The sequence below is a fragment of the Lygodium microphyllum genome, chromosome 11 (genome assembly GCF_053477565.2).
Source record: "Lygodium microphyllum isolate KBCC chromosome 11, Lygodium_microphyllum_v1.1.10, whole genome shotgun sequence".
Lineage (NCBI taxonomy): Eukaryota > Viridiplantae > Streptophyta > Polypodiopsida > Schizaeales > Lygodiaceae > Lygodium > Lygodium microphyllum.
In genome coordinates, this window is record NC_141145.1 from 159988961 (window position 1) to 160061049 (window position 72089).

A 72089-nucleotide genomic window follows, 5' to 3' on the forward strand; every position below is an offset into this window, starting at 1 on the left:
AAATAAAAGTGAGAGTTAGAAAAGGATTCAGTGTCGCCTTGCAAGGGCTTGGTAGGTTCTTGGGTACCGAGATAGAACCTGAGACCGATGCCATGTTCTCCTTGGGTCACTATGCTTAGCTCCCTCCTTTTTACACACCCGAGTATGGAAAATAAGAGGCTAAAGAGCAATGTGCTAAAAGAAACTATTTCTTGATCAGGCAATAGGAGTCCTCGTCTAGTAAGAGCTCCTAGTTGAGTTGCCCTTAGTTAGGTAGGTAGTTCAGACCACCACTTAGGATGACCTCTTTGATAGTTCTTTTTAGCTTGGTTGTGTTGCAACAGTTGGTTAGTGACTAGCTTTCGGCCTTCTGCCAATTTATGCTAGGCATACTCCTCGTGGATTTCATGACTTGGTTTTGGCAATGGGCAGGGTGAGAGCTGTGATGTGTTTTGTTGTGTATTTTTTGTATCAGCTTGATGCTCTTTGCGGTTGTGTTCTGGGCTTAGGACCCGATTTGGAACCATTCTTGAAGCGATGGAGCCCGTTTTTGGAGACGAAAAGTGTTCGAGAGGCGGTAAATAGTCAATTTTCATGGAAAATAAAACTGTGGTGGATGGCCGAGCTAGAGTTCTCCTAGACACATTTCGACGTCAAGAATCCAACGCAAGTCTCGGTTCATCGATCAGAGGTCGTTTGACCCCCCATTTAATCCTTGCAAGGGTTGGCGTTATAAAGCAACTACTAGATCTGGGAGCCAAAAAGTGTGTAACATGGCCCAATTTTATAGATTTCGACATCATGAAGCTAGCCGTCCAGTCAGATCGTGAATTAGAGTCTGTTTGCACCCCCAAACAGGGTGAAAACCCTTCCATAGTAGTGTGAAAGTGGCTTTTTTAAAGTGGACATTTTATAAATGAAATGAAATGAAACTCTAAATGAAAAAAATATGCAAAAACATATCTTGATGCAGGGAGGGGCGTTTTTTGATTGGCGTCTCATTTTTTGAGGATGTATGTGCCTCTTAGATGCTCAATCATGTAGAGAGAGATTGGGAGATCCATGATCTATGCAGAGAAGGAAAGATTTTGATGGTAACCACGTGCAATATGATGAAGGGAATGAAATTCTAGTTTTTAGTCTTTCTCTCTCCTCCCTCTCTCTCCTGCATAGAGGCAGTTCATGTGGTAAGAATCAAGAAGAGAATCGGGAGATGGATACTTGTCCGAGAGGCACCTGATTGTTCCAAGAGGCTGAGGAGGCTGAAGGCTGAAGGCTAAAGATCTATGCTGAAATCCATGGCAGGTTGGTCGATACACAGTCCCAATTAAATATTCAAAAAACTCAAAACACGAAAAAAGGCGGTATGCTCTATTTTATGAAAAAAAATCTTATTTTTTATCGTTCATGGTCTAAATGGTGTGTACATGGGGTGAAATTTTATTTGAATGTTCCTTGCATTATGTTTGAGGGCTGCAATCATTGTTATGTAGAACCCGTATTGATTTACAACAATTATAAATTTTCAAAACCCGAAAAACACTAATTTTGATGGAAATTAATAGTTTCTTTGATCTTGAATGGAAAAAAATGAGTGGACATGGAATAAAATAAGAAAAAATGCTGAGTTTTAGTTCTAATGATCAATCATCATTAAAAAAATAGAAAATACCTATTTTCTATTAAAAATAAATTAAAAAATAGAAAATAAATAAAAATGAGTTTCTTGCGTTCAAAAAAAATAAAAAAATAAGATCTATGTATGTGAATGTCTAAACAAGTTGAAACATGAGGTTAAGCCTCAGTTTGGCCTTGTCCTTTATGTTAAAGTGTGTATTTATTGCTTTTACATACAAAAAATGACATAAAACCCTCTACACCTATGCACCACAGTAAAATTTGAACGGTGAGGTGGAGGATGATGTTATACAATAGTTTAAACACTGAAATAATAAAAAATCTTATTGTTCTCTTTATGCATGACATTTAGGATACGGTTTATTTGAAAATAATGGATCTAGTAGGACGAGGTTTGCCTTGGTGCTAGGTTCCACAATGAAGCATTGTGCATTAGCGAAAATTCATTAAAAGGGTTGTTTTTGCACGACACATGGGCTGATTTTAAACCATAATTGTTTGTGTACAATCATCCACTTTTGCATGAATCATATACACATAGTATCTATTCCTAGTATGCATAACACTTGGTTGAATTATAAATGACCCATGCTGGAGAGAGTAAGGCACCCAAGCTGTAGGTCTAGACGGTGGGCCCAAGGGGACAAGTAACTAAGGACTGGTATATTCCTAGAATGATATAATATTGGTAATAAGAGTGGAGTCTATTTCGTATGTGTTATATGTGTTAGCGACGCATCAAGGGGCCAATCCCCAAGGTGTAGGAGGGTCACAGTGGGGCCACAGTAATCAGCCGAGGGGTGTCTCCAATATTGTTCTACGTGGTGAATTACACCAAAATGTGTAGGATCTCCCTCTGAGGAGTGTGAGAAGGTTAAGGGTTGGACTATAAACATGATACAAACGCAAAATGTACATACAATGGCAGGGCAATGTGTCCTGTAGACGCTCCTGATTGAGAGGCCGTGGGGTTGTCTTGTGCATGTTAGAGGTCCGGCTAGTACTCTAGCCAATGCTGGCCCATTTTAGGTCCCATTATCCTTGAACAAGTTTGATCTGATGATCAACTTCTCTTTCTGGAGGTAACTCAGTTAGCTCTTCAGAAAATATATCGGCGTACTCTTTTAACTAGGATGGTTCTTCTTCTGTCTGACCATCTTAATTTACCTTGTTAAGCTTGATCAAATAAACAGGTAATCCTTTCTTCAAGCCTTTCACAATTCGAGAAGCTTTTGCTAATTGAACTTTATGTTTCCTTGTTTGACCTTGTGTAGTTGCTATTTCACTGTTCAAATCCTGAAATGTGACTTGACATTTTTCACAATGGATATGAGCATCATTGGAAATCAGCTAATCCATTCCTAGTAAACATGCATAAGCTCCTAAGTTCATTACTCTTAACCTCATACTTGAAAGGTTTTCTCCCAGGTTAAACTCTACCTTGGCAGTTTTCTATATAGAAAGTACTTCCTTTCCATTTACTAATTCCACAAGTAGTTTTGATGCATTTACTGTATCTATTCCTAACTTCTTGGCACACTTGGGAGAAATAAATGAGTACTTCCACAGTCAATAAAAACTTTAAATGATATACCTCGATGACTAGCTGGTATCTATATTACCGAATATTGACGATTTGGACTTTTCCTATGCAATGCAGCATGAACAGTTGCTTTTTCAATATCTTCTTCCATAGTAGGGTCTTCCTCCCTATTAGTCTCTTTTAGGGTAATATTTGACATTCTTCCTCTTGCCATAGCTACTTGACCATGGCCTTGGGTAGCTCTGCCTTGACCTCAAAATAGGCCTTGGTGATGGTTTCCACTAAGCTTTGGACAATCTCTCATGAAATGTCCTAGCTCATTGCAATGAAAGAACCTAAGACCATCCCTATTTCCCTGGGTAGGAACAAAATTTCCAACTACATTAGATTTTTCCTTTTTCTTCTAACCTTGGTAAAATTGGCCTTTGGTTCTTTTTGCTTGACCTTTGAATCCTCCTTTTTTCTGGTTATTTTAGCTCCATAACTTATTATTGTTAGGCTTTTAATTGTAATTTCCACACAATATAAGCAACTCGAATCAAAGCATCTTAGACGTCTATTGGGTGCATTGATTCCAAACGAGTGTTCAGAGGAGAATTTAGCCGTTGCAGATTTTGGACACTTGTTGAACAGTATCCATGGAGGGTGCATACTTAAGGAGTGAAACAAACTTGGAGTAATATATTTCTAGGATCAATCCCATTTGCTTCAAATTAAAGAACTCGTTCATCTTTTGGGTGCGATAAGTTGGAGGTAAATACCTTCCTCTTACAGCTTCTTTTAGCAAATCCCAAGTACTGGTATTTTCAGGGACTCCTTGATCTTAACACCACTGCTTCCACCAGAGTCGAGCTTTGCCAATTAATTTTAGCTTAGCTACCATGGCTTGATTAGTTGGGACAGTTCCAGCAGCAGTAAAATAATCTTCCATGGATTCGATCCAAATTTTTGCATCGCCTTCCACATTCTCACCTCTCCCATCAAATTCCGGAGGTTTGACTTGCTTCAAAAGATTCCTTTTCTCTTGGGCTTCATTGGGAATTATTGTGGGTGTGAAATTCTGGGAAATTTTCAACAATTCCCAAGTTAAATTTTGCGAAATTTATATAGTGTTAATATTAGAGTTTGATACTCAAATTATTTCTTAAGCTTACATCATATTCTATATTAACGTGTGCATTGATACCGACTGTGAGGTATCTGCTAGTCTCAATCCACAGCACACCTTTTAGTAGTCCATCAGTAGGTTTTCCAAAAACAATGCCACCCGGCACTCGCTTGGAATGTCATGGGGTTTATCACTTAGGCCCTACTGAGTGTCTAAAATCAGACGAGTCTCCTAATAGCCAGCTATAGCGTCAGTAATTTCGAGTTCCCACTTCTGTAGGATTACTCAATCTAAAGCAAACTTTCCATTGTACTTTGTTTCAAGAGAATGGGAGATGAAAGGGAGTGCGATACGTCAACCCTCCTACCCATAAGGCAAAATCCCATTCTGGCCACCTAAAACAATGCAAGTCAGTTCTACCTAACAACTAGTTGGTCAATTTATCGTCTTTTGATTTCTATTGCCGATTAGAAAAGCTCCCAGCTAACTCGGGACCACCCTACCATTGGACGGACACGTCGAGGGTTACGCCCACCCGCTTTCCTTTGATGATGGAATCATCTGTAGTTTTTTAATTACCTACAACATATTTATTGGAACATATACAACCAGCTTCCTTAATTAGTCCATTAAATCACACATTTCTTTACATAATTCATCTCACAAACATGCATATAATTCAAAAAATCCTTGAATAAAATAAACTTCTTTATTATATTGCAAGTTACTACAATTTCCATATTTCTGACCCTACGGAAGATACACAAAATTCCACGAGGGTATTCTGCCCACCAAGATTCCACCCTTGTAACTAGTATTTAGGGTTCCAGGATCCCATCCTAGGTTACAAAGGGGCTCGTCAGATTCTAAGAATAATGAAGGATTTACAGCCAGAGCCCCCCTAGCACCCACATTTTCTACTACTCGAGACTATCCCTATGGGCAGACCTTTCGCTACTACAGAGCTAGTCTATGTTGAGAATCAGCAATCACACTCACTAAACAGCCTCTTTGTATGGAGCTTCAGGGCCAAGGACATGCAGGCTAACCTATCCCATATGCACAGTGGTGCATACTGCAGTTTCCTACTTTCCTATAAAGCATTGTACTTGCTTCCTTTTCTTAATGCAATGATAGTACTCTTTTCTTTTCAGTGAAGTGTCAGTGTCATTGTCCACATACACAAGATTGTGTTTATGAGTCCAAGTCTCAATCTTGGAACCTAATTCACTTGTGTAACAAACAGTGTCTTTGTCTTCTCCATCATGAGTCCACACTTCTCCTTCCATCCACCATAACTCACTGCCATGCTCTAGATCTCGTATCTGTCACATGGTATCAGAGCTCAGTCGGGCATGGCTTAGCATGTTTCAGGTCCTCTCTCTGCTCTCTCAGTCTCTCATAATCTCTATCCAGCTCAGCTCAAGTGTTTGACTTCATCTCCAACTCCATTTTCACGCTCTACCCCTTGGCAGCCATAGCCAACCTGCAACCTACCTCTGTTGGAGGAGCTGGATCTCCACTTACAAGGCATATCTTCTCTTGCTTTCTTCTGGAGAAATGTTCTTTGACTCAGGGTGCTGCCTCCTATCACTTCAAACACCAACATTGGTGACCTACAGGTCCAGCATTGCATGATTCGTCAGTCATAGCCCAAAAACAGCGCCTTTAATGTCCATCTATGCAGCGCGATTCGTCCTGGGTCTTTAGGGCTTTTGAAGCCTATTACTTAGGCTATCTCCAGCTTGAATCTTGAGGCATATGGTTCAGGCTATGAGCTGGAATCTCAGAAAAACTAGTCGTGCAGAAACCCTTAAAAAGACCACCATAGCTTTTTGAGCTCAAGCTCATCTCTCACTTCACTTTCTCTCTCCTGCCACTTAAATCAAGGAGGGGAGATCTCACTAAGCTACTAAATTTCTCAACAAGACAAGCATCAAATCAAGGAGGGGAGATCTGTGAAGCATTTGAAGAACCATTGAAGATTTGAAGACTCAAGGAAGAAGATACAAACATAGTGTCCAGTGACACTCATCTAGTGCTCTTAGCACTTGTGTCTTGTGACACAACCAACTCTGCTGCAAACTGAGAATTTTGGAAACTGATTTGCTTCTGATCTTGCAGCCTCAACATGGGAAAAGACTCTCCAAATGCTCGATTCAAAGAAGTCGGGTTTCACACCTGGAAAACCCGCATCAAGCTCATCTTGATGAAAAAGGGTCTCTGGGCCATCACAAATGGCAAAGAGAAGAAACCTTGGGATGTGGACCTTGCAACTACTTGGCAAAAGAATGATGACAGTGCCCAGGCCATTATCAAACTGGAGCTAGACGACAGTTATATCCACCATGTGGATAACTGTGAGACCTCACAGGATACATGGAAGAGACTTGACACCTTGTTCGGTGCACAATCTAAATCATCAAAGTATGGTCTCCTGATTGAGTTCTTCAGGCTTGAAATGAAGTCCAGCACATCACTTGCCACACATATAAATTACATGGAAGGACTCCTAACCTAACTTGCAGGAATCAACATTAAAATGGACGAAGATGTTTGCATCGGTGTTCTACTTAAGAGTTTGCCTCTTGAATATAATAATGTATCAACAACTTTAATCAACATGCCAAATCTTGAACTTGTTGATATCCAGGCATCACTGTTAGAAGAGGAAAAGGAGCTAAAAACTAAGCAAGAACCAAGTACCTCTAGAGATGAGCATGCATTATATGTTAGCAACAGGTACAAAGGCAAGAAGGATCAGCTCTTCTGTGACTTCTGCAAAAGGACCGGACACACCGAGAAGTTCTGCCACGCAAGAAAGAGATCCCAAAAGGCCTATCTAGTCGCAATCAAAGAAGAAGAAGAAAATGGAGCAAAGGAAGAAGAAGATGAAGATGAAGACCACCAGGATCGGAAGGACAAGACTCATCAGTCCTTCTACTCTCATAACTCTAATAGACTGTTTTAAAAGCCTTGTATTTCCTTGCCCTAATGCTTCCTGCTATAAGCTTTGTAAAATCCTTATGTAACTTGGCATTATAGTCCCTATACACTTTGTGAGGACCCTGTTACAGCCTCTGGATGTCCATCATGTTTTGGTGCCCACACTTAGCCTTTTCTGCGACAGCCTCTAGTGTCTACCATGTTTGTGGTGTGCCCACACTTTGCAGGTGGTTCTCATTACAGCCTCTACACACTTTGTGCCTTTCGAGTTGTGATTGAGGAGGGGTGTTGAGAATCAGTAATCACACTCACTAAACAGCCTCTTTGTATGGAGCTTCAGGGCCAAGGACATGCAGGCTAACCTATCCCATATGCACAGTGGTGCATACTGCAGTTTCCTACTTTCCTATAAAGCATTGTACTTGCTTCCTTTTCTTAATGCAATGATAGTACTCTTTTCTTTTCAGTGAAGTGTCAGTGTCATTGTCCACATACACAAGATTGTGTTTATGAGTCCAAGTCTCAATCTTGGAACCTAATTCACTTGTGTAACAAACAGTGTCTTTGTCTTCTCCATCATGAGTCCACACTTCTCCTTCCATCCACCATAACTCACTGCCATGCTCTAGATCCCATATCTGTCACAGTCTAAGTCTCTCAAAGTGATAGCCATGACCCCCTTGGAGTAGGGTCTCGCAACCAGCTTGGGGGTAGCCTAGCGCGATTCTACCTTTTATCCTATTTGTCAATATTTTCAATCAAAGATCTAGATTCTAGCAAACACAAACAATCCTTTCAAACGTATATCAAATGATGCAATGACAATCACACCATCGTGCAATTCACAATTTCCATAGCCAAGGTAGACCTTATTCTAAGATAACCTTACATTCTAAATGAGGATTCTCCTCTCCATAAAGAGGTGTTGAGTACATCTCTTAGAACTTGTTAAGCAAGGCATGAATTTTCTGTTCGAGGCTATCTTACCCAACATAAGTGAAATTCCTCAAAGAACTATATTGTGCCAATAACTTAACGAGATGACTTACAGATCCCTTTAAATAGAGTTTTACTTTTTTAAGCTTTAGTAAACACTTAACCTTGTCACGTTTGACAATAATTATATCGAGTTATTTTACTAATCTTGAGTACACATAATATCATATGTGCAATAACCTCTTGCAACTATTTCCATCATAATTCTACGATTTAGAGTCTCAATTAATTTAACTACAAATCATAGCGATTATTTATTTATGCATGTATACTAGTATGCTTTCTAGATGAAATTGTCAATTCATGTAAGTATAAAATATAGAAGCTAATATTTTATGTAATTATTTTATGTAACGAAATAATAACCTAGTATTGAATAACCTGGTTTGGCACGATGATATTGGGAATTTCGTCTTTGCTTGTGCTTGTATTCGTCACACTCTATGTTCCATTGGTAGTGGCAACTCTGACAATCTTGGGCACTCTTGCATCTCTAGCAATATCCGTTCCTTGACCGGTTGCAGTGGTTCTCATGGTCTTTCCACCTTGTCACTTTGGAGTCATCGTTCAAAAGTGGATGCAAGAGATAAAGGAGGAATGAATTCAAGATAGGAGAGTGTAAGTAAAGATGGCTTAGTCAAAGACTGAGATAGGGAGAATTGAGCTAACTCTCTCCCTCTCAGCCTCTCGAGGTAAATCCTCTCTCTCTCTCTCTCTCTCTCTCTCTCTCTCTCTCTCTCTCTCTCTCTCTCTCTCTCTCTCTCTCTCTCTCTCTCTCTCTCTCTCTCTCTCTCTCTCTCTCTCTCTCTCTCTCTCTCTCTCTCTCTCTCTCTCTCTCTCAAGCTCCTTCTTTGCAGCCTCTTGGAGGGGTATCCTTCTACCTCCCTCTCTCTACCTCTCTCTTGCAGCCTCTTGAGGTCTCCTTGTGCTTCTCTAAATTGTTCCGCATGCCTCATATTTATAGCTAAACAAGAGAATAAGGGTTGTGACTGAGAAGAAGAGCTCTTTATGGAGGGGATCTTGAAAAAATCAACAATCTAAAACTTCTAAGATGCAATCTGATACTCGAATCACAAATCTGATAGTTCCGTTAGCTCTGAAAGGGGGGTAAAACCCCAAGACACTTAGTTAGAAATCTGATGCAATCTGATGCTCAAATCACAAATCTGATAGTTTCGTTGGCTCTGAAAGGGGGGTAAAACCCCAAGACACTTAGTTAGAAATCTTTCAAATCACTCCTTCTCCCTATTTGAAGTGTTGTTTTTTGCTTGTAAACTAAAATCGCGACACGTGTGATTTCACCTATCCTTCTTTTTTGTATTAAATCTTCAAAACAAGCTGAAAAGACCACTTGCTTTTTTTTTACATGACATCTTGTTCTAAAAAAATTCATAGTTTTTTAAGATATTTATAATAAATAATATCTAAAATATGCTAGTTTTGTCCAAAAATCTAATATTTATGGACCATCCATACTATACACATTAACATTATGACTAATATGGCTCATAACTCTCGTTCATGTGTGATAACTTCTGTGATGGGTTGCTACGGTCCTTGTCAATCTGAAAAAAATGTCAAATTATGTTTCTCGATTTTTTTAAATATTTTTAATTAAATAAAAAATTAGTTATTAACATTAATTAGTTTTTACTTTAGTTAGTCTTTAGATAGTAACCTTACTAACTTATTAATTAACTAACTAACTTTTGAACTAACCAACTAACTTTTAATTGCATGGAAGTATTACATGGTGCCTAGCATCTCTTGTAGCACATATACAGGGAGCACCCCCAAGCGAATTGCTTCGGCCCCACTACGACTCTTCTACACCTCGAGGATTGGCCCCAAGATGCACCATTCCAACATACACCACATGAGAAACATAGTCCACTATTTTAATGTTTGTTTCAAGAGATAATTCAATCCTTACCAAATAAGGCCCCAAAAGGAATGAACATACTATCCTACAGCATGGAACTCCTTACACTCTCAACACAGGTCAATGATTATAACAATCAAGTGCAATGCATCCAGGATTTATTTTTCTAATAACATGTATATGTAATGCAAATGCAAAGGTGAATTATGTACACAAACATGTAAACTTGTAGATCAAACAATGTGGATTGTGTGAAAGCAATTCTTTTCATGATTTCATCCTAATCCGATGCATCATTTGCTAAGGTAGTACAGAAATAATTCGTGCTACTAGCCTTCTTTAAAAACTTAAAACAAACAAATCCTATATATCAAGATATGCATAAAATTGGATTTCAATGGATTCTTAACTCCTCACAATCCTTTCTTGCTACTGTTTATGGTTTCACATTCGTTGGCAGTAGGTGTAAAAAGAGTTTTTTTTATGTGGTTTTCATATATAAAAAGTCATAAATATACACTTTAACATAAAAATGGGGATAAACTGAGGCTAAACCTCATGCTCTAGCCCCAACATACATTCATGAACATATTTAAAATTTTTGTAATTTTTTGGCATATAAAATTTAATTTTCTTGATATAAAATATTTTTTTATTTTTCTTGATTTATCTTATCATTTATTGATGACTGTTGTGATTTTCAGGCATGTAGGCCTGCATGAACCAAGAACAAACATTATAGTTCATACGACCCTATGTGAACACCAAGAGAACCATGAAAACGTATAAAACCCTCAATTTTTTCAACTTTTCATAATTTCTGCACTACGAGTTTTCTCGATTTTTATTTTAATTATGTGAACAGCAAGAATTAGCTGAAATTTTTGAAAACTTTCAAACACTAGAAATCATATTCAACCATTTGAAACCGTTTTATACACAAAAGGTTCATCATAAAACAGTAAAAGCAAGCACTTACGCATTTACTTTAATACAAAGCTACACATATTTCAAAGTCGCGAAGCCGCTAATGCTCTCCAATGGCCGCTGACATATCCTCAACCTTCAATTTACACTCCATAACACTTCAGGATCATCACATGCCCAAAATCTATCGCTTCAGTCCACCCCTCTCTCACATAGATTGAGCCATAGAAACAAGGTGCAAAGAGGAGAGAGAAAGATTAAAATCTGAGATTTTCATTCCTCGCATCATATTGCATGTGCATACAATCAGATTGAAGTCCTCAATGCATAGATCGGGGATATGCATTCCATCTTTGATGAATCGGTTTGAAAATCCATAATCATCCAAATCAAGGAGGCATAAAAAAAACGGTGCCCCCCCCCCCAACCCCCTCCACCATGCTAAAAAAACGTTTTTTAATAAATCCCTTAGCTTAATTTTTAACTTAGAAGTTAACTAGTTTACTTTTTGCATGTTCACACTTCCCAAAAGTGGGTCTAGCCTAGATAGAGGGCCAAACAAGTTCAAAATCACAAACAAACTGCATGACTAGCTTCATGGCATCAAAATCAATCAAATTGGCCTCCATCATGTACTTTCTAGCTCTTTGATCTAGTAGTCACTTTATAATGTGAAACCTTGCGGGGACTAAATGGGGGGTCAAACGAACTTCGATCAACAAACCAAGACTTGCATTGGGTTCTGACATCAAAATCTATCTAGAAAACCTTCAGCTCATTGATTTGCACTTGTTTCATTTTCCATGAGAATTTGCTCTTTTATGCCTCTCGGGTCACTTTTGCACTCAAAAAATGGTCCTCAAAATCTAGCTCTCATTGGCAACCACTGGATAGGGTGACTTAGCCCATCGAATCCACAAACTAACCTGCACAAACAACAACCATAAAAAGCATCAAGCTACCACAAAACAAAATACTCAACAAAGCATAAGAACAGCTCTCACCCAATCCCTTGACAAAAGCAAGGCATGAAGATCCCTTATTTATTTTGTCCATCTAAACATCACTCCGAAGAAGACAAGCTTTCTTTTCTTTTTCTTTTCTTCAAGGGTTAGAATCCCTTTTTACACACCTCCGTACACTATAGTCTTAAGATATATGCATTGTTTTTCTCTTTATTTTATTTGGCAGGTTTTTTATATGCCTCACAACTAGCAAGGACTCTTAGAAATAGTTGGCTAGTAAGCTAGTAGAACAAGGTCACTAGGACTACCTCTAAAACAGTTCTTAGAGTTTCCAACAAAGTCTTTACAGGAGGCAGACATTACTCAAACACACATAACCTAAACTTTGGAACTTCATTCCTTGAATGATAGTCCCTAAAAGAAGAAAATTCCCCACATACACATAGCCATTCAACATAAAGGAAAAGAGCTCATAAAGGAAGGATATCAGTTGGACTTGGCCACAAGGAGCTTCTAATAGTAAGAGGCTCCCTCCAAGTACTCCATCAAACATGTTTGGTACAGCACTAAGATAAGAAAATATTAGTCTCACCTGCACCAAACACACACATGGCCCTCTTGGCCTTAAGAGAATTGGTTATTTTAACTCATCAAACAGACAGTTTTCTCGGCATATACATTACATCCATATCAGACTAGCCAAAATGCCACAAAATGCAAGGGCTAACTTCATGCCACGTATGCAAGCTAGCTCACTACAATTTGATCATCAAAGTTTAATCTTATACTCTTTTATATTCACCAATCCGAGCCTTCACACTGATATAATGTCAATGTGGACTATCCCTTCTTGGATATTATTAACTAAACAAATGATCTCAGTGGGCTCATGTGTCCCACCTTGATTGTCATGCAAATAGATTGACCATTTAAGCTTCCTAGAGACCCCTCCTATAGAGAGATCCATGGATTTAGGCTCATTCAAACTTTCCCTATTTGGATTATCACATATTTCATTGTTACAATCCAAACTAGGTAGGGTTTCAATCCTAGACCCATCACCTAGATGCATCCCAAAGTGGTGTATAGATGTATCATTATGAACTCTAGTCTTACCCACTTGGAAATCGACCATGGTATGTCCACTTGGAACTCTTCACTTTTCATCTAATCCACTAGGCACACTTTTAAAGGTTTTGAGCCTCCAAAGCCATCTCCTTTTGATCATTGCATGCCTCAATTGGATGCCACCACTTCTTCTATTTGTAATATTCTTTCATGATGATTGATCTATCTCGGCTCACTTGCTGCTTATCACTTTCCCTAAATTGGATGCTTTTACTAGATCCAACCCTAAATGGGTCTATAACATCTGAACCCTAGATTTCCTATCACTTGGACTCCCAATAGGTGAGATGGCCTCTACATGATAGCATGCATTAGCTCTATTTCGGGGAGTCACCTCATTCACATAGTTATGTTCCAATTTTGGACCATTTAGGGGTTTCTTAACTACTCCGCTTCCCTCATTGGGTATATGCCAATTTCCATCTATCCCATGGCTTTGAAACATAGGATTGGTTGCACTAGGATGCTATGATTCGTAGGCCTTGGGATCGTCATAGTTAATGCCAAGATTCTCCCTAGTATGCCTCTCATTTGCACCTCTATCATGACTAACATTCAACGAATGTTGAAGAAAACAAAAACAATTAGAACTAACATCAAGGTCTATTGAAAATACAACAAAAAAGAGAAACATCACATAGAGGGGATGCCAAAATAGAGAGAGAGAGAGAGAGAGAGAGAGAGAGAGAGAGAGAGAGAGAGATGAGCACATGTGCCTCTTGCCCAAAACAACCTCTATAACAAAATAATAATAATACAAAATGAAATCAAACCCTACTTTAAAAATAGAAAATAAGGGAAAACGCAAAGAGAGATAGACACTTGTGTTTTGCCCAAATTCTAGCTTTGCAAGGAGAAGAAAGTGGAGAGGTAAGAAAAATACTCAAAACCCTAATCACTCTCACTAGAGAGCTACATGCCTATGATTGCTGAAGATGATGTGTGAAGAAGACCAACTCACCTTGTTCGTCACAACAAGCCGCCTTCCTCTTGCATGCAAGCCCCTCAAGCATACGAATAACTATCTTCCACATATCCTGAATAAGAGCTCACAACCAAGAGATGACATACTAACATAGCTAACATATGTAGGCTAACATCCCCTCTCAAATCCTAGGAGTATCTAGACATCCAACAACCTCATGTGATAAAGTATAGAAGCCTTGGCAAAAGGATTTGTGAAGAGATCCACCACATTCTCCTCTATGGGATAGTAAGCCACCGTTAACTCAGAATCCAAGATCCACTCTCGAGCATAGTAGCATTAAACCTCAATGTGCTTTGTGAGAGCATGAAACACAAGGTTATTTGCCAGAGCTAGAGCACTTTAGTTGTCCACATGGGGCTCCATAGGTCCAAAGACTGAGGAAAACCAATCTCCACCAACATGCAATGAAGCCAAAGTGCCTCCATAGCTATAGAACATAATGCATGATACTCTACCTTTGTAGAAGAAAGAGCCACAATAGGCTACTTCTTACTGCTCCAAGAGATAACTCCCAATCCAAGGGAGAAGGCATAACATGTAATGGATTTTCATGAATCCACATCACTTGCCCAATCAAAATCACTCCAACTAGAGAGTAACTCCCTCTCCATACATGATCATGTAGGATCGAGCCCCCTATAAATAATGAAGAATGCACAAATCTATTCTCTTATGCTCCTAAGTGGAAGTTTTCATGAAAGAAGACAAAAATGCCACAATAAAAGAAATATCCACCGACCGAGTGTGAATAAGCCATATGAGGGAGCCAACAAGACACCTATAATAGGTGGCATCTATAAGGGGAGCTCCAACTACCAAAAACTTGGACTCCGGGTCCATGGGGCAAGAAATGGGACATATCGGACTCCGAGAGAAGCTTAAAGATGTACCTATATTGGAAAACAAAAATACCCTATGCCATTTAATAGATCTCCAAGCCAAGGAAGAAATGTAAGATCCCAAGATCCATCATGTCAAACTGTTGTCGCAAAATCTCCCGAGTACAATCAACCTCTTAGTAGAGCAAGCTCCCTATAATAATAAGATCATCCACATGCAAGATGAGAAAAACACACCTGTCACCCTCAACCTTGAAGTATAGGTTGGGGTCAAGAGAAAATTGATGCAAGCCTTTCTATGGAAAGAATCGATCAATCCTCTAGTACCAAGCATGAGGAGCCTACTTCAGGCCATAGAGAGCCTTTCACAATCTATAGACATGATCCTCCTTCCTTGCACAAGAAAACCTAGAGGCTGAGAAACATAAATATCCTCCTCACGGACACCATTCAAGAAGGAAGATTTGACATCCATCTGATAAACAAGCTAGCAGTGGTGAGCTGCAAGAGCCAAAACAAGCCGAATAGTAGACATCCTAGTTGTAAGTGCAAAAGTCTCAAAATAGTACAAACCTGCCCTTTGAGCAAAACCCTTGGCAACAAGTTTAGCTTTGTGCTTGTCCAACGAACCATCTACAAGGTACTTGGTCTCACATGCCCACTTTACACCTATAACCTTCTGCTTTGGGGGACACGGAACCAATTCCCAAGTCTAATTATGCTCGATAGAATCAATCTCCTCTTGCATGGCCTGATGCCAAATATCCTATGCAAGAGCCTTCTCAATTGTAATAGGCCCACTAGCATGAAGAATCAGTGACATAAGAGAGAAGTTCACAAAAAGTGAACTATTCCACTAAGCCTATAATGCAAGCTGATCTTTGTCAACCTGTAGGAGAAGCAGGATTGTGAGAAACACTTGAATCTTGCATGACCAATCATCGGTACCAATGACGAACTTGAAGAGGCTCATTCTATTACAAGGGAGACTAAGTAGCCTGCAGTACCTATAAAGCACATGTCGAGGGTAGGGACTCCCCCTCACTAAGGAAAGGTAAATCCTCATCATATCGGACGAAAGCTCCCCCTCTAATGGGTTGATCAGCCCTAGAAGACTCCGGAGGGAAGGTTGAAGGGGTGGAAGTATGAGACAAAAAAGCAATAGTCACATCCATCAAACGTAGTAGGGAATCCAGAGTAGAGGGTGGAGAAGGAGGAGAGGAAGACAAGGAAGGGGTGCGAAAAGGAAACCTCAAAGGAAGGAAAGGAACTGAGGGTGGGGCAGGGTCAATTGATGACAAAGAATCACTTGGAATAGAACCATCAATAGGATCCTTGAAGGTTGAAGCCTCGTCAAAGATCACATCCCTGCTCACCTCAAGCTTTCAAGTCTTTGGGTTGTAGAGTCAATAGCCATTCATGGTAGTGTTGTAGCCCACAAAGATAAGCTTTGTGGATTTTGAGTCAGTTGCCCACATAGACATGCACCACATCCAAAGATGCGGAAGTGAGACATGAAGGGCTTTCGACCAAAGAAAGCCTTGTAGAGAGTCATGTCCCATAATTCAGAAGTCAAGGAACCATTGCGGATGTGAACCGCAGTAGCCATCACCTCACCCCAAAGGGAATGAGGAAGACCCCTATGCTCGAGCCACCTCTAGCATGATTCAATTCACATGCTCCACCACACCATTTTCCAAAGGTGTGTTTGGATGGGTATACTCCACCCAAATGTCATGATCCCTACAAAACTGAGACACTAGATTAGAAGTAGACTCTCCACCATGATCTCCTCGAACGCCACAAACTCTAAAAGTAGTATGTATCTCCTCAAACACCTTCCACTCACACAGAAATAGGAGTATACCTCACTCTTGTAATCTAGAAAATAGGGCCATATATAACAACTGAAGTTTTCGACAATCAATATCATATGCTTGGTTTTCCCAAGGAAGGCAATGCCCCTAAAGTCGCAAAGGTTGGTGTGAACCAACTCAAGCGAGGTAGAAGCCCTCCTAGTGGCAGCTTGGGGAGGTGGCTGCTGCTATGATGCTTGCAGTGTGAATAGGAGGGAAGTCAAGGAGTCCCTCCACTAGGGAGGTGGCTGCTGCTATGATGCTTGCCCCTCAAACTGCTAGGGCATAAAGTGTGAATAGGAGGGAAGTCAAGGAGTCCCTCCACCATCTTCTTTCAAGAAGCTTGTCATCGTAGTGTCAAAATTGAGATGACCATAACAAGCATGCCAAAGTAGTCCAAGCTCATGGGAAAACCTCGTTGCTAATGCTATGAGTGTATAAAGCCTATCCTCCTGGGATTGCAAATACATGCACAAAGACAGACTCTAGTGTCATCAGGGCAGCCTTTGAATCCTTTAAATCCTTCTCCTTTGGCTTCAAATGGGGGTACTTTTGCCAACACTTCTCTTTGGGATGAGTATCCTTCCCACAATGTGGGCACTTGGGCTTCTTCTCCTTCTTCGCATCCTTCTTTTCCTCCTACTTCTTGTCCCTAGCCTATGCCTTCTTCTTCTTCCCTCCACCTATACTTGTAGTATATGCCTTGGTGGAGCTAGAACCACTGGCCTCAACCTCTCTGAGTTGCTTGGCATGCTCCAAGACAAGCAATGAAAGCTCCTCCCATAAGAGTGTCTCACAAGTCCTCGATGTGATAAGGCTAGTGTAGAAGACATCGAACCAAGGAGATGGCAACTAAGTAAAAAGGATCATAGCAATGTCTTCAAAGGATATCATATGACCAAGAGAGGCAAGCTCACCTCTCATGTCCTCTATCTTTGTGATATGCTCCTTCATAGAGGAGGAATCATCAAGATTGAGCATCCCAACTTCTTCTCAAGGGAAATATTGTGGGCAAATGTCTTGTGTTGATACAAAGATACAAGCTTTGTCCACACTTCCTCCACAATCTTCAACCTACAAAAATGTACAAAGACACAAGCTTCATCCACACTTCCCCCACAATCTTCAACATGGAAACATGTGCAATGAAGAAATTTTTCAAACTGATAAAGAGAAAAGATCGGTTGCGAGAGTTGAGCCAATCCTATAAGGCCACACAATCATAGAAGTCCCATCTATTGGATCCTCCTTAGGACGAGGGATGGAACCTGAAACAAGAGCCCAAAGATCAAAGGTGTCAAGTATACACTCCACCTTACACAACCACAACAAATAGTTCAAACCATCAAGTTTATCTTCTTTGGGTAATGAAGATAAGACATGCACCTACATCAAGGGTATCAAGGATAGTATCTTCACTGAGGACGAAGCCTTTTGTGAAAGATGCATAGAAGGGAAATGGGTGCAAATGGATGACTCCTCTCACCAACCATAATTGTGATAATTGCATCTTTGTTCAGAAGAGTGTTCAGAAAGAAGCTTCTCCCTTGAGTCATCAAATCTCATGAACTAGTAAGACATCTTTGATGCTGCAATCACCCAAAAATTTGTGTTTTGATGGAGACAGCAGGAAAGACAAAAGGTAGTCATATATATAGAACATAGATGCATTGTCTATCAAGGAAAAGCTATCACCTGCAACTAGGAAGCTATTGCCTGCACCATGATGCTATCGCCTGCACCAAGATGTGGTCAACTACAAAAATAAAATTTGTTTTTTCTGCAAATCTATGTTTTGAATATCTGGCCTGCTCCTCCACAATGAAAACATGCTCTTCTACAAGAAGTCTCCTGACTATGTCCTCACGTAGGCAATGATACCATGTGAGAGTGCACAAGAAAGAGAAACATGAATACAGAGAGAGAGAGAGAGAGAGAGAGAGAGAGAGAGAGAGAGAGAGAGAGAGAGAGAGAGAGAGAGAGAGAGAGAGAGAGAGAGAGAGAGAGAGAGAGAGAGAGAGAGAGAGGAAGCAAAAGATGAAGGAAGACTATTGCACTAACTAAAGAAGAATGATGATAAAATGATGATGGATTGATCAATCCCTACACACAGCCCAAAGTGTCAATGAGGGCACCAGATCAAGCTTATGACAATGGTAGCACCAAGCACCAAGAGTCAAAGTGTTAGAGTATGCACCTACAAAGGAAAGACTAAAGACTAAAGAGTGTGTGTGTTTGCCAAGTGGGGGGGTTGGCTATAAATAGCCAAATCACCAAAAACCAAGCCGACCTACTCTTGTAGCGACCATAAATGCCAATCGACAAATAAAGAAAATGCAGCTCAACTGCCAAAGCTCCTATGTCTTTGTAGACTTTGATAGGAGCTCACAACCAAGAGATGATAGACTAACATAACTAATATAGGTGGGCTAACAATACATGCATACGAGTTGCTCATATTTTAGCAACATAATATGTTGTTGATAAGTATCCTCATTGCCAATTTCATCTCTAAGATCTCATGGACAAGAACCGTAAGGCTATATTCTAATACCACAATGGATGGATATTAAATACTCCTCAAGCCTCCAATAAAAGATCCAATATGACCCAATCTCAATATTTGTCCTTTAGACATTGCTTTATCAAGATTAATATGTTTCTAATTGGGTTAAAATTACACTCAAGGGATCTTGCGCCCATATCATTTGTAATTTTCAACTTGTTAAAAAAGTAGGGGCCACTATTTTAAGATGAGAACTTATTTGGTATCTTGACTAAAGGTTTTCCCACACCCTTACATAGGTTCAACTAATTGAGAGACAAATGCAAAGCATCAATGCCACCAATGGTGGGGTATAGCAACTTGATTTATAAAGAGGGGATGGTTCCTCTAGTGAACATTTGATTAATTTGAACTATGAGAGTGCCGAGGGCAACTTGGAGAGTAACTGGTGATTGCAAGAAACACTTTAAGAGAGGATAAACCTAGATCAAATATGCATCCTTGAGTAGAGAATATGATAAAGGAGTTTTGATAAAAATATGTATCATATTAGATCATGCTCAAGCTTGTATAAATATGGAACTTTACACTAAATAGCCCATTGTCAAGGAGGTGACAAAGTAGTGACATGTGTGAGGTGACAAATAGTGACATGTCTATCAGCTCACACATCTCACTCCTCTTCCATCATGCGCTACTCACACACATGTCAATCAACTAATGCGTGTGTGCACATGCTCTCTCTCTCTCTCTCTCTCTCTCTCTCTCTCTCTTGTTGGAGCCTATCTTCTCATTACAACTTCGTTTGATGTTGGTCGTCCTCCCCCTCTCGCACATTAATGACACCCTCTTCCCCTTGTCCTCCTCCCTTTGCGTGTATTGCAAGCTACTCTCAAAGAGCTGCCCTCTCTCCCTTTATCTCTCTTCCCCAAGTATTTGCAATTTGTTTCTTTCTATCTCCCTCTGTCTCTCTCCCCTATACATTTGCAATTACCGTCAAGCATTTCTCCCACTCTTGCACCTCAACAACCCTATCTCCCTCTCCTCTTGTTTCAAAGCAGTCTATAACAGCATAGGATATGAAGTTTGATGTTGCAAAGTCTATGGTTTGATTAGCATAGCTTGCAATGGCATCATCTAACAACATCATTGAACCATAAGCTTTACAAAAAAAGTAGACAACATCAATTTGACGGCATCAGCCTTATGTGTGTTACTAAGCATGAGGCACATAAAATTGAGCAAAGGTGCACAAGGCATTGCAAAGATAAGAGATGCATAAGCATTCAAGAAGGTATTGTTTGATTGAAGAAGAGGCGGTAGCAATGGCCATGGTGATCATTTCATCTTCATCCATTGTGTCCCTCCTGAGCGAGTTAGGCTCAAGGAGCGAGTGGGGATAGTTGATCCTTCACTTACACACACACACACAAAGTTTTACTTATCTTCTTTTATTTCTTTTTTATTACTTTTCTATAAATTCTATCTTACAATTTTTTGCGCAGGAGATTTATAATGAAAACACATGTGATTAAATGGTGGACAAACTGGCTTGAGGTTTGTTCAAAAGATCATGATGCATGCAATCCAATATACCACTTGCATAGAAGATACAACAATCAATTAAATGCTAGCAACTTTGATAGCCCAAACATGAAGCTTGAAACTTGAGAGTAAGGCACGAACTTGGCAATATGGGAATAAAGACCAAAAACTTGATTGGGAGAAGCTTTGTAGTTTTGTATCAGCCATGTTATGAGCTACCTATCCATGCTTTGAAGCTTATGTTACTCATAGTAAATGTGCCCATCCTAACGCCTCTATCATCTTTAGATCAATAGCTCTATTGTTAGCTAAGTCTCCACCATTTTCTCTGACATCTTTAGCTTGACAACATTATTTTTTGTCAAGTATATAACTACTTGCAAAGAGCATACTATATTCTATTTTACCTTTGTTTGTCTATTAGTACACACCCTCTGTTCCCCACTTTTCTAGGGAGCTATATTTGTATGTTGAGTAATGTAATGTAATAAATACTTTTTTTAATTTTGAAGTATCATACATTTTTTTTACATTTTGGAGACACTATATTTGTATAGGATGGAAAAATGTAAACATAGTTTTTGGAGTATGAAGGTTTAGAGTACTCTCCTCACCATGTACGTTAGGTGAGAGGTCTAGTGTTTCTTTGCATTCTAGAGCATTATAAATGTAGGATCATCATGCTCTTATTTGCTTTGTAACACCATTAGATTAAACTCTTATATTAGATATTACTTGTAAAGTAGAGATTGTAATGTCCCCATTACTTATTTATTTTAATGTGCATATACATTCCGAAGAAAATTGATTTATGTTGTACTTTTTTTTTTAATTGCTAGCTCTAATTATGAAATTGACTCTCATTATAAAGATAATTATTATTATTAATGAGATATTATATACTAGTTCATGGAAGAAAGACTTGGGAGACCCTCCTAAGACTAGCTTATTAAAACTATGTTTGTAATATAGAACAACATAAAAAGAACTAGCCTAGTGGATAGTCACTTGGCAGTTAAGCGCACTTGGGTGATGACACTACCGGGATGGGTGACCTCTTGGAAATTTTTTCTACAAGCTAGTGGGAGTTTCTCACGTGCAACCAACGAAACCTTCGTAGCCTGTTGCCAAGTATACCAAGGTCTATGCTTTGGTCGCGGCCTTAGTCATAAGCCAAAGTGATGACCTCCCAACGACACGCCACGCAGTACTCGCCCATATATTCACAAATTTTTATCTTCGAGCTACAAAAATGAAGCTCCCTCTTTGACGTCATCAATGATGTCATCAAAAACACTAAAAGAAAGTGTTCTCTTTATCATCGATGATATCATTGAAAAACACTAAAAAGCAAGCATCCTCTCTTTCTATCCCCCCTGCAAAACTATAAATTGAGGACTTGGGGATGACCAGGAAGAGAGACGAGCACTCTTGACGAGAATGAGACGTTGATCGAAAAGGAGGAGACTCTATTCTGCAAGACGAAGAGACATCATTCCATTCAACCCAAGGAAGGGGATATGTTGAAGGTCTCTTATCCCCTTCTACTCTAATCTGAGAATAGAAGACACTGAAAAACTTTATCATATTCTATCAATCCGGTTAGAAGTCATACCTCTACGTCCCTATTCTATCTACTAGAGAGAGAGAAGTATTGCTCTCCACGATGCAAGAACAACCATCTGTGAGGCCTACATCATTGAATCCTGCAATATCTATCATCATCATCGAGAGTCTTACACCCTTGCCAACCAGTATTATTGCCGTGTTCTTCTTCTTCTACGAATCATTTTCCGTCATCATGGCCCCGAGAAAAAAAATTCAAAAGCAAAAATTGTGAATGACCCTACTAACGTGGAAGCAACAGTTGGAATTACAAATACGGAAGTCACTAACGAAGTCAAGGCGAGGATAACAACCCTTTATTAATCATGATACTATAAGTTTTTCTAAAAATTTCTATCTGAATTCAATAAAAATAAGATAAGTCTCTTGAGAAATATTGTACTCTTAGAGTATTCACTTGGTAAATTATTAGAACATCTTATAGGCTAGAAATTGTTAAGGGGAACTATGAAAACCTAAAACTCGAGAAATCATGAGGAATTTTAATATTAACTCCATATAAAATAAGACTAGCGAATTCAAGACGAAACCCTAAAGAAACTAGCTAAGGATATAGTTTTAATCTAAAAGCTCTGATAGAATATTCTTTTTTTAAAAAAAACCAAAAATAGTTTTAAAAACTAACTTAAGGCCAAGAAACTTGATTACAAAAATAAACCTTAAACTGAAAAGTTAGAGATCCCAAAATCTAGATATCCTTAGTTAAATTTCAAGGGAAATAGTTCATTATGTAAAATTCAAGTATCGATTACTACTAGATTAATCATCACTTGAAAGTTGCATGATTAATTGAAGTCGTAATCACTTGAAGATATCAATCTTGTTTGTGATTTTCTAGATTGGATCCTGATTGAATTAAGTATTGTAACATATATAAATTAAGAAGCCCTATACCTCTCCCAAGGATAAGTGTTGAATCCCCATACCAAGAGGGGATGTTTTTATCGCTGTAGAAATATGGACCGGCTCCAATGGCAAAAGGTCTCATGAATCGTATTAAGTAGGAGGTAGATAGAGCGCCATGAGGAACTCTTGCTAGTAAATCCTTTACGCACGTAAGAACTACTTGGTTTCCTGTATGGCCCAAGTTCTACTTGGGACATCTAAAAACCCTAGCTATAGGTGGATTTAATATTAGTGACATATGAAAAATACACATTATGAAACCCTAGCTATAGCTATATGGACGAAAAAGCACACATTATGAAACATAATCAATGAATTTATTTTATGAAACATAATCTATAAATTTGTTTTACTCTGATTTTATATTTGAGTAAATTATGTAAACGAACTATGCATAAAAGGATTCTTTTTAATTAATATTAATTTTTATATGTTTCACATAATGTGGTAGATAATTAGATAACTAAGAACTTCCATTAAAAAAAACGAGTGGATAGATTCCCGATAAATTCAATCCTATGGTAAGGTGGTCTTGATTAGCCAAGAGGTTTTCCCAAAAACAAATGCTAAGAAAAAACTCTAAGAATGACCGATTCACTAACTTACCTAAGGTTTGGTCTCAAAATCCGAACTGTAAATTATCTTAAGAGAAAGGTACAGTGGCTTTGCCAGAGCACTACGAGGGATTTCATAAATCCTTTATCTGCTACTGAAAAAAGTGTTGTACTCCATGAACCAAGGGTAATGACAATCGCTCCTTCCGGAGAAAAAACCTCTCGATAACACCTCCGAATGTAAGCTAGTTGATAAGTGATTGTTAGATCACTTAGAAACCTTCAAGTCTGTCCTCCATGGATAACGACAAGACGCTTCCCCTACGAGGTAAACCTAAGATTAACTAGCCAGACAAAATCCGACTATTCTGATTATAGTATGGATAACAACGACTGAAACGTAAACTCTGGGCAACTACTAAAACATTATCTGTCACATAATCAAGGGCAAGTACGTTACAAAAACAATCACAATTATTATACTATGTGTTATTTTCTCCTTTGCAAAAAACATATTGGTATATTGTCAAAAATCCATCATCACATGAAAAGTAAAAATAAATAATTCTTTCTAAAACACAAAGTACAATGCAATGTTCTTTCATATTTTTATTGTACTACTTTAACATTGTTTTGTAGCTATCTACCATGCATTATTGTTACCTCAAATTGAATATTATATGAAATGCAAGAGATATGACCAAAAGATTTACATACAACAAGAAGACCTACTAATTTTTTCCATACAAGCTAAAGCATGATTCCTTGGGTATCATGCACTATCTATACACATCATGACAACACATAGTTCAACTGGCATGTCCAAGTGCCATGAGATTTTTATTTTTTATTTTTTTAATCGTAGTAGCACTTGCAAATGCTTGTAGAGGGAAAAATACATGCCAAAGGCACAATAAAAAATATCGATTCGCTTCAAAAATACATGCTTGTATTGTGTATGTGCATGCCTATGCATAGGCAAAATCATAGTAACATAAGTAAATAGCTTCGGTGGCCTCATTCTAAGTGAGACTCGGATCACACGTATTTGTATGAGTAAGTGCCACCTACAATACGTAACTATGTACTACAACCTTGATTGTCCCCTACACACAAACTGAGGAAAAGGGATTTGCACTTGTATAACCTCAATGTTTATGGTACTCATAAATGTGGGATATAGTTTATGTAGTTTCTATGCCAATCATGCCTATGACATATAACACAAAAGGGTAGACCAACAATATATCAGCAAAACAAGTAAAATATCATCATTACTCTTTATTCAATATCTAAGCAATTCAACCGCTAAGGTTTAGTATATGTTCTTTTTTTTTCCAGAAACCTAACAATTTCCTGCAACGAGAACCTCAAACCAGAGTAAACCAAACATAATGCCCTACCTACAGATGGGCTAAAAAACATATTGGAGACTTCATTATGTAGCATATATCAATCTCATATATGTTCAATACCCTTTAAACCAGTTGTCATATACATGTGTGGGTACAATAATGCATCAACTAACTGAAGATTTTCTCAGAGCTACACAAATGGGAAAAGAGAAGCCGCACATAAGTTGTGCGCACACCCCATTCAGACTTCCTCACCCAAGTACATTCTTCCCACCAGTCAACTGTCCTTGGAGTAGGTTTGCATTATGTTCCTCACACGAGGGACATACAGAGAATAAAGGACAGCTTGTCTCTTGGCTACATCAAGCATATCTTTGCCTTCAGAAAAGACTCTGCCAAGGAGTTCTGGACTTGAAATGGATTGCTGTTCATGGAACCCCTGCCTAGAACGGCGCTTCACATATTCACAAATATTGTAGTCCTGGAACTTTTGAGCCTCCCTGAGAAAAGCTCTAAATAATGCCCTCACCTCAGCACTACTGGGTTGAACTGTTGCCATTATGGTCCAAGTTTGTACCTGCAAGAAAAAAACCCACAAGTCATTTACACTGCCTGTGTTCCATAATACAACCACGTTCCCAATTCAAATATGCCCTAAAGCAATAACCAGACTGCCAATGTTAACACTATCCAACTACTCGTCAATCATATGCAAAACAAGACCTTGCGAGAGTGAAGCCCAAATGATATACCCATAACTCAACACCTGGGCATGCAAAACTTACCACAACAGTGTTCAAACATCGCTCAACATATTCAGCAATGATAAATCAGTAGATGGATGCAGCAGAAAGGGTGTTTGTCTTAAAACCAGTTGCTCCTGACTGCGTCTATTACTTATCCAAGCAGTTTTTATGTCTTCTTGAACAGTGGCTCAAATAATCCCAGTTACACAGCAAAGAGCTTTCTGTTTAGGTTCTTTTACTCTCCGACACAAACTGTCCTCAATTTGCACTCTAGCTGATAAACCATTATGTCAGTTAACCATGTTGATATAGGTACTTGAAACGTTGTATTTGGGCCACGAATACTATAACACAACCATGTCATTGAAAATCCTCAAGCACAAAGGGACACAGAGTATAAAAGTACAGGAAAGTGTCAGATAGAAGTACTGAAAACGATTGAATTGACTGAATGTCAACCCAATCCTACATTACAACTACCCACACCCTGAGAGAGGGTGTTCACATGGAGCCCCTTACTTATAGAGGATGCTGTCTGCTCAGCTGCTCAGAACATCTCTGAAGGTTAGAATGTATATATGCCAAACCCCTTATAGTGAATATGAATGGAGTACAAGAAGATAAGAGATGGTTTCTCAGATGCTCGCAAGTCTAAAGCCTTGGGGAAGTCTTTAAAACTTATCTCAGATGAGAACCTTCATAAAATGTTTTCTATGGTGTCCCAAGTAGAGGCAGCCGCCAACTTTATTCCCCTGGCATGAGGCCTTTCCCAGATGCAAATCCAATATACTGGTTCAAGAATGAGTACATAGATATCAATGCAAGACTCAGACAGGAGAACCAATGTATGTGGTTTTCCACAGTTAGACCAGCTAAAAGGCATGTAAGTCAAACAACATGGTCACACTAGGATCGTAATCTCCTGCCCAATCACAGTTTGAAAAAGCTTGCAAGGTACGACTAGAGTCTTGAGAGTAAAGCAGCCCAAAATTTCAGAGTCCCTTTTGCATAATGAAGATGCACTTTAGTGCTGCCAACATTTTATCACTCAGTTATGCATGAATCTGTCATAACACAATAGAAAAAGAATTTCTATTATTTCTATTATTTTACATGCTTAAAAGTTTATTACTTTTATTTATTGGATATAAAGCAAGTGCATTAGAGCTAGCCACTAATGAGTGTTTATGGTGGACACACATGGTAGATTAAAGAAAAGATAGTACATACTTCCACCTACATGACCCCATTGGGCATCTGGGACCAAAACTCAAGCATATCAAGGTCAAGCTTGCGTAGAAAAAGAACTAATGCCTCGAAGTGTGGATTAGATTTTTCCTAAACAGACAATTACAATCAACAAGATGGCATGATCATGATATGCATATATATAATGAAAGACTAAAATGCACATATCTTTGATAGAGAACTCCTATGAAAATTTCAGGATTGTTTCTTTGATGTACTCATTAAGAGCTTTCATACGTCCCTAAATTTCAGGGGATCCTTAACTTTTAGGAGCCTCAAATTGATAGGGATAACATTCTAAAATAAAGTTGGGTTCTAGCAATGCTTAATAAATTTGGTTGTTTCTATTCTTGACAATACTCAGCTCAAAAAGAAAGGCCACAGAGAAGAGGCAAGTGTCCACACAAGCTTCCAAGTGTCCTATCACTTATCAAACCTCATGACATGTGGCTAAACACGTGCTACTCCACTTTTCCTTTTTGTGTGTGTGCATGTATATCTTTGTAATGAATGAAGCTGAGAGGAGAGAGGAGAATGAGCCGAGGAGAGAGAAAGAGAGAAAGAGAGAGAGGAGAGAAGGAGAGACTAAAAGAGAATGAAGAAAGGCAAAAAAGAGGGGAGAAAGGAGGAGGAAGCCATGGAAGGTGAAGAGTATGTTCTTGACAATAACTGGTTGCCCTAAACCGGGACTCTTACACCTAATATAACCCGGTCAGTGTGACTGGGTGTCTAATCCTTAGTTCCTAGTATCCCGCTCATTACAATCCATCCCCACCCAGAAGGTTTTTGCCGTAAAAAAACGAAGACAATTGGACGGGAGTGATAGACAAATTTAAAGGGTGGGATGCAAAGTACTACTCTGAGCCACATTACAATGAAAATGGATGGGTAAAGACTAAGGACAGCATGCTGTCCACGACAGGCCTACTAAGGTTAAATTGTCATAACTTTTGATAAGTTGTTCCAAATGGGACATGCCACATGTCGAAACGGAGCTTCTGGCATGTACTTTCAGCCCATGTAGGAAGCACATTCCTAAGAGTTGGACAAATACAAAATTGTTCTAAAACAGTGTACAATCTACACACAGGGGGTGGTCAAATGGGGGTATAACTGGCTAGTCCTCGACCTATTGGACATCTTGGAGGTAAGGAAATTCATTGACAATAGTGGTTGGGCACCAAGAGGCTTCTTCCAAGGGTAGGCCTTACCATTTGATAAGGTACTCCTTGATGGATCGAGATCTTAAGTGCTTATCTCGTTGCCCAATGATTGCCTTAGAGATATACTGAATGATTCCTTCTTCGTCTATGGAGGGAAGGTCTTCCACATAATCTACTGAGGTGCCAATGAAAGGCTTCAGCTAGCTGACATGAAACACATTGTGAATCTTGGTGATAGGGGAAAGCTCTAATCAGTAGGCCAAGTCACCAAATCTCTTAAAGATCCGATAGGGGCTATAGAAACGATGGGCCAGCTTGTTACTGCTGCCCTCTTTGAGAATGGAGTAACGAGACTTAGGCACTTTCAAGAGGACCGATTCCCCTTCTTGGAATTCCAAATGCCTTTTTTTCTCATCGACATAGAGTTTCATATGAGTTTGTGCCTTTTGAAGATTCACTTTGCATTGCTGAAGCAAGGCTTGCATGTGATCCAACTCCGCTTTGCTTTGAGGGTTGATCTTATCATTGAATAAGACTATAGGAAAGGGAAGCTTATACCTGTATAATGCCTCAAAAGGGAAAACCCCAATGCTAGAGTGGGTGGAGTTATTATAGGCAAACTCGGCCAAGTGGAGCCAATATCCCAACTGTGTTGTATATCATGGCAAAAGTGCCGCAAGTACGTCTCAAGCCATTTACTTACTCTTTCAGTCTGGCTATCTGTGTGAGGGTAATACGTAGTGGACGGAGCAAGCTTGGTGCCCATAGATGTGAAAACTGTCTGCCAAAAGTTGCTCATAAACTTAGTATCCCAATCATGCACTATGACTTGTGGTAAGCCATGCAACTTGAAGACATATTCTATAAACTCGGCCAAGTGGAGCCAATATCCCAACTGTGTTGTATATCATGGCAAAAGTGCCCCAAGTACGTCTCAAGTCATTTATTTACTCTTTCAGTCTGGCCATTTGTCTGAGGGTAATATGCAGTGGATAGAGCAAGCTTGATGCCCATAGATGTGAAAACTGTATGCCAAAAGTTGCTCATAAACTTAGTATCCCAATCATGCACTATGACTTGTAGTAAGCCATGCAACTTGAAGACATAATCTATAAACTAAGTGGCCACTTAAGAGACAGTATATTATGTCTTAGTGGGGATAAAGTGAACAGCTTTAGTGAGGCGATCAACTACCACGTATATATTGTTCCATCCTTTCTTGGCAACGAGAAGGCCCGTGATGAAGTCCATGGTGATATGTGTCAATTTCCCTTCAAGAATAGAAAGGTGCTACAAGAGGCTAGCAAGCCTAAGTGTGTTGCCCTGCTTCTATTGACATGAAACACATTTGGTCACAAAATCCTTGACATCCCTCCATAAGACTTTCTGGTGAAAGCTCTTGGCAATCCTATGATAGATTTTGAAAAAACCCAAGTGACCAGAAGTGGGGCAAGAATGCATCTCTTCCAAGATCTTCTGCGTGAAAGGAGAAGTGTGGAAATGACAATCTTGCCATGGACTAAATAAAGCCATGCTTGAGCTGATATTAGGAGTTTTCAGCCATTACCCCATGCTGTAATGTTTGGAAGATGTGGCTGAAGTCCTCATCCAACAAATAAGCTTCTCGAAGATCTTCAATCCAATCACTATGCAACTCCGAAATGGAAGATACTCTGCATGCCCACATCTGAGAGAGTGAATCAGCCACTATATTATCTTTGCCCCGAGTGTGAGAATGTCAAAATCATAGTTTTGCAATGTCGCCACCCATCTCCTTTGCTTTGTCTGTAAGGTGGCTTGTTCGCTAACTGAAAATAGGACTCTAAATCAAGTGGATGGTCCACTTGCCTCTTAGAGGGAAGGGTTGTAGCATCTAAAATAAATCACTATACTCCTCAAGTAGGACCTACAAGGCTGAATCCTTAGATACTTCAAAAGGCTAACCTGAATTTTCCTTATTCAATTGCAAGACAAAGATCTGTGAGCATTTCTTAAACTCCCGTTTGAGTTGGTTTGCTGTAGTAAGCTTAAAATCAGCATTATCTTGAATTCCCTCTAAACGAATGGGCTATCCATGCATCATAAACTCCATGTAGAACTGAGAGAAGTCCAAAACAATTTTCCCCAATTGTTTCAACCAATCACAACCCAATACAACATCAATAGAGCCCATATCTAAGGCAATGAGGTCAACCAATGCTACATGATTTTTAGCCAAGTATAGAAGGACTATGGGACATACATGTATACTAATTTCTTCCTCTCCATTTGCTACTTAAACTTTCAAGGGGCGTTGTAATTCCGTAGGGGTGCATTTCAACCGGTCAATGACTGATTTACTGACAAAACTGTGAGTACTACCACTGTCCACAAGGATATTGCCTTGAATGCTTAGGGTGTTGGGGCTCCGAGAACCTGTCCAAGTATCCAAGGAGATGGAGCAAAGAAAGGTGGTAGTCGCATGGGATGTCAAATCAAGTGCCTGGGATGGACAACCGCTCGGGTCAAAAGGAAATCCATCCTCCGGGTCATAGAACTGCTCGTGATCCACAACCTCGACATGCTCAGCAGTGTACTTATCCCCACATTTAAAACATAGACATTTTTCCTTCCGTTCCTTCACAACATCCGATGAAATGAACCGTTGGCCATTAGAGTTATTGGAGCCTAGAGGGTGATGCAATGCATACTTACTCTCAACATTAGAGCCAAATGCTGTCCCAAAAGTAACCTGTTTTCTTTCAGCATGGAAGGGAGGATAAGTGGGTATTTTGAGGTTGTTATTTGGTGTAGAATTGCTTCTAAAACCACCTCCATATGGGGCTGATCTTGAAGAGGTACACGGCTGTTCATAACCTTGCTCAAAATTTTCATTCCTACAATGCTTCCTTGCATATCTTTCAACCAATTCAATTGCATCAAATCGTGTTGTAGGCTTTTGAGCCATGACATCCGCCGATAGGCTCGGTTCCAACCCATAGATATACTTACGCAATTTGGCATTATAAGCTAATACTCTCCACATACATGGTCAAGTTCATAAACTAATTTATGTACTCTCACACAGTGAGATTGTGTTGGTCAAGAGTGTACCATCGTCTTGCCAACCGCTCTTTTTCCATAGCGAATACAAATACTTGAACCATATGCATTTTAAAGTCTTCCCAATCAATGAACTGATGATTCTCTCAATTGATATAGCGCCACGCGCACTGCACCACCATTTGTGGACAAAATCCTTCCAAGTGGAGAGAAGCAAAGATAATTTTCTGATCATCAATGCGGGGGTAGATATTGAATTAGGACCCTAGCTTGGATGTCCATTCCTCCAAGTCTGATGGTAAAGGGGATTGCCCATTGTACTTAGTGAGAAGAATCTTGTCATGTAGATCATGAGGGCCTTGCTGCCCACGAAACCCTTACTGTCCATACATCCCATGATGTCCATACATACCTTGCTGCCCATACATACCATGTGGTGCATTTATCCCATTTTGCCAATTAATGCCATGCTGTCCATTATTGCCATGCTAGCCATGAATACCATACCATCCATGATGGGGCTGATTCATATAAGTTTCATTGGGGCTCCAAGAGAGAGTGGGGAAGCTTCTACCAATGGTGGGAGAGGACCTCTATGAGGGGTTGGCTGCATGGTTGATGGGGGAACTCAATAAGAGCTCACCATGAGTATGAGAGGGTTCACCAATCTTCTAGGTAGAAGAGGGAATACCCTTAGATGCAAGAATACCATGTGGGCCATACAATGGCTCCAATGGTGGGGGGCATCAAGATTCGTGCTTGGGTTCATTTGCTTTCTCTTGGGATGAAATTGTAGCTAGCTGAGCTACAAGAGTGGCGAGCTGCTCCAAGGTTTGTTGAGTCCTAGAGTTTGAGAGGGCCATTCGCTCAATTGCTTCATCAAACTTGGACATCATTTGGCAGTGGTTGGTGACCATGTCATTATGCCTCTCCATGTGACAAAGCTCATGCTAACAAAAGGTGTGGTTGAGCAAGCTGTAGGGGTCCATATCGGGCATTTCCTTATGCATATCACCATGGTAATCTTGTGCCGAGCTAGATTCATCATTCATGGAGGTTCTAGATTCTCTAATCTCCCTCTGGAGTTCTTCATGAGCCTTATTTGGTGCGCAGATCGGATGTTGGACTCGTGCGTAGTGAATGCCGGAAGGTCCCCAAGAACAAAGAACTCTACAAACCTTCATAATTTCAAGTACAAAGGGAGATTGCACCCAATTTGTCTCTTTTGTCTCATGTCGGGCGAATTTGCTCTGGCTTTGTACTTGAAATTATGAAGGTTTGTAGAGTTCTTTGTTCTTGGGGACCTTCCAGCATTCCCTACGCACGTGTCCAACATCCAATCTACGCACCATTACTCCAATTGGTGAGATTTTTTTTTCAAATCGTAGGAAAGGAAGCCCTCTTCGAGATAATCTATTAAGCTTTGTGACAGAAAATGATCAGCATTTTCTGCATTTGGATTTCTGTGTCTATCCTGGAGTGGTCTGCACCCTGTCCACTATGACCTCAATGCACAAAAATGGCCATAACTTTCAAATTGTAGCTCCGATTGGGGAGATTTTTTATTCAAACCGGAGGGGACGAATCCCTCTTCGAGAGGAGCTGTAGGATTTATTCAAACTGTAGCTCCGATTGGGGAGATTTTTTATTCAAACCGGAGGGGACGAATTCCTCTTCGAGAGGAGCTATAGGGTTTACTCCCATATGTAATATATAATTTTCTGTAATTGAATCTTTATGACTATCCTGATTGACTATGACTAAAAACACTCTGTCCTTTAATGCAAAAGCACTATATAAATGGCTCATAGATTAAGGGGCCTGAGCAACATCATAAATAACATCCTGAGCAGTTGAAGTATATATGCCAAACGATTTTATTAAGCAATCAGCATGAGATGCATTGAAAAGGAAACATTGGGCCGTTTCATGAGATGCAAGGATGAACAAGAGCTGGGATAGGGATTACCTTGGCAGTCCAGTGGCTCACTAGTTGCTACTTACCCGTTTACAAAGGTCTATTACTTACTTGGGATTAATCCAAGGCACACAAGATATAAAAAAGGGGTTAATGTCAATAAAAACAATTGATTTAGAGTTAGTTATGATGCATTAGGAGGCAAACAGGGTATTGATTTCAATGGACATATGCATACAATGAAGAATTGAGCTAGTAAAGCCTATGCAACCTTAATCTCTCCAACAAAAGGGATTAAGCTTAGCAAGTGGATTAAGATGAGATTAAGATCAGACTAACATACCTCTTCAATGCTTGAGGAAGATAGTTGAAGCATAACCCATCATGATGCCAATTGCTCCATCAAGCAAGCCCGATTGGTTGGAGCACTCCAATGGATGAAGACTTCAAGTATTCGAATGCTTCCACTGATGATGGGGCTCCCACGTTTGCTCCCGAGTTTGAATCTCAAAATGGAAAGCTTCAAATGGAGCTTTCATGGTTGCCCATAAGAATCCCATGCATGTTGAGCTCCATGTCTTCAATCCGGCTAAAAGGAGGTAAAGGGGGGTAAAGGATCTCCTGAGGGCCGAGCTTCCAGAGGTTGTGGGCTGAATTAAGAGCTTGGGCTGAGCTTCAATGCCTGCCTCAAACAGTATATAGCAGGGTTGCTCAAATGTCGAAGGGGAAGGTCCAAATCTTGCTCAGGGGGCTTCAGCCAGTTGCCTAGTGGTTAGGAAGGCCAAAGAAGTTGTTGAGTGCTGGAGCAGAAGGGTAAAAGGAGGGCACGGGCAACAACATGATTTTCACCACAAATTACAAGTTGCTGCCTGGTGCTTGTGGCTGGGCTTCCCAAGCCTCTAAGGTACTCAAACTACAACTAGAGATGTGGGGGATTAAGTCCGGGTAGTGGCTGATGTCCTGGAAGAGGCTGGAGCAAGATCTTGGACTAAAGCCTGATGCTCTGATACCACTTGTAATAAATGAAGCTGAGAGGAGAGAGAAGGATGAGCTGAGGAGAGAGAAAGAGAGACTAGAAGAGGAGAGAGAAAGGTAAAAAAGAGGGAAGAAATGAGACGGAAGCCATGGAAGTTGAAGATGAAGGTGAAGAGTATGTTCTTGATAATAACTGGTTGCCCTAAACTGGGACTCTTACACCTTATATACCCTGGTCAGTGTGATTGGGTGTCTAACCCCTAGTTCTTATATATCTCGCTCGTTACCATCTTTACATGATCTTGTGAGAGCGAGCACTACTTCTCCCCACTCTCTAGTTGATTGTAATTGAGCTCTTTTCTAAAGGACTTGAGTTGAGCAAAAATGCATTCCTTCATAGGAGAAAAAGGAAGAGGGGGGTTTGGGAAGAGGAGAGAGGAGAGAGATTTGTTGTTATGCCCATCTTCAACCCTCAATCTTCTCTCCATTACTTTTATAATTCCATGGGTCTAAATTGTCATATTCACCTCTGTATTTGTTTTCTTCATTTCTTAAAATATTGAGTCTTAAAAACAAACAAATATTATAATTATTGAGCATACTACCATCTACATTATTTAAGGAGTTTATGAAATCTATTTCACTATAAATATTTTGAGACAACCCAACATCTACTTATAATATTGAAGCACTGATATAAGGCATTGGAAAAGTGTCAGCCTACTAACCATATTAAGCATCAACAAATTTTTGTTACTACCAAGTATTTTGGGCAAGAGAATTGTTTACAATATGTATTCGTAAACCCTCACCCTAATGGACCTAGATGTATGGATGGGATCAGTGAGCATTGAAGAAGATAAACAATGTACATAACATCAATGGGACAAAATCTTTTAAGAACTAACTCAAAATTCAAAGCAATGAGAATTTTAAAAACTTTTAATGCACACAAGACTTGTACACATGTATCATATAGGCATAGTGACATGGGATGGGTTTTCGGGACAAAAACATAAATGGAGATAGGGCATGAATTGTTGTCTCCTATCACCATGAGAGGGAAATTTAACATGGTGATATGTGTCACGAGGACATGAAATTCTATTTGCTTTACTTAACATTTGGATTAATTTTTAATCAAATGTTTAAGTATGTGTTGCATATGAGAAGTGCAACTAAGATTATTTTATATTTATGAGCCAAGGACCCGAGAAAATCAATGGATGTCAAAGGCAAAAGTTATCTTAAGTAATGTTGCACAGATACTAGGTGATACTTGGTACCAAAAATTTTCCTAAGACCTTTTATTAGCCATAAGTGTCAGTTGGTGACACTAGGGATTTGACTTTTAATGTACTTACTATCAATCCGAGGGCCAAAAAAGATTCAAAAACACTTGGAAGATAAATTGGCCTAGTCATTTAATTGTTGGCTAGTCAAACCGATTTTTTGGTACTAAAATAATTATAAATTGATTTTGAATTTTTAAAATTTTAAAGCTGAAAATTAATTAATAATGCTGAAAATTTGATTTTGGAAGACTGCCACTTGCCACACTTGCCAATGCAAGCTAGTGGAGGCTATTGAGAGAGAGAGAGAGAGAGAGAGAGAGAGAGAGAGAGAGGGGGATCATTCTTGGTTGAATTCAGTCGTGAAGAACCTGTAGTTGCAAGTTGCCATCAGTTTTAGGCCATTTCCAACCAATCATGAGCAAATCTGGAGCAAGCGATAGCAGCCAAGGGATCCTCTCAGCTGGGTGACAGCCTAGGACAGCAAGCAACAACCATTATGGGCTTCTTTAATTGCTAGCGACAATTTTTGTAGTTGTCAATACAAGGCAGCAGCTGTTTTTGGCTGAAATCAAGCCACTTCTCACAAAGAATTTTCAAATTTTCTCTCTTCTCAGTGTTCTCTCTCATTTTCCAACCATTTTCCAATCTTGCTTTGAAGATCTCAACATTCTACTCCTTGGAGACCGAGAGATTGTATTTTTATCTGCTGTAAACCATAATTTACAACAAAAATTAGGGTTTGACAACCACATCAAGAAGCGTGCCAAGAGATTGAAGCCTTAAGACTTGAATTTTCAAGGTTGAGATTTCTCAACAAGATTCAAGTGTAATTTGGGGCGAATTTCATTTCCTAAGAAGTCAGTGAAGGCCAATTACCCAAGCAAATCTAGGGCAAATCAATTTCAAAACTTGCTGGTCATTACTAACAACAAGGGGTTTTCCCAAGAAGTTAGTGAAGGTCAATCACACGAGCAAATCGAGGGCAAATCAATTTGAAAACTTGCTGGTCATTATTAGCAGCAAGGGGTTTTTGGATTGTGAAAGGGATTGAAAAAATCCAATTGTATTCAAATTCAATTGCAACTAAAGATGAAGAAATATCAAAAGGGGCACCATGGGACAAGTACAAATGCATGGCCAACATGGTAGTGCCAAGCCATGGGAATATGGACACTAGGGTATTCATGCAAATGCAAATATGGGACAGCAAGGATACTTTGGAGGTAGCACCATTTTTCATACAATGGTTGGTCAAGGACCGCATACAGGAATGTATGGCATGAATCCCTATGGTATGCAACAGCCAATGCATGGTTCTCAACACCCAATGTGTCCGGGTATATCAAGTGAAATGCACAATCCCATGTATGGCAGCATAGGCACATGATGCTTGGGGCACAAAGTGGGCCATACGGAAATGTTTCTACACCCCCTAGGACTGTTGGAGAATAAGAATTTATTGCTGGTCATGTAAATGTATCTAATAGTGCTGGTTATCATGGAAACACAACAAGTACACCTTTTTTCAACAACATATTTATGACAATTTGACTCCCATAGACCCGGCAAAGGACTATGATGAGGGTGGAAAAAGTGTGAAGTTTGAACCTTTCAGCGGCGCACAAGAGAGGCTGAAAGCTCTCACTTTCACACAACAATTTGATGAAGCCTGTTCGGGAGGCAACTTTATGCACGCATCTAAAATTGGTAAGGCAACCACATTTTTGAAGGGAAATGCATTAGAGTGGTAGTCTACACTTCTTATTCAAGGAAGAGCACCTACCACTTGGGTTAAGTTCAAGCAAATGTTTGCTTCAAACTGGTTGAAAAGCACCTTTAAAGTGAACATAATGATAGCATGGAACCAGTTAGATACAAAAGATTGCAAGAACTTGGACCAATACAATAAGAAGTTTTGGGATACTTTGCTGCCCGTTACTTCTTACTAGTCTGTTCCCCTTCATGAGCAAGTGGAGAAGTATGTATGTGGTTTGCCAGAGGGAATTCAAGATTTTTGGATTAAATCCACTATTTCCAGCATGTCACAGCTTGTGGAAACTGCTACTACATCTAATACATTGTTGCATGGAAAGGATACAGGGTTGCAAGACAGTGATGTCAAGTCCAATGTCAAAGAGGTAAAGGCTGAGAAAAAGGGCAAATCTGAAAATAAAGCTGAAAATTAGGATAGAAAAGAAAATCTGGGAAAAATGATGCACATCGTAAGGAACTCATGGCTACAAATAAATGCTTTATTTGGAAGCACGAGGGGCATATGGCAAGGAGCTATCCTAATTAACAGAGAGCTATAAGAATGATAGCAAGGGAAAGAACAGCAAAATCTCAGTAATTTTAGTGTCTGATGTAGTGGCAGATAAGCCCAAGGATGCTAGCATTGAGCTTTGCAATGCATGGGGCAAAATTAGAGATCAGCATGTACTTATTTTCCTTGATCCAAGAGCACAATTAAACTTTATCTCTATTGACATGGCTACCCGTCAAAGCATCAAAGAGGATAAGATAGGGCCCACAGGTGAGATCGATATGGCATGCAAGGGATATGCAATGCTTGTCACTCCTATCATTGGAAATCTTTGTTTGCACATTCAAAGTTATGTGGACAATGAAGAGTTCTTTTTTGCACCTTTGGAAGGATGTGATGTCTTGCTTGGGATGCCTTGGTGCCATTGTGTACATGCTGTAGTGACGAGAGAGGCACGAAGATCGAGACAGCAAGTGTTCGTTGCATGCGAAGAGATAGAGAGACTGAGAGAGAGAAGAGTAGAGAGTATACATGTTTTTAGGTACAATGACGAGTGTGTACCTTTAGGTTTTTAGATAGATATAAATGTGTAAGTACAAGTGCTAAGAGTGTGTTCACACCCGAGCACATCTAAAAGCACAAGGTCTTTATTCCCAACAACATCCCACCTAAGTGCAATGTGCCTTAAGAGGAGAAAAGAATCAACTAAGTCTAGTATGTACAAAGCTGAAATACATATATCTATCCAACTCCCATCATCTGTCGCAGCAATGAGCAAACCGCTCTGCTGGAAGACCCTTCGTAAAAAGATCTATAGGATTATCATCTATATGCACTTTGACAAGCTCAATGCTCTTGCTGTCAAGTACATCTCTAATGAAGTGATGCTTCACCTGTATATGCTTTGTCTTTGCATGAAAGACACGATTCCGTGCTAGCATGATAGCACTCTGACTATCACAATGGAGAACAGGTAACTCTATGATGCCAAGCTCTCCCACCAGACGGAAAAGCCATAAAGCCTCCTTACATGCCTCAATGGCAGCCACATACTCTGCCTCTGTAGTAGACAATGCAACACACTTTTATAGCCTGGAGATCCAAGAGACTGCTCCTGTGAAAGTAAACACATACCCAAAAGTGGATTTTCTACAATCCGCATAACCAGTATAGTCTGCATCTGTAAAGACAACAACAGATGCCTTCTGCTTTCCAAAGCAAATGCACTCCTTCTTTGTGCCTTTAAGGTATCTCATAATACATTTCATTGCATCCCAATACTTCTTGCCAGGGATTGCCATGTATCTGCTAACCACTCCCACTACAAAGGCAATGTCAGGACGTGTAGCAACCATAGCATACATCAAATTGCCAACAGTTGAAGCATATGGTATCTTGGCCATTTCAGCCTTCTCATCATCAGATGTCGAGCTGTCCTCTGCACTAAGTTTCACATATGGAGGCAATGGAACCCCAATTGTTTCTCCTCCCCCCCCCCCCTCCATATTGAAACGCTGCAAAACCTTGGAGATATACTCTTGCTGAGATAGAGAGAGTAAGCCTTTCGACTTATCTCTGAGTATTTGCATGCCGAGAATGTGATTTGCATCACCAAGATCCTTCATGTGAAAGCTGCCATGAAGACTTTGCTTCACTGAGTCCAAGGTATGAGTATCCCTGGCAGCAATCAGCATGTCATCAACATACAAAACCAAGATAATTAGACTGCCATCTACTGCCTTCTTGGTATACACGCAATGATCCACTTGACTTCTATGAAAGCCTTGAGATTGCATGAATATATTAAACTTATGATACCATTCTCTTGGTGCTTATTTCAGCCCATACAAACTCCTTTTGAGTTTACATACTATCTTTTCTTTCCCTTTTTCAACAAACCCTTCAGGCTAATGTATATATATGTCTTCATGCAAATCACCGTGTAAAAATGTAGTCTTTACATTCATCTATATGAGTTCCATATCCTCAACTACAGCCAAGCCCAAAATGGTTCTCAATGTAGTCATCTTGACTACAGAAGAGAAAATCTCATCAAAGTCAATTCCTTGCTCCTGCTTGTACCCCTTTGCAACCAATCTTGCTTTGTACTTTAGTGAGTAACCAGATGTGACCATCTTGTAAACCCATTTACATGGAAGTATTTTCTACCCTTTAAGCAACTGCACCAAGTCCAAAGTGCCATTTTTCTCAAGAGATTCCATCTCTAACAACATGGCTTTATACCATTTCTTGCTGTCCTGTCTGTCCATTGCTTCCTTGAAGCAAGACGGTTCACCACAGTCGGTCAACATGACATAATCAACCACATTGTTTGCACCAGGAACAAATCTGTCAGATTGTCTAATAGCCCTAGACGATCTCCTAACCCAATGGTCATTGTTTGCTGGCTGTTTCTGCAAATTTCCATTTTCAACATGCTGTCCTGGCATTTCAGCTTGCAAATCAACATTAACAGCTTGTTGTCCCGGCTGTTCCTACACATGTAGTGGCTCATTATCATGGGCAATAGCTGGCTGATCATTTCCAGCATCGTTTTATGCATTTACAAGTTTATTTACAACAGGTATTTGCTGCTGTACAGGGGACACATTTTGCTGTCCAAAAGGTATTTCTTCCTGGAATACAACCCTACGAACCTCCTCAATCTTTTCGGGCTGTTTATGTATGCGATCTTCCCAGAAGATAACATCATTGCTACGTACTACTTTCCTTTTCTTGGGATCCCACAATCTATACCCCATTACACCCTTGTCACCATATCCTAGGAAAATACATTTACAGGACTTTGGCTCAAGTTTGCTGCGTTTTTCTTTACAAATATGCACAAAAGCCTCGCAGCCAAACACTTTCAGATGAGCATATGAAGGTCGCTTGCCCAACCCCCCCCCCCAAAAGACTTGTTTGGTGACCGATTAATTAAGTGAACGGTTGTCATAACAACCTCTGCCCAAAAACCATGGGGTAATGCAGCATGAGACAGCATTGTACGCACCTTATCCTGTATGGTCCAATTCATACACTCTGCAACTCCATTTTGGGGTGGATTATGAGGGGCAGTGAGCTCCCTCTTTATCCCTTTGCTATCACAAATGCCTAAAAGGCCTTGGACACATATTCCCCACCATTGTTAGAGCGAAGACACTTAAGTGTCTTATTAGTCTGATTTTCAGCCAATGCCAAGAATTTTTTAAATATATCTAGCACTTCATCCTTGTTACGAATAGGGTAAACCCATACCTTCCGTGTAGAATCATCGACAAAGGTGACAATATTTCTTTCTCCCTAAAGATAATCCTAGCATCTGACATACATCTAAATATACTAACTCTAGAGGAGAAGATTTTAGTGAAATAGACTTTTTATGGGACGTATGTGCATGTTTGTCATAAATACAATGATCACAATGCTCAAAATCAGCATAACGAAGACAAGGCAAGTAACCCAAACGAGAAAGCACTTTCATTCCTGTTTGACTCGTATGTCCTAACCGGCCATACCACAAAGAAACACTTGGCTGCTTGGTCACGGCAGCAACATGGTCACACACACTAGATACATGAAGTGGATACAAAGTATCACTCTTACAACCTCTGGCAATAACCCTAGATCCCTTACAGATCTTCCATTTTCCATCACCAAAGGTGGTATAAAAACCATCATCATCTAGCTGCCCTGTGCTAATCAAGATCTTCTTGAGCTAAGGTACATGCCATACATGCTAAAGTGTGAAGACAGAGCCATGCTAAAACTGCAACTGCACACTGCCAATACCTGCAATGTCACATGCATAGTTGTCTCCAAGATGGACAACACCATGTTAACCCCCTGTATAGTCAGAGAACCACTCACGATGAGGAGTAACATAAAAGGAAGCACCTAAATCAACAATCTAGATATGAATGTCATCATCTATATTTACAAGTAAAGCATGTGCACCAAAGTGTGAAGAGACTAAGAGTACGTCACTCCCACTATCACTGTCATGATCGACTATATTCACCTCTTCAATTTTGATACTGCTCTTCTTAAGCTGACTGTCTTTCTTCTCTTCCTTGCAATCATTTGTCTTCTTGCCCTTTCCTTTCTCTTTCTTACATTTGTAGCAGTCATGTTTAAAGTGACCCTTCTTGCCACAATGATGGCATTCAACATCTTTGCCAAGTGATTTACTGCGTCCCTTGCTATCATATTTACCTTTTTGTTGTGATCTGCCCCCTAGTATGCAAAGCACTGGAAGACTTACTGGATACATTGTTATGCCAATTCACTTCTTTCATAAGTAGAGCACTCTCTACATCAGCATACAAAAGGATCATAGAATTACTCATAGCAGTCCTGAATGTATCCCAACTCTCTGATAGAGTGCAAAGCAAGAAAGTAGCCTTAAATTCCTCATCAATCATTAACTTTAAGGCAACCAGCTGGCTGAAAATGGAGTTAAACTCACTCAAATGAGTAGACATTGCTGTACCCTCTTTCATATGCAAATCCATAAGCTTTTTAAGCCAATACACTTTGCTTGCAGCACTCTTCTGTGCATGCAGTTCTTCCAGTCGAGTCCATACAGCATATACAGAATCCAAACCTTCAATGTTAAACAACAAGGCATCAGAAATCGATAGCTTGATGGTTGAGCGTGGAAGCTCATTTAATTCATCCCAATTTTCCTGTTCAATGTCTGTGAGCTTTGCCCCTTTGGTTTTAATCGGCCTTGCTTGCTTCTTTTGCAACAGGATATTGTAGCGTTGTTTTTGCCAAACTGCAAAGTTATGTGCTCCCTCAAGCTTCTCTATGTGCATTCAGATTACTGCTGTCATTGCTGCCAGCCATGATTTTCAACCCAAATGTGACCAAAAAACAGCAAATGCAGGCCCAAAATTGTGACCCAAGTGACCAAGGTACAAATAAGTACCAACCAGCAATAAATAACCACGTAGAAGCACAGATTTCAGATCTATAATTAAATTTTCAGAAGCACCAAACCATGTGCTACAGCATTATCCAACTGATTACAGCTGTTCCAAGGGCATATGCATCACATTACATGAGAAATCCCAAATTTTAGCTGCAATTTTTGTTGTACATGTACCCATGGGCATAAAATTTGACACGCGCGGTCAAAAGAAGCCCAAAATTTTGTGCTCAAAGCTTCAAACACACATCTGCATTTTCTCTGTCATGCATAGAACAGGCCAATTTTGCCAAAATAGAGCAATTTCAGCAAAACCCCCAAATTTTACCAAGTGTTGATGTCCAAATTGCATGGAATTCAACCTGCATGTACATAAAATGACCAAATGCTGCACAGATTTTGCCCAAACTGCAAAAGCCCCAAATTTCACGGGGTCCAATGTACATCAATGTCAAAAAATTAGGTAAATTTCAGCCCAATTTGTGCCATGTACATGAAAAGCCCCAAATGTCAGGGACAAAATGTCACAAATTCCTGCAATTTCTGAGACAAATTTGCTTGTCCTGCATCATATTCCCCAAATCTGGAAAAAGCCCCAAATTTTCTAGACCACAATTGCGCAATTCTGACATTTTGTGCCTGGCGCACGATACCCTATAAAGAAAGGGAGGTAGAAGTTGATTTTTTTAAAAACAACTAATTTTTTTAAAATGTGACGGGTCCGTTGACCCCATGCAGATTGCCGACTAGACGTCGCCTGCGCCTACCCACCACGGACCCGTCATCGCATGCGCCTACCCGCCACAAGCCCTTCGTCGCGACTGCTGCCCAACACACTAGCGCCTAATCGCTGCTCCCTGAAAACGTCACTTGCGGGCGTCGCTTGTGCTGCCCGTTGGTCCCGTTCGTGAGCCCCGTTGCTACTCATCACGCCCATTGGTCCACGCTAGACCTGTTGTCGCCTGTTGGACCTGCCGTGATCCTATCTGCCTCAACCGACTGCTCGACTGTGACAACTGCTCATCAAGTCCATCTGGAACTCCTACAACACCTGAGCTATCTTTTGCCCTCTGATACTAGATTGTAGTGACGAGAGAGGCACGAAGATCGAGATAGCAGGTGTTCATTGCGTGCGGAGAGACAAAGAGTGAGAGAGAGCAAAGTAGAGTGTGCACGTTTTTAGGTACAATGACAAGTGTGTACCTTTAGGCTTTTAGATAGATAAATATGTGTAAGTACAAGTGCTAAGGGTGTGTTCCCACTCAAGCACATTTAAAGGCATGAGGCCTTTATTCCCAACACATGCAGTTGTTGATACTCATGATAAAATTGTGACCCTTTATTATAGATGCAAAGTTCATACTTTGGATGTAAACTTGAAAGGGGAATTTGTCCCTATGGTATCTGCTTCTGCTATTTTCAAAGCAATGAGAAATCATCTTTCAACTTGCTTGGTTTTCACTAAAGATAAAAGTGATGATGAAAATGTTGGGAATGTGACTCAATTGGATAAAGATTGAATGTCATTTCTGAAAATGAATATTGATTGCTTTTCTCAATCACTTCCCAAGGCAACTACCGCCTAAAAAACCCGAGGATCATGACATAGACTTAATCCCCAACAGTAGCCCTCCTAACAAGCCACCTTTTAGAGTTAGTGCAGCCCAACAAGAGGAGATTGAGTCAAGTGAATGAGCTGTTAGAGAAAGGGGGCTGATTCAGCCGAGCTCACCTCCATTTTGTTCACCAATGCTTCTAGTGCCAAAAAAAAGAATGGGCCGTGGCACATGTGCATTGATTATCGTATGTTGAATAAAATCATGACAAAGAACAAATTCTCAATCCCTAGGAACAATAACATATTGGATAGATTGCAAGGGGCAACCATTTTCAATTGTATAGATTTGAAAAGTGGATACCATCAGATTCAGATTAGGCCTAAAGATGTATCTAAGACAGCTTTCCAAACATCTTTTGATTTATATCAGTTTCTTGTCATGCCATTTGGGCTTACTTATGCTCCTGCCACATTCAATAGAATGATGAATCACATTTTTTGGCACCACAGGGCATTTGTAGATACTTTCTTCAATGACATGATTGTCTTTTCGAAGAATGAGACCGAGCATTGGAAGCACTTAGCAATAGTATTCAATGAGTTGTGTAAGCATTAGTTGTTAATAAATGACAAGAAAAGTTAATTTTTCTTATATGAGATCCACTTTTTGGGACACATTGTATCAGTTGATGGCATTCGGATGGATCCTTCAAAAGTTGAGGCAATTCATTCATGGTCACATCTTAGGAATGTTCATGAGATTCACAGCTTTATGGGAAACTTTGCTAAAATTGCTTCTCCATTGCGTACTTTGCAAAAGAAGAATGTGCCTTTTAGATAGACAGCAATGGAAATTTCAGCTTTTGATATGTTGAATGAAAAAATTACTTCAAACCCTGTGCTTGTGTTGATTGATCTCATAAAGTCATTTGTTGTGCACTGTGATACATGTGGAAACAGCATTGGGACTGTTTTAATGCAAGATGGCCATGTAGTTGCTTATGGAAGTCATGTTCTCCATGGTATAGAGAGGAATTTACAAGTCTCTGAGAGAGCTCTTGGCTGTAATTCATGCACTATTTACGTGGAAACACTATTTGTTAGGGGCTGATTTCATAGTGCAAACAAATCATCAAACATTGAGGTACTTTCTAACACAGATGAAGTTGTCAGATAAGCATATGAGATGGGAAAAAGAATGTAGTGGTTGATCCATTGTCACGTAAGCCTGAGTTATCAGTTCTCAGCATGGTTTACCACACTAAGTTGAATGCCATGAGAGATCAATATGTTGTTGATTCAAACTTTGGAAATGTATATAATCGGCTTTGCAATGGCCAAAGGCAAAAGCACTTTATGCTTAGAGAGGGTATTTTAACAATGCATGGACAGCTGTGTGTTACAAAGCAATTGAAGGCCAAGGTAATGACTGAATCATGCTCCTCCTTATGCAAGGCATTGAGATATTGATGCCTCAGTTAAGACAATGGAGCACTTCAACAGTTTGTCAAGACATGTATTGTGTGCCAGAAAGTGAAGTATGATAGGTAGAAGATATTGGATTTATTGCAACCCTTGTGTCTCAAGGATGTAAAATTTTGAGATGCTTAAATCTTGCCAATAACATTTGATTAAATTATTAAAGGTTGTTTACCACATGTAATCCACATGGCAATTATTTCATGGTAACAGGCCAAGAACCCCAAGGGTACATTGAGTATCAAAGGCAAAAGTTGTGATAAGTTATGCCAGCTTGGCTTTGGGGATCAATTGGTGTCAATTTTAATCCTAGCATAGTTGTTTGGCCAATAAGTGGCTGTGGTGACACTAGGGACTAGCGTTAATTAATTAATTAATGTTGGTCTAAGGGTCGTTAGGGATCACTCCGGGTTGCAAATGGCTTGGCCAATTTAATTATCAATGGGCACATTTTATTTTGGGCAAGGTTAGAAGCGCTGAAATTAATTTTCAGAATTATATAATTCTAAAAATTAATTAGAAGGCTAGATAATGCTGAAAATGGGTTTAGAAGACTACCACTTGGCAAAAATGCCCATGCAAGACTCAAAAACGTTTTTGGGGGCTAGAAAGAGGGATTCGGTTCATTTTTTCAGCCTGAAAGAGAAAGGAAGGAGATGCTACTAATCTAATTTGCAATCATTGGAGGCAGAAGAAGACCAAATTGGAGCAAGCAACAGCAATTGTAGCCCTTCCAAGAGCTAGCGACAACAATTTGGGGCCTCCTGAGCAGCTACTGACAGCAGTAAATATTGTCTGGTACACACAGCAATCAAAATTCAAACTTTTTCACGTGGAAATCAAAAATTTCTCTCTCTTCTAGCATTCTCTCAACTTCTCTTGCCTTTACTCAATCATATACAACATTTCTTAGCCATTTAGAGCAGATCTCAATCATATTTGGTAGACATTAGGAGGATTTCTAATGTAAACCCTCAATTTCTACAAAAATTAGTGTTTGACAATCACCTCGAAACCCGCGCCAATAGGAGAAGGCATCTTACACTAAATTCAGCACCCTAAATTTGTGTAATTGTTAGAGAATTCAGATGCCAACCCATTCATTGTAAATCGGGGTAACATTTGGCCAATTTGTGGTTCCAATTGTACAAGTACTGAGTGAAAAATCAAAGGGCAATTGGCCTGAATTACTTACTGATTGTTATTACAACAAGGGGCTTTTGGAACAACACAAGAGATTGTGGAATCTCAACTTGTACTCATTCCATTAGCAATAAAAGTTAAAGAAATACTGAAAGGGGCGCCAGTTTTGGGGCCAACAGGATGTCCAATGTCCAAGATTATTAAGGTAAATTGTATATTTCAATTTATGTTAATTTACTAATTGTTGTACTTTAGTGCTTAATCAGGGAATTACTACCTTCTCCAAGAAGGAAGGCTGGTTTCATGGTTCTATTGCCGAGATACCACTCAATCCCTTGATTTAGTGGGCTCAAGGCACCTTTTGCAAGTCAAAGCTTTGTGCTAGTGTTGATTTTTGCTCTCGGCTAAGAAATTAGAACAATATGTCCTCATACAATGAGATGGAATCAAGCAATGATGATGCCTCTCGGTATAAACATTCACATGGGAATGAAAGAAATGCAATGCTTGACATTGGACAAGGCTCAAACCATGGGCAACAAGCTGAAAATGTTGTTGTTGGGCAAGATGTAAAGCATTCAAGGCATAATGACACTAATGACCAATAAAGTGAAAAGAAATTTGATGACCAGTTTAAGAATCGGATGAGGACAGCAACAAATCTCTTTGCTGAATTGGCAAAGGATCCTCAGTTCACCCAATTTTTGAATACTCCGAAGAAGGACAACAAGGGCAAGAAAAAGAAGTCATCTTCTACACCTTCGGGACAACAAGGTGTACCGAAGGCAATGCCAAAGCCTTCACTTAAAGGTCTCAAAGATACTAATGAAACAAAACAATTGGTACCTACGGGGCAAGAAATGCAAATGCAAGGCCATCATAGAAGTGCCAATCCAATGGATTTTGGACAGCCAGACATGTATGCTACGATGGGGCAGCCAAGAAACTTTGGTGATAGCACGATTTTTCATACTATGGTTGAACAGGGACCACATATAAAAAAGAAGTCATCTTCTACACCTTCGAGACAACAAGATGCACCAAAGGCAATGCCAAAGCCTTCACTTAAAGCTCTCAAAGATACTAATGAAGCAAAACAATTGGTACCTACGGGGCAAGGAATGCAAATGCAAGGCCATCATAGAAGTGCCAATCCAATGGATTTTGGACAACCGGACATGTATGCTACGATAGGGCAGCCAAGATACTTTGGTGGTAGCACGATTTTTCATACTATGGTTGGACAAGGACCATATATGGGAATGTATGGCACAAATCCCTATGGTATACAGTAGCCAATGCATGATGTGCAAGGCCCAATGTATTGGAGTATGCCTGGAAATATCAAAACCCTATGTATGGCAGCATTGGCTTAATGCCTAGGGCACAAAGTAGCATGTTTGATAATGCATCTGCACCCCGAATGCTTATGGGACTCAAGGAATGAATGTTGGTCATACAAATGCTCCGTTTGGTGTTGATTAAATTCAGCAAATGCACTCTTTTTGCAACAACCAATGTATGGCAACTTGACACCCAAAGGGACAAGCAAATGTTTGCACCAAATTAGTTGACAAGTACCATTGAGGTGGACATCATGACAGCTTGGAATAAACTGGATGCTAAGGAATGTAAGAATTTGTAGCAATATAATAAGAAGTTTTCTCTTCTTATCGCCCCATATCCCTTCATGAGTAAGTTAAAAAATATGTTTGTGGGCTGCCCAAAGGAATTAGGGATTTTTACACTGAATCCACCATGTCTAGCATGTCTCAGCTCATTGACATCACTGCTACAGCAGACACTTTTCTGCGTGGAAAGGATTTGGGCTTCCTAGAGAGCAGGAAGAAGCTAAATAAAAAGTTGTTTAAGGTTGAGAAAAGGAGTAGATCTGAAAATCAGCATGAAAAGAGGCCAAAACAACAAAGAAAGGGCTCAAAAACGTTGGTACGAGTAGGGAATTGATGGCTGTAAATAAATGCTTCATTTGTGAACAGGAGGATCACATTGCAAGAATGTCCCAATAGGCAGCAAGCTGAAAAATCAGAAAATCAAAGAGATCTTAAGGAAAAGAAGCTTGGACATTGTGTTTAATGAACTACATGAGCATAGGCTGGTTATCAATGACAAGAAAAGTGAATTCTTTTAGCATGAAATCCACTTTTTGCAAAACTTGCCAATGCAAGTAGAAAAAACATTTAGGAGTCTGTTGGAAGCCAATTCCAAACATTATGAGAGAGGAGGCTATTAGAGAGCAAGGACATGCTACTAATGTGATTTGCAGCCACTAGGGACCAATCCTACAGCAGGTAACAGCAGTTTGGAGCCCTCTAAGTGCAAGTGACAACAGCCCAAGGTTCTACTGGTGCAAGTGACAACATATAGGAAGAGGCAACAGCCTTTTTGGTGGTCCTAAGTTGTAACTGACAACTTCCACGGCTGTTTGAGCAAGGCAACGGCAATTTTTCAACCTTTCTTGTGATAAAACTCTAAATTTTTTATCTTACAACATTCTCACTCATCCTACTATCATCTCAAAAGTTATCTCGACAAAATCCAACCATTTGAGTCATCAAAGGTGGAGATTTTGAAGAATCTCTGCTATAAACCACCTTGGGATGCTTAGAAATAAGGACCTAAAACTTGAATTCCAACAATTAAAATTAAGGAATTTCATTGAGATTCAAGAGACCAGCCAATCATATTAAATTTGGGACTTAATTTGTCTTTCAAGAAGCAAAGGAAGCCCAATCCCCAAGCAAACCAAGGGGCAAATTGGTTTGAAGGCTCGTTGGTCATTAATGACAACAAGTAACACTTGGATTAGTGAAAAAGATCAAAGAATCGCACTTATCTCCATCCATTTGCAATAAAAGCTAAAGAAATACCACAAGGGGCACTAGCTTTTGCCAACAAGTTATCCATTGTCAAAGATGAAAGTGATAAAGTATGCATTTCAATTTATCTGAATTAATTACTTCTTGTTATTACTATTAAATCGGATTATTATCACCCTATCCAAGGAGAAAGCCTGGTTTCACCAAGGTCCAAGTCTCATTCCGATCCATGCTCTCAAGCTTCTTTTCCATGAACTCTCACCATTGGGGATGCTTTAGAGCCCCCTGCTAACTCTTCTACTCAAAACACACTATATAATCTAGCATAAGACACTAGGTGCAAGCCAAGTAAAATCTTCTAGGACCCTCCAAAGTGAAATATGATTGAAGGATCCTTGAATACCACATGGTATGCTAGTACTTACGGGGTAATGGGTCTCATGGAGGAGGCATGGGAGTTGAAGTGCCTCTATAAGTGGATCAAGAGCTAGTAGTAGACCCAACTCAAACGGCACTATCTTCAATCTGGAAGGTGAAGAGATCAGCTCAAAGGACACTGCTCTCAGGCTAGGGGATGAGCCCATTTGGCTCTATGGCTAAGAAGCAAGTTTGATGTCGAGTCCCTTTTATTTGTGGATATGGCTTGTATTGTGTCTTGTGTACAAGTTGGATACTTGGGAGACATTTCAAAGAAGCAACCAATCAATAGGTAGGTCCCATTGAGTTGCCTCCACCTTCGAGCCGAAGAAACCTTCTAACCCAACTACTACTCATCAGTCACCTTCAATGGAACCAACCTCCCCCCTTAGAGAGGGTGGTAATAGTTGTAATAGCCCAATTAATCCATAATTACAAGCAAACAAAACATATAAAGTAAAATGCACACTTCACCACTTAATCTTAGACAATGAACAACCTGTTGGCCCCAAAAATTAGTGCCGCTTGCCGTATTTCTTTATCTTTTATTACAAACAAATAGATACCTTGAGATTCTTCAATCTCCTTTGCTAATCCAAGTACTCTTGCTGTCATAAATGACCAGCAAACCTTCAAACCAATTAACCCCTTGGTTTGCTCAAGGATTGGCCTTCAATTATGCTCCTTTGGTGACAAATTCAACCGCAAAAGTTTACTAGCTAAATAGCCACTTAAATCTCCTGAAATTGCCCCAACTTCAATGATTGAAATTCAAGTCTTTGGGCCTTCAATTTTTTAGCATGCTTTGAGAGCTGGCTATCGAACCCTAATTTCCGCTATAAATTAGGATCTACACCAAAAGATTAGTCAAAATCACCACTTCCAATGGCTAATCTTGCTAGAAATTACTAAGGAAGAATGACAATAGGCTAGAGGATGAGAGAGTGTGTTGAGGAGAGAGAGAATTCTAATTTCTATCGCAAAGTAGTAAAATCTGTTGTTGTCCTATTTGGACAACTCCAAAAGCTATCGCTACCAAGGGGTGCTCTAATACAGCCACCTACTACCCACAGTCATCGCCTACTCCAACAAGGAGTGTGGATGTTATCACCTACAACTATGGAGCTCCTGAAGGCTACGAACTGCTTCCAACAACCTAGTGACCTTTTCCTTCTGTGTGTGCATGCGCGCGCAAAAACCTTTCTCACTTGCGTGGGCAAGTTTTGCCAAGTGAGCCAAAATCCAATTTTCAACATTATTAGATTAATCTTCAAAATATTGGTTCTGAAAATTAATTGAATAATTATGTATGGCTCAGAATAATAATCTAACTAGCCAAGAATTAAACAGCTAAGCCAATTAGTATTAATTAATTAATTAATGTCAATTCCATAGAGTCACCACTAACACTTATGGCTAATTAAATGTTCAGGCCAAACTCTGACACCAAGTACCACCTCATGCTTGTCTAGTATAGCTTGTTACAACTTTTACCTTTCTCACCAACTAATCTCTCTAAGTTGTCCCACATTGTGAAATAACTAACATGCACCTCACATGTACAAGTCATGTTTACACATTTAATTAACTCTTTAATCAAATGATAAGCAAAGCAAACCTCTCCCTCCATCAGAACCTGTCAGATTATGAGTGACAGATAATGCATGATAGTAACTATGGAGGAGGAGTACCTAATAAATAAGCAAAAATAATGTCGTCAATGATGTCAGGTTGGCTAACATTTAATGTTGGTCAACCAGCAATAAATGCTAAAGTGATCATCATAAAATGCTAGATAAAATGTCTAAATAATCTAGGAAATGTCCTAGTGCCCTAGCCCAATGTGAAACCAGCCTTCCTTCTTGGAATGGGTGGTGCTAACCTGATCTAAGAGTTAATTACAACAATAAATCAATGCACATAAAATAAAATACACACTTAACCATAACATTCTTGGACAGTAGACTCCCTGTTGGCCCCAAAACTGACGCCCCTTGCGGTATTTCTTTAGCTTCATTCAATTGGAAGGAGTACAACTTGAGATTCTTCAATCTCCTCCTACTAACCAATTGCTCTTGCTGTCATAAATGACCAGCAAGCCTTTTGGGTCATTTGCCCCTTGATTCACCCAAGACTTCTTCTTCGATTTGACCCTTGGCTAGCCAAAATGCTGCCCCAAATCAATTCGGGATGGGTTGGCTCCTGAAATCCCTTGATAATCTTCAATTATCAGCTGCTGATTTCAATCCCTTGAGCCTTCAATCCCTGGCACGGATCCCAATGTGGCTGCTAAACCCTAATTTCTGCTGTAAATTAGGGTTTACTGCAAAAATTACAAATCAACCTACCAAAAATGACTGAGATCTCCTCTGGGCGGCTAAGAATTACTGAGAATGACTGAGCATAGGCTGAAGGAGATGAGAGAATGCTGTAGAGAGAGAAAATTCTGAGGTTTGTCGCAAAGAACTGATCAAAATCAGCTGATGCCCTGCTGTACCAACCCTAAACGGATACACCAACAACAATAGGAGCATCAGAGACTGTGATCTTCAGGAGAAAGTGCATCAGCAGCAATTGCCAGCTTCCCAAGGTCAAGAATATGCAATCTCCATCACCAAAATGGTCTCCAATGGCTGGGAAATGGCCCCAAAAGCTGGCAGCAACAGTCCAACCCCTCTTTCCACCAGCTCCAAAATGAAAAAACGAGATTTTCCTATCCCTTCAGCCCTATTTAGCCTTTCCCCCACTTGCATGGAAATTTTTGCCAAGTGGCAACTTTCTTAATCCATTTTCAGCAATTTCCAGTCATTTAATTAATTCAGCCCTTAATCCATGCCCAAAAATTTGACCTTGCCCATCCAAAAATTAATTGGCTAGGCCATTTGCAACCCAAAGTGGTCCCATGCATTAATTGACCCTTGGACAAGCATTAATCCATTAATTAATGCCTAGTCCCTAGTGTCACCACTGACACTTAATGGTCAATTAATAGTTCTAGGGACAAACTGACACCAAAATTCACCTAGAATCTAACAAATGTTACTTGTTACAACTTTTGCCTTTGACACCCATCTTTTTCACAGGGTCCTTGGGCCTTCAACTATAAAAAAGTAGCTTGCACCTCACATGTGCAATACATGTGCATCTTTTAATTGCACATTTGATTAATCCTTTAATCAAATGTCAATTAAACATAAGCAAAGCATCAAATTTTCACGTCCTCGTGACACACTGATATGCACAGACTCAACCATGAACTAACATATATATCAACACCCTCTCTCAAATCATGGGTGATCTGATACAATACAACATACAATGATTATGTCCCGTCATAGTACATACAACAAGGACTACCAGAGTAGAAACGTGGATACCCAAGCAGTGGATGCGCACGCCCACGGTGCCTCAAAGAGAATATGACGTCAATGTCAATTGTATCATTGCCTAAAAACAGAGAAAAATCATAGCAGCTCTCAATATCTGTCAACAATCTCTCACAATAGCATACAAGACCAGCTTGTCTTGTCAAACATGCCTCTGAACATATGTGACCATGGATTCCCACCGCCAAAGTATCCCCTCATGTGAGCACAAACTAAGAGCCAATCTTGCTCTCCAACTCATCGTGAACCTAGATGTCAATCCCAACTCCAAGATTTAAACCTGCCTAGCTTCGATCAATGCGTCAAGAAAACCCCTCTTGGGAACTTATGCACCAGTATATCTGTAGAGCTAAGGCTCTCCGACCCCATCTCATCACACTCTCACACTCCCTCTCTGGCGCACTAGAGAGTTGTGAGAGATGATCGCATCAACTATATTAGCAACCTAGGAGGGAGGCCCCGACAACCATCGTTGGGGCCACATAGCTTGAGCCTAAACCTAGAACTAGAGATGAGGAAGACTCACCAAGAGAGGCGTTACCATTGTCCGCTCCTCCTCCGGCCGTAAAGTTGCTAATGTCCCTTCTTGTCACAATAATAGCACTGAGACTTCTTCTTCCGTCTTATGGCACCACTCTCTGAAACCAGAATATTTGAAGCAACAAGAGATAGCATCCTCACAGAAACCTAAACCTGAACATAGCAAGTCTCCAACATAACACTCATATATAAGTAAAGAATGCCAACATGCTGACCATCAAGAGGAGATGCCGAAGGAGCCATGATGAGGGAGAGACAAAGAGGATGAAGAATGACAAGGGATCTTCACGTAGAAACGTATGCCCAAAAATACAAACTCACAAGGTTTGCACGAGTTCAAAGCAGTAAAGAAAGCACATAGAGAAAAGATCAACAGGAACCAAAGTGTAGTGATTAGAACAAGACAACTGGATGTACATAAACCCTCTGTAAAGCTGAGTAGTGTATCACAAAGAAAAAAAACGGACCAAACACAACCAAAAAATAGCTTGAAACCTATTGGCCAGCCCTACACAAAAGCAAACATGCAAAATGCAAATATTGATTAGTAAAACACAGATAATAGCTAGATTAAATGCAGTCAACCTGCAGGAAAACAGGCTGCCTCAGCCTACTATCCCCAAAACGCAGATTTGGAAGGGTCAATAACAAGTCCCCAACCCTGAAACAACCCCGAAAATCTGTGAACCCAGATGGCAGACTGCAAAACACTAAGAAAAGAACAGAAAAACAAGCCAAAAATTAGTAGAGGAAGGTCATCCAAGCTGTAAATCCGTCGTGGCAGTCAGAACACATCCAAACAGTAGACAAAAAGTCAAAACTCAAACCTGAAACAGTGTAAAACAGCAGTAGGAACAATGATCCTGCAATCTGATACCATGTCAGAAGTGGATGCAGTGATGGAAGACTCAACTATGAACTGACATATCTGCGAACATCTTCAATCCCATGCACCTTGTCTACAATTGCATTTTCAGTCTGACTGCTGGCATCAGCTATTGCACCCCTTCCACCACCTCTACTGCCAAGTGACAGGCTGCACCTCTACTGCCAAGTGACAGGCTGCAGCCACTTCTCCTACCAGACAGACTCCATGATAGTCTACAGCTTCACATCTGCCCATCCATGCTACTGCCCTAATCAGACAAGTGTCAGTACAGCTGTGTTTTTACTACAGATCTGCTCACACTGCTGCTGCCCTATTCTTGGATATCTTTGTCAGCCCATCTCAGCTCCAACTAGTGTTTACAAGCCTTGCACTGTCTCCAATGGATGTCACTCTCCAACTACTGCCTCAGCCCACTCCCACAAGAGCGATCAGCTGTTGGACACCTCTGCCTTTGAGCATCTTGTACACTCTTTCATTCATTTACAGCATGCATTCATTACTTCAGAGTTATCTTTCTTCTCTATTTGTGTTTTTGCATTTTGCGCTTTTGCACTTTTGTCCAAGTTATTGTGTTTTAGTCAAGTTCATACATTCTATGTTTTCTATGTGCCAACCTTAACATATCTTCACACCCTTCTCTTGGAAAAGAATGGATCTTAGTTAGTGGAATCTCTAGGGAGGGCACGTGATCTATCCTTGAGATATCTCTTTGTGCCTTTTAAGGAGTGGTGTAGATGATGATATCTTTCAATTCATCCATGCCTTGAGGTCTAGCATGATGGAGAGACTTGAAAATATTGCATAGCTATTATCATCATGCGAGCTATTTGTGAACTCTTTCCAGCTCTAAATTATTGCGGTACATCTTCCAACCTACAAGATCATACCCTGACTAGATGCTTGAATCTTGTGGCACGAGTCTAACTTTCTTGCGTGAGAGATCCGTATATAGCAAGCCTTGCTTGGATGTACGTGTCTAACTTAAAAACTATCACCTTCCTTTGAAACTCAAATGTCTCAAACCAACTTGATTTAGTGTGTACAAGGGGAAAAGCCAAGAGCCACCCACACATGCCCCAAATTATGTGCCCAAATTCATTTCAAAAATTGCCATCACCAACTCACCTGCCATACAATAGAACTATGATAAACCTACAAATTGGATACATCTCTACCAAGATACTTAAGCCCCATTCCATCCCCTAGTCCAAGTCCCACGTCAGAACAGCCATGATCCAACTTTTTGCCACAATCACAATATCACATCACCTCTCCTTTGGATATGCACAGGTCTGTCAATGGGGTAGGTATGCTACAAAGACACAATGTCCTCATTCGGTACATACATTCTCCCCCTCGCCCCCCCCCCCCCAAAAAAAAAGCAGCAGTTACTCCTTAGCTAAAGGGAAGAAGCTGCTATTGGATAGTCTGCAACCCCGTACGAAGTTTTGGACCATCTCTCTCTCCTACCCCTTGCATGAGTCACACTAAAGAGGATGCATTGAATTAAGTGGCCTATCCACCATTAAACAGCAAATCAACTTCATTATATGTGAACACGTAGTAGCATGTAAGCACATGTTATTCACTCTGCCATTAAACAACATTTCAGCTACAATGCATGCAAACACATGGACTCTAGAAACATTCGAAGGACCAAACGAAGAGCATGAAGAATTGGACCATGAAATCATAGAGGGCATGGACATCGGTAGCAATCAGCTAATAATAAATCAATGGCATTCTAATCAACAAACGCAGTCCACTGCTAATCTATCAATCAGTCGATAAATATGTGCATCCGTTCTTAGGCAGATTCTGTTCCATAAATGGTCGATCTGCTTATGTACTCTCTGTGAGCCTGTAAGCAAGATGGTGCGTGCAATCTAAAATTTTTAAAACGTCGAGTACGGTGAGTGTGTATACGTTTGCACGCCGGCCATATCGTACAATGGTTCAGCTCACAGAACTTATTCGATATTAACAACCCTTTTATCACGTAATCGATGTCCTAGCTATCAAATTAAAGCGTGACATGGTCATTTTCTAGCAAATACTTTGATGCATACTAAACCAAGCCTCAATAGCATGCATGATCACATGCATCTTAGTGACACACCTACCAGATCTTCTCAGACCTGGACTGATCCCTATCTAGAAAACAAGCCTTCGACAAGGGCATATTAATGATCTATTCAGATTACACTGCATAATTTTTCCTCCAAAAGATTCATCTGTACTAGCTTCACGGTCTCTACCTACCAACTTCAAAACGAAAAAACTCACAGTTACAAGAGCAACGCCCCCATAAAAGCTCAGAGCAGATGCCTGTAATCGTCAACAAACAAATATTGATGAAGAAATGGAAAGCGGGAAAGACAGAAGAGGCGGCAGGAGAATCCACCCTGGTCCAACCTTATGCAAGTCGCGACTTCGGAAGCCTCTCAAGCATGCCCAGACTATTTTAACTTGTTGAATTTAGTAGGCTTTTCATCCTTTATCTCTTATCTTCCTTTCTTTTATATATTTATATATCTGTCTGCTACAATTTATTATTGGAAGCTTTTAGGGGGGGGGGGGGGCCACGTGTCACGTTCTCTCTCTACCCTACTAGCATTTCATCTCTCTCTCTCTCTCTCTCTCTCTCTCTTCTTATTTTAATTAAACAAAACGTTTACTTTAAAAAGTTTAATCTAAGAGAGAGAGAGAGAGAAAAAAAAACCTAGGCCTTACACATGAGAGAGAGGGGAGAGGGGGAGAAGAAAAATGTTTAATTAAAAAAAGACAATTCTCTTTCCTCTTTCTCCCCCTTCTCTCTCCATCTTCTTCTTTTTATCCTTCTTCTTCTCCTCTCTCTCTCTCTCTCTCTCTCTCAAAGTGTGTGAAAAACTATGTTCGAAAATTTTTTAATTAAAAAAAAGCTTTTAAAATATTTAATTAAAATTTTTAATCTAACTGAGAGAGAGAGAGAGGAAAAAAAACATTTGATTTAAAAAGAAGTTTTATTTAATTAGGATATATATATATATAAAAAACCTAGGCCCTACACATGAGAGAGAGGGGGGGAAGAATTTAATTAAAAAGGGGATGGGGAAAAGAAAGAGAGAGATTATAAGTGAGAGAGAGGGGAAGGGGTTTTACTTTAATGAAAAAAGGAAGGGGAAGAGAAAATGAGATATTGCACATGAGAAAGAAAGGAGGGGAGGGGGTTTCCATTGAAAAAGAGAGGTTTGGAAAAGGGGTAGGCTAAAATAATATAATAGTAAGATAGTGTATGTAATTGTGTTTTGCATTTTTACCTTAGAATACATCATACTCTTTTTCAATCATTTAACCAAAAGTATATTGTGATGCTGAGTTGTATGCATCGTTGAGTTTCTAAAATATGTGTATATACATGAACAATGAGTCATGGGTAATTATTTAATAGATTTAAGGTAGTATACAAAACAAAAGGGAAAGACTAAGGGTAATGTGGTCTATAGGAGAGAGGATGTTTCTAATATGTGGTAAACTAAAGGAGAGTATCAGTCTTTATTTATGAGGGTTTAACTCAATCTTTGTTGCCATTATCAATGTGTCCTAAGGTGCATAATTTCCTCAAGTGTATTGTCGATGTTTGGCTTGAAAGTTAACAATAACAACTTTTTGTGGCCATTGTTTGACAATGTATCCTATGAGATGCATATGAGTGAGATCATATTTTTATTATGAGGCTTATGTGGAACCTTGGTATTACTCTAGCTTGGATGCACATCCCCCATCCCCATCTACATTTAACTCATAGAGATTGCCACAATAAGCATTGATTGATATGCATAAGGAAGCACTAGAAGACTGCAATTATTGGTATATTTGAAATGATTTTGCAATGTGTGATAACTTAATCAATTCAATGAGTTATAATGTGTGAAGTTATACGATTGGATATAGATTACCATACTTTCTTATGGACTCAAGCTCCAATATATCAAGCATTTGGGGAAGGAGCCACATGTCTCATTTCTGCCCCTCCCCAAAAGCTTCTAAGAGTGATGTGGCACCCCTATCCTACCCCTCCCCTTCTTTGAGTGGTGCTGTGTGTGTGTGTGTGTGTGTGTGTGTGTGTGTGTGTGTGTGTGTGTGTGTGTGTGCGCGCGCGCATCCAAATGTATAGCACATGTATAGATGTTAGATAAAAGGAAATAATACTAGAGATTAAATTAATGAAGAGAAGGCCAAGGTTAGATAAAACAAAAAGAGAGGGGGGGGATTGATACTGGTTAATACTAGATTTAATTCAACAAGGAGATGGCCGCACACACACAGAAGCACATTTAAAGGCTATTGTTGTGGTTAGAAAGAGAGAGAGGGGAGGATATGCCATTAAAGGTTGCCAATGAGTTGTGTCGAGAGATAGAGGTAGGGATGCTATTAAAGGCTTTGTGATAGTATTGTATGTGTGTGTACGTGTGTGTGTGCGCATGCGCGTGCGCGTGCATGTGTGTGTGCACGAGCGCACACACATGCATGCGTGTGTGTGACATGCCATTAAAAAGACTTTATGAGATGTGTCGAGAGATGGAGGTAGGGTGCTATTGAAGGCTTTGTAACCACTCGCTCTCTCTCTCTCTGGTCATTATATATGCACACATGTTATGCATTAATCTCCACTATCACACTAGCCTCACATACATATGCACATATGCATTCACCACCACATGCATGCTGACACTTTGCATACATGATATGCATTAATATTCAATGCCATGCTGGTCTCACACACACACAAAGCTATCACAAATACATGGGTGTGTGCACATGCATACACACACACGCACGCACTCTCTCTCGCATGCCTAAGTACATTATGCATGCTCTCTCTCTCTCTCTCTCTCTCTCTCTCTCTCTCTCTCTCTCTCTCTCTCTCTCTCTCTCTCTCTCTCTCTCTCTCTCTCTCTCTCTCTCTCTCTCTCTCTCTCTCTCTCTCTCTCTCTCCAGGCTTATCGAACAGAGCGCATGGCCTCTCCTACATTGGCCTTTAGTGCTTCAAGTCCACCTTCCTCATCATGACCATCATTACCTTGCTTGGCATCTTTGTCTCTACCCTTCTATGCTTGACACTTAAACCACCAGGATATGTATGCCTTACTTCTAATCATGTCCATTCATGTCCTAGAACTAGCTCATGAAGTGAATGATTGGTGCGGTTACCACTGACCATGACCACCAACACAAAGAAGTCCATCATCTCCAACTATATGTGTGATGCCAAGATGTAGTGTGGTTGCACCTACTTGGAGACAGTGCAAGCATGCAATGAGTTATGGTCCCCATTCTACGTGCACAGACACCTCCTCAACCTATACAAGTGCCGATGTTATTCATGCAGAGGTGGATGTTGGTGGTGGAGTGCATCTTCGAGCACGCTCCATCACTAGCACCCTTTTCTCATTATAGTATTAATGGACAAGCCCAATGCCACCACTAGCATGCCCCTTATCTCACTCATTTTGTTGGCAACATCCAGGTGTTTGCCAAGGCCAAGCTTAAGAACCTATTGTGCCAATCACGAGAGCTGCAAGTGCATGATGATGTCCCTAGACCTCACCGAGACCTTGGTGAGGCTAGGCATCATCATGGCCATGGAGATGAGCAAGGTGCAAGGGGAGGTGCTTGCAATCATTCCATTGGACCTTGCCAAGCCCAAGTTGTTACTCTTGGACCTCGTAGGAACCTCATGGGGAACCAAGTAGACCCCGGCAGCATCCCACAGTGGTTGAATGGTGGAGGAAGCAATCAATGTGAACGAGGAAGCTTATAGAGGTGCTGAAAGGCTTCCTCACTCTTTGAGGTGCTTGGAAGCTTGGCACACAAGCGGTGCTTAGAATTGCACACCAAGAAGATAAAAAAATCCTCCTTTTGAGCATAAGCCAGCTAGAGCTCCAAAGCAAGCGTGCATGGTACATGCAATGCGAACAGTAGATGGGTGCACAATATAGGTCACAATTGTTGGGCTCCATTGGTGGGTTATTGGGAGGAATAGCTGTGCCACAAGTCACGAATGACCTCCTTGGTCAAAACCACATTGAATGTGGCCAATGCATAATTACTCCCATGCCACATGTGTACCAAGGGTTGGCACATTCTCTATCAACCTCCAAACATTTACTCTACACAACATCACACCTTAGGTAATAACAATACCACAAGAAGAAAGAAAAATTTCAATGTGCTAACTTCAACACATGCAATTCAACATTCATGCCACTAACTTTGTATAGTGAGCACATACCTTTCATCATGTCTTCTCTTGATTGATGCACACATAAATGATAGAAGTCGTGAATGATGACTAATCATTAATTTTATATTGAGCAACATATCTTGGTCCATGTGCATTTCACTTGCCCCCCCCCCCCCCCCCCAATTGTGTGCAACCCCAACAAACTAGATATTTCAAAATACCATCCAAAACTCACCAATTAAAAAGCACCATATCTATCTCAAGTAGCATGGCCATTATGCTACCATTGCCACCATTGTTATGCCTCTCCCACTACACCTATTTTTCTTTAGCTGTCCACTACCCTACAATAATATAGAAGCTTCTTCCACAACAAGGATGCCATTGCACTTCCTTCAAGTTATAAGATGGATGCTTTTGCTACTTACAATCTCTTCTTGATTCAAATATTTGATTTTGATGGCTCTTGTTGTTTTTAGTATATCTTTTGTAATGTTTTGAATTGTTTGGATGCAATACACTTTGTATGCGCATGTGCATGTGTATGCTTGATAGAGATTAGACATGTGCATATATATATATATATATATATATATATATATATATATATATATATATATATATATATATATATATATATATATATATATATATATATAGAGAGAGAGAGAGAGAGAGAGAGTATGTGTGTGTAAAACTATTATTTTCTACGTACTAGAATGATATATTTTTAACACCCTTTGCAACCACATGGAACATTACATATGGAGTTTGACTTCCTACACAAATATCTGATTTTTGAAATCGCATCACTCAAAGGATTTGCAGTGAGAGCTTCATCAACAAATAAACATGTCACTACTTTTTGAGGTAAACTACAACTTTAGTGCGCCACATAGCATGGTACAAAGTTTGAGTTCTAAAGTATTGAGTGGCTCTCATCATTGTTACTCAAACTATTTGTTGGGGGTAAATGCACATGTGCCCAGCCACCCATGTATTAGTTACACTAATAGTACCCGCACACCTGTACACTACAGGTGGCGAGTGCCCGTCACTATCACTTCATTCTTTATTCTTTCAATGACATTTGAACAAAGGGAAGGCCGGTCACACATTGTGACTATTGGAGCTCCCACATCTTGTGTGTGTGTATCTATCTCTCTTGCTCTTGCTCCTTCCACCATAGCTCTTGCTTCCACTTCAAGGCCCACTCCCTTCACTATTCTCCAAAATTTCATTGTATCCTCATCTATGATACTTCTTTTATCTCCAAAAATCATGTGCGTAAGGTTGATAGCAATGTCTAGTCCATGTTAATCCATCCACATTCTCTAATTACCTTTTTGGGTCCTTTCTTGAATTGCACTTAAGGAGGGACTTACATGAATTGACCCAAAACATACCAAGGTGGCTAGTCTAGGGGGCTTTGTGGAGATTAAATTTGATCAAGCAAACTTTCTTCCATTGGCTAATGCTAAATCCATACCCAACACCAAAATAAGAAGAACATCATGGATTTTTTAGCTTGGAATAAAGACCATATAGCCTTGATTGAGAGCAAAGTGTTAAGAATATTTTATACAGACTTGAGTACTTTACTACGAGAGCCATCTTGTATATTTAATCTTCTTCTTACCATAATTTTTTGAGGTCTTTATTATCACATCTAGTCCTTTTTGGCACCTCCTAGTAGCAAGTTATACTTCTCACTTGTTTCCAAGTGATAGAAATAAAGTCTTCGTAGACTTACTCCATCAACAATGAAGTATCTAACTTGAAAGGGGAATGGGTGGGAAGCTTTAGACTAGTAGCCAAAAATGACATTCTAAGGTTGTATTGACATCGAGGGGTGGCTTGGCTCAAGGACATGCCTTAATACATGAAATCGACTACCAAGAGAAATGCACCACTCACCTTGATTGCAATAAATATGGTCTAGATAAGTTGTTTGCCATGAATAGTCAATGTGTATGTTGTGCTAGGAAAAGTCCGAGTCCCCCCTTCTTTGTCCATGCCAACCACCACTTTTTTGACACCCATAGCATATACATATCCCTTTCCTTAAGCCATGGGATTTATATGAAGCTACTTAACCATGCTTCCATCACCAAAGATGAGACTGGGGTTTTGATCCAACTGATCTTAAGGTGATATAGTCACAAGGGCCTAGAAATTTAAGAGTAGAGGCTAAAAAGGCATCATGAAGGTGAAAGTACGCAAACGATAACTAGAGGTAAAATTCCTATAAAAGTGCTTCAATGTTGTAGAATGATGGACATTTTAAGTTTAAAAATAGTACCTTCGATTTGGGATACAATTTAAAAAATGAAAGTATTTAAAAAACATCCTAGCCAAAGTTAAGTTTTATTGTACAAGTTAAATGACAACATGGTAAGGCTCTTTGAACTTGCTCATTAGTTTATTTTTTCAATGTCTAGTCTAGCAATTTACACCAATAGTTAGATATTTGTATACATGCACTCATGCAAGTGATGGGTTTATGTTTGTTTGTGATATCAATAGATATACCAATTAATCTTTTTGTGTCTCCAATTAGATATATGTATCTGTACACTTCTATTACATACATAACATATTCCATGCACGCAAGTTATATATGCATGCACATGCATATAAGTGTATGTATGCATGCATGCACATAGGTATATATGTTAAAATTATATTTATTTTTGGGCTTAACCATGCATGCATGCAAACAACATAGTTATACATGAAATTTGTTTTTTCATTGTGTGTGTGTACAATAATGCATGCACTTATGTGGTTTCTAAAAGGAGATGTAGAAATAGTTACAAAAGCTTATCTTATTATATGTTTACTATTGTGAATACTTATAAAAGAAGATTTATATCAATAGATTTTTGACAGACTCAATTTGACATTATATGACGCGAGGATAACTAGAAAGCTCCATGTGGCTCCAAAAGACAAGACTCCATGTGTGTGTGTGGACACACACACACACACACACACACACACACACACACACACACACACACACACACACACACACACACACACACACACACACACACACACACACACACACACACACACACACGTGCGCACGCACGCATGCACACACATGCATACACACACGCACACACGTGCACGCACACGCAAGCATGCACGTGTGCACGCACACACACACACACACACACACACACACACACACACACACACACACACACACACACACACACACACTCACTCACTCACTCACACACACAATGTATTAAACTATTTTCTTAAAATATACTTAGCATTCATTTTATGAGATTGGGTTATCTACTTTGATTGACCTACTCATGCTTATTGCATATTTTGAGACGGCGAGATGACTAAATAAAGATATTGAGAGGCTCATAGTTATTTTTCTTATGTGCATCCTCAAGTTTAAAAGAAGCATGTGGTTCCTTGTTATTAAAATAAGGCTCATAAGCAAAACTTCCTTTGATCCCAATCTAACATAATCTTGTCTTTATAAACACTTTTTCCCTTCCACTGGCTCCTTTTCAATTGTCACTTTCTTGTTGTGGTCCTACTATACAATGAGGAGCTTGCAGCATTCACATGCCTTTGTTGTGCTAGTTAGCCATGATACCTCCCTCGACATCCCCCCCCCCCCCTTCCCTCCCGGCTAGTAAATAGACAAGAGGAGAGAGAGGTGAAGAAACTAAGAGTACACACACAATGGAGACTTGAGCACGTAGGGAAGTAGGGCTGAAATCTTCTTCTTCTTCTTCTTCTTTCTTCTTCTTCCACACAAAAAGACTCAGTCTACAACATGATAAAAGGCTAATATGAAAGTACTTAAACATATGTACATGAAACTACTAATTGTGAACCTTGTAAGGATAGATGAGGTGGCAAATGAATGTTCCATAACCAAAAGTGGACTCCATGGGTATATTCTAGCTGCAGAATATTTGGTGTATCTTTCATGTCAATCACCTAATGTGCCACTGAATAAAGTTCTATCACATCACCAAGGCATGCAGTGGATACAAGCTCATATGGAGCTTAACATCTCAACACTCCCCCTCAAGCTTAGCATGAGCTCATGTACCCCCAGCATAGTCTTGAAGTAGTGGAGTTTCTCAAATCCCAAGGCCTTGGTGAAAATATCTACAGCATAATCCTTTTTACTAAGTCAATGTCATTAGCTAGAACTCGCTCTTGAATGAAATGGTAATGGAACTCTTTGTGTTTGGTTCCTACATGATACAGTGGATTCTTGGCAAACTGAATGCTACTAAGTTTATCACAATAGATAATAACCTTCATGTCCACTTGCATCCCTAAACCACTAAGTAGCTTAAATAGCCAAGTTGCCTCACATGTTGCAACTACAACACCCATGTACTCTACCTCAATACTAGATAGTGCAATTGTAGATTATTTATTGCCACTATAAGTAACAAGACCACTCCCAAAGAAAACATAAACCCACTAGTAGACCCCTTGTCTAAAATGCTACTAGCCCAATCTACATCCATGTAACTATGAAAGTCAAATGGTACACCTGTAGCATAGAACAAGGACTAGTTGCCATGTCACAATTGCACTTGATAATGTGACAATCTTTCCCTTGGTCTTAATGAGTAAGTGCATTGTTCTCAAGGGTGGGGTTTCTTGAACTTAAAATCCTCATATACTTTAAAATCAAATGTGACTGCAATACTTTGTTCCCATATCTCATTATATATGTGCATAGGTTCCTCTGGTGTAATATTTCCGCAATGAAATATTAATGACTCTTGATCCTATGCAAAAGCAATTGCAAGTGACCTCCTGCAATAGAAAAACCTTGGGCTAAGTGCTCCACCCTCGCACATCAACAAACACCAGCCCCGCGTCGCATATAGGAAGTCGTGGCTCAAAAGCCGTAGTTCACCGCGGGAACACCCCTCCAAGGGAAAAAGGATAAAGGATTATTTGCAAATTTTTTTATGTATTAACTCCCTCCCCTTTAGCCATTGCATGGCGGGGAGTATGAGCTTGAGTGGTGGAGGGGCATGGGGAGGAGGCATGCAACTCGCAACTTGTGTGGCTACCCCCTCCCCCTCCCCCCCTTCAACCCTATATATGAACCCCTCCTCCCCAAGCTCGAGGGGGGGAGGAGAGAGGAGGATCGTGAGCTGCTACCGCCGCCACCTGCTGTTGCGCCTCCCCATCATCATCATTGTCGTCGTCATCTCCCTCATCACGATCTTCTTCATCCTCTCCATCACACGTCACCCCTGTTTCCAAAAGCTTGGAAGCTTCCCTAGGTTTGGTTCACCCGTGCCTCTCGGGTTTTTTTTCAAAATCGTGTCTGCAAGGCCCAATTCCTATGCGGAAGAGGAGAATCTCGGACAGTAGTAACCTCAAAGTGTGTAAGGGAACCAAGGAAGATTTGTTGAGTTGAAATCTACTGGGTCAATGGCTCCTAAGCAAAAGCCAAGAGGAGTGCACGCAGGAGCTTCCACCCAAAGTACGAGAGTGGATAACGCCCCGGTATTGAATGCCCAGGTTCCGAAAGTTAACCCCACATGGAAAGGATGCATTAAGCATGTTTTAATTCTTGTAGGGAAGTTTAAATGCATTGGGAAATTTATATGCTCATTCGATCTACAAAGTTTAGTTGCATGTCGGGTATTTGCAATTGCTTGCACTTCTGTGGTCAAGAGTAGTTGCAATTCTGAACGTATGATGCATGAGTAAAAAGATTGAATTGTGCAAAGGCATCCTTATTGCATCGAGCAAATGACAGGGCATATAACACATAATGCACTTATGTAATAATTCCCTAGTTGTGACTTGTGTATAAGATAATCATAGATGCCCATTAAATGATGTCCAAATAGTCACAATGCATGGAAAGGATTTATGAGCTTTGCAAATTGCATGCGATGATAGTTACATTCTAGGTTGGGTTAAGTGCTAAAGGAAGGATTAAATCAATAATGGACTCATGGCATTTGCTCATGCATGGAGTTCTTTTATCGAAGTTTGAATTTGGGAAAGGTTTCATTGTCATTAAAATGCTAAAGCTTGAATTTGATGCATCAACATAGGGTTTATAAGAAGAGCTTTAAATGTCAATCATTATAAGGCAAGGAAAAGAAAGATCACTATAGAACCTTTAGTCGCATAAAGGCAAAAAGGTTTATGGTCTCGAAATTGCATGGAATGATGCATCTCACGTATCATGCAGTTACATCTTTTAGGGGAAAGTACTTGCAAAATTAGAAGAAAGTATTTGCATCTTTTAAAGGGAAAGATCATCTTAAATCGTGGGTTGGTTAGATCAACTAAGTAATTCGCGTATAATTGAGTAGCTTACATGAGAATCATAAAGGTATGATTAGTTAGCATATGACGATCGCACTTGGGATGCCGATTTAATACTTCCAATCTTAAAGGTCCTACCTACATCCATGAAATGTTAGGATTATTTAATCGCCATGCAATAATGATTTAGGATTCCCACCCTTAGGATCAGTTTACCAAATACCAGACCTCCGCAAGGAATTTAGGAACTCTAGGGCCAAAACGACTATCAGCCTAGTAGGGTCAAGGTTTTGGATTGGGTCAATAGGACTCCCAAACCCTACATCTTGACCAAAGGTATTCATGACCAAGGAATACCGTGTGATGAGAAAGTAATCCCACAAGCTAGGTGTTGACACCTATCTCGTACAACAAGCTGCAACGTCATATGGTCTTGTGTCTAAATCACAAAATAGTACTGCCACTCCTTAGACCAAGTTTGGCGAGTTATAAGTACAAGTTTAATTTTCTAGAGGATGAGTAGTCATCCTGCTACATCACTCTTCCTTGGACTTATCTGCCAAGCTAGGGGAGTTACGAATTTGCCAAGAAAGCAGTTGACTTAACCAAGTTAGGGCGATGAGGTTGCCCAAAATGTATTGACCTTAATATAAGGAAACCTAAGGTATTGAAAATTTGGTTCAACAGGGTATAAACCCTAACCCAAGGAAACATGGTAAACAAGCAACTTAGCTTACGAAACCCTTGGGATCTTGCCAAGTCGCGATTGATCCAGGATCAAATGCTAGAAGCATTTGGGGAGAAGGAATCACACCTTACTAGTTGGCTGTACAAATGACCATTGGAATGTTCTTGATTGTACGCTTAGGTGCACTGTTTGTACTTCTTTGCTCAAATAACTAATTCAGGAAAAACATCTAATGCTTCAGGTTAAAAGCTTGGAGGGAGAGGCAGTATCAGTTACCTCCGACTGTCTGCCTGACCCTATCCAAGGGCGTTGTTAATCGCGCCAGGTACGTGGACCGAACCCGCCACGAGAGGTCTCTCTATGGGTGCTACTTGGAGCAGGAGGACGCCTGGGTGCCAGGGGAGGCTTTGACCATAACTCCCTTGGCTCCAAATCCTGCACAAGAAGCTGACGTGACTCGAGATGGGATCTCGAGGCTCGCATACTAGTCAACGGGCGGAACTTGGAATAGCGATCCCTGTGGATTGCTGGAATAGCCTTCAGGCAGGTTATTTGATGTATTCCAAAGACTGATAAATAAAGATCAAATGTTGAAAAGGAACTTGCTTGACATTTTTTTCTGTGTCAGTGCTTAAGTTATGTGAAGGAACTAGTGTTTATTCGGTTTAATTAAAAAAGCTATTTTCACTCATCAAACTAAATGTGGTAGGTAATTAGATAACTAAAGCAACCCGAGGAAAGTACGGTGGGCGTGACCTTGGGTCCGTCCTACGTAAGGGTGGTCTCGATTGGCCGGTAACTTTTCTCAAAGGATTTGACAGCGAGGTAACATTGACCTAGAATCATTAGAGCTAGAGTCCCGATTTATGCTGTTTTAGGGGAATAGAATGGGACTACACCTTACGGACAAAGAGGTCAAGCTTCGCATCCCTCTCGTTTTCCATTCTCCTTGAACCAAATGCAATATAAATCCACTTCGACCCTGATGTTTCTGCGTAAAGTAGTTCGACGCTAGCTACCTTCTAGGAACTTGACCATTAGGAAAACCCTGATTCAGGTCGGTCCTAAGTGGGAACGGTCGGAATGCTTTCGCTTCGTGGCAGACTCGGGAAGACCTAGATCACAAACCGCGTGACATTCCTTGGGAGTACCGGGCGGCGCTTTCTAGACTCTCTTCCTGATGGGATGCTAAGACGTGTCCTACAAGTGGACAAGGGGGACACGTTACAGTTGGTATCAGAGCGAGCCAACGGGATCTAATATTTACAAGGAAACTTAATGAAGGGAAATAGAGCAATGTTGCCGTTAAGAACATTTCCTTACTTACTTATGGATGCTAGCCTACAGAGTGGCGAAGCATGGAACAAATTCTTGGTGTTCCAGGTTATGTTTATGACCGCAATGCGTGCTTTGGATTACCGACGGAGGCTAGGCATGCTGAATATTCTAGACCGTATCTACAATCCTTCACCCCTGTACGTGGAATGGAGATGGATGGGTGAATCACGAATTTATTACATAGTGGCTTACCGACTTGCGTACCTTCAGACCAACTTGAAGAGAATAAAGTGGATGGAGGATTTAAAGATCGTGAAGCTGATCATCTTTGTCGAGACTCACGCAAACACAACCCTACATGTTGGCGGTCGAAAGGTTAAGCAGAATAAGTATGTGTACGAGGAAGTGACTCGAATAATCCCTGCCAATAGAATCAAGGTGTTGGGACGTTATGAGAAGAACGGGTATCAAAGAAAGGGATACCCCAAGCTTCCTATGACCTATCGATTCCTGAAAATTCATGACTCCACTCCATATTACTACTCAGTTTCCATAGCTGAATGTAACACAATCCTATTTTCCCCAAACTGATGTATCAGCTTGTTCTACATTCCTGAAATAAATGTACTCAAAAGGGCTATGCCCACATGAATGAACAAGATTTTTTTATCACTATCTGTCATGGCTGTAAGTGTTGGTAAAGGAGTTAAGTGATTAGGTCACTTGGCTAAAAGCTGAACTGGGCTTATTAATGTAATGTGAGAAACGTTTGGTAAGCTTTTAACATAAAGAATCTTATTGCCTAGGCGCAATCTCAAGTGCAGATTCCTAGTCCGACCCTTATACTAAGTACGGTTGTAATTCAAGAGAAGAAGTTCCTTCTCAAACAAATCAAGCCACCTGAATTCGATGATAAGGGAAGGATCGTCCAAATTGATGCCGAGGTCTGGATCGAATCCATGGAGGATTATTTCGAGGTAGCATGAATTGCACCCGTTAACCAAGCTATGCTCGCTAAACTGAAGCTTACCGGTGAATCAAGACTTTGGTGGAAACAATGGTGTAGAGACCAAGGGATCTTGGAAGGGTCAATTACTTGGGAGAAACTTAAAAGAGCTGTGCGAGGGAGAAATCTGCCACCTGCCTATCGCACACAGAACATGAACAAATTCTACGAATTAAAGCAGCTTGGACTGTCCCTGGATGCATACTATTCAAAGTTCGTCTCTCTCTTAAAGTACACACCATAAATGGATATGACACAATAGGTGTCAAAGTTTTGTGCTGGGTTAAATCCACCCATAAACACCTGCTTGGAATCAATGCGTTCAACAGATCTACAAGACGCGCTCATTCGAGCTGCGCCAATAATACAGGAGGTGCAGACCAAGCCAAGGAATAACAGGACTTGGTCTTACAGGGATTAGAACAAGGGAACACTTAGATCTCATACCAAGAGAGCGCAGGGCCAAAACCAGGGACAAAGGAATAAAGTTAGGGTGAACGCTGTCAACAACTTCGCTCCTATACAAGGCAATGGCCGCAATCTTCGTTGCTTCCATTGCAACGAGCCTGGTCACTTCAAAATGTAGTGTCCCAAGCTTAGCAGAGGACAACGTTAAGGGCCATTCCAAGGAGGTGCCCATGGCCAAGGAGCCACCGCCAGGGCCAGAGGGAGAACCGCTAGTGTTGCCAACAAGGAGCTGAGTGATGAAGAAGATCCATCCATGGAAGCAGACATTGAGAGGGCAATGGTTCATGTCGCTCTTCACAAGAAAGGTCCAAATTGCCAATTCTCGGTGATTCAATCTCCTTCGGATTATCAAGGTAAAAGCTTCAAAACTTTGATTGATTGTGGCAGTACACATTCCTTCATTTCACTAGTCTGTGCAAAAAGATTAGGAATAGCCACAAAAGATGCACCTACCTTACTTGTGGAATTAGCAAATGGTTGTGAAGTCTCCTGTACGAGGCAAACTGCTAAGGTGAAATTCCTATTGGGTGGAAAGCCGACTTTGGTCAGATTCAGGGTAATGAACCTAGGTGTCCACAAATGTTTGCTCGGAATGGATTGGCTAATACCCAATGATGCCCACATTCACTGTGGAAAGGGCCAAGTTTCCTTTCAAAATTCTGAAGGGGAACTAGTCACAACTCAAGGAGAGGCTGGGAAGCCAAAAATTCAACTAGCCAAAGAAACACGGATAATAAAAGGAGTTAGAAAGGGGCTACCTGTCTATTTGATCAAGCTAAATAAGCTAGATCAGGATCATGAATCTAGGGAAGAACCTTCATGGTTAAAGGAATACGCAGACGTATTTTCTGAAGAGCTGACATAACTTCCTCCTCAAAGGGAAGTCGATCACAAAATCAAGCTAGCGCCAGGAGCTGCACTAATCTCAAAGAGACTATATAGGATGTCCATCCCGAAAGCGATGGAGCTGAAGGAGCAACTCAAGCAATTGTTAGACCAAGGCT

The 72089-nt window shown here is 40.2% G+C and overlaps 1 protein-coding gene across 4 annotated transcripts; it reads right to left on the reverse strand.

The window, feature by feature from the left end:
- Positions 1-25268: 25268 nt before the first annotated feature.
- LOC148029580 (uncharacterized) lies at positions 25269-57619 on the reverse strand. 4 transcript variants are annotated; one of them, XM_087688447.1, is made up of 3 exons: positions 57535-57619; positions 57406-57447; positions 25271-25864 (listed from the first exon to the last, which is right to left on the reverse strand). In XM_087688447.1, exon 3 carries the CDS (start codon positions 25844-25846, stop codon positions 25565-25567), a length of 282 nt encoding a protein of 93 aa, XP_087544573.1. In that variant the 5' UTR covers positions 25847-25864; positions 57406-57447; positions 57535-57619; the 3' UTR covers positions 25271-25564. The 4 variants fall into 4 exon arrangements, with proteins under 4 accessions (XP_087544574.1, XP_087544575.1, XP_087544576.1 ...); XM_087688448.1 differs by lacking the exon at positions 57406-57447 and having other exon boundaries at positions 25269-25864; positions 57535-57612; XM_087688449.1 differs by lacking the exon at positions 57406-57447 and having other exon boundaries at positions 25269-25864; positions 57448-57585.
- Between the last annotated feature and the right edge of the window lie 14470 nt (positions 57620-72089).

What these genes read in the sequence shown, in the direction of transcription:
- LOC148029580 (XM_087688448.1), bottom strand. Translation starts at nt 25,846, where the DNA reads ATGGCAACAGTTCAACCCAGTAGTGCTGAGGTGAGGGCATTATTTAGA.